This window comes from Osmerus eperlanus, chromosome 22 (assembly GCF_963692335.1).
Source record: "Osmerus eperlanus chromosome 22, fOsmEpe2.1, whole genome shotgun sequence".
In the NCBI taxonomy this organism is placed as follows: domain Eukaryota; kingdom Metazoa; phylum Chordata; class Actinopteri; order Osmeriformes; family Osmeridae; genus Osmerus; species Osmerus eperlanus.
In genome coordinates, this window is record NC_085039.1 from 4,157,507 (window position 1) to 4,229,595 (window position 72,089).

Here is a 72,089-nt window from a genome sequence, read left to right on the forward strand (position 1 = left end):
GATGACCTTGGCGCTAAGAGGGTCAATACCATTTAGATATTGACTGTTTTAGTAAAACATCTTTAGAAATGATCTGAATCAGATGAAGTTGACAACCAAACGTAATGAAGAAGTTATTTTAAAGCAAGTGGCTTTTATTTTAACCTCCTTAGAAGGTCTGAAATATTTATTGTACAATGAGGACAATTAAATCTCAAAGTCTCAAAATATTGCTAATGTAGCCTGCTAGTTAAATTAACTTCACCAAAGGCATTTGGAAAGTGCTTGCTGGGACTCTTTAGTGCCGAAACCGTCAAAAAGCAAACCCTCCAATAATTTAATGTTTTTCAAGGCCACCACGTGCGTTGTGCATCGCCTCCTTAAAGTTTGACGCAGAGTGGGCAGAACAACTTATAGGAGTGTTGGGAAGAAGGAAGATTATCGTAAGGACTGGGGCATTTAAAAATAAGTATGACAATAGCATAGACAATTTGCAATGCAGAAGTCATAGCTTGTAATATATTTTTCTTATCATAAATGTGGATTTTTGATAAGAAATACCAATTTATGTCAATTTTGCCAGCACCCTTAGTCATGTGACAATAGTGCTTGTACCCCATTGCAGAGGTTTACTGTTTGAGGTGGATGTCACCAGATGCCAGGGTGCATGCTGGGAAGTCAAACACATGCCAGGGTTCTCTCTCCCTGCATTCTATTGATCACTGTTACGACTCATAGGTGCCCAGGCTCCTAGATGAATGGTCGCTAATATCCATGGGAGATGGCTGCTTAAGAGGGCAACAGCGAAGCTTAGGGGAAACACAACAATGCACAACACCACCATCCCAGCTGCTGCTGACTCTGCCTGGTAGTCTTGTGAGTGCCCTGGATTCACAACCCCACTAGGTGATGGGGAGCATTCACAACCCCACTAGGTGATGGGGAGCATTCACAACCCCACTAGTGTGAGAAGGAGAGAAGAAAGAGTCAGAGGATGAAAGACAGAGAAAGAATGAGGGAGTGAGAATACATGTGAGAGACACACTCATGAAGACACAGTTTGTAGATTTGAGTATTGAGGAGCGGTAGTGATAAGTAATTGCCCTGGCTTCACCACCTGAATAAGTTTGCAGGTATTTGTTTTAGCCAAAGGCCATTTTAGACACAAGCACTCTCTGTCATAGTAGGCTTCAGAGTAAGGTGAAAGTTTTTCCCTCAGGTACTTTTTACTTTATATTGTGCATGTCGTGGCCAGCCTGTCCCACAAGGCTTTGCTCCACGTTTACCAACCCTGAAGCACGGGAGAGAAATAAAATGGTTGCAATGACAACGCCTCTGTCACACCGCAAACTATTTACATGGAAGAAGAGCAGAAAAACGGCATCACAAGCAGTCGTGTTTCACTCAACACCCCATGGCCACACATGAACTGCTATGAACCAAGTCCAGTGGACTCTGAGCAATAGGTTTGTCTCTTTCAAAGGATGGACCACACAAATACACTGATCCACAGCAGCCACGCGTGGTAGTTGTTAAACATATAAAACTTAAATTGAGATGCATGCATGGCCAGTCTGTGAACTGAATTTGGAGTGTCTTTGTTAAAAGTTTGACAAAAGTAGGAAATAAAGTTGACTCCAAAATGACTGGCACCTCTGACTGTCAATGCACAACCGATACTCAAACAAATATTAACAATATTATTAAAGAGAAAAAACTCAAAATACCAAATTGTGAGAAATACTGTACTATATTACTGTTCTAATAGAGCACATACAAATTATGTGTTGATTTCATTTAAAAGTAAATTTCCCCCAAATTAAGGTTTCACAATAAAAAATTATAACAACAAATAAAGATTATTGCAAATAACATTGACCAAAATTAAACCCTGAATTCAATTCTACTTTTTGGCGCTTATCTCATTCCTAAGGAACTATGTTGAGTCGTGACATCACTTCCTGTTTTACTGGAGTATAAAAATGTATGCTTTAACCCTGTTAAGAAGAATGAGGTTGATATATGTTGATATATGATGTTGTTATATGACAACAGTAATACCAACTGACGAATGCGTCCCTCAGCGCCTCCAGTCTGAAAGTCAAGTCGTCATGGACTACCGTCGTCATGGCCTACCAGTGCAACTGTAATACTGTTGTATTACAGTATTACAGTATTACGACAGTCCATGACTGTTGCACTTGTAGTCCATGATAATCTGCTGCTCTCCCTATAATATATACACTATTTCTACGTTGCTCTGGATAAAATGTGCAAAAGATGAAACATTAACACAAACTGACTCCTTTTTCTGTTCTGTACTTTAAACCTTTACCACTGCCATTTACTTTGTGTTTACTTTGTAGAGCTAATTTAACTATCATACTTTACAAATATACTAGTTTTCTATCAGTAACAACATTATTTAAGTAGACCCAATATTTTATAACAGGTTATAAATAAAGCACACTGTTTTTGAAGGTTACATTGCAGTTACATAAACCTCAAATTTGGAAATGTTTCTCTGGTTGCTATGGGAGTGTGTGTTGCTTTTTATAAATGCTAGTAGGTTGTATTAAACCTTGTGATACAGTGCACGTTGAACCCCGAAAACGTATCTGATTGATACAAAGTTAAGCGAAGGAGAACAGCTTAAACAGTCATTGGCCTCTTCAGTCCTCCTCTCCCTTTCTCTTTCTGGGTTTGTTCCAGCCTGGGGGAGTGTTGACATCATGAGTCTCTCCCCTCTCTCCCGACTGTTGCAGTTCTCACACAGTCTCTCCCAGGCTGGAACAAACCCAGAAAGAGAAAGGGAGAGGAGGACTGAAGAGGCCAATGACTGTTTAAGCTGTTCTCCTTCGCTTAACTTTGAATCAATCAAGAAAAGAGTCATGTATAGTTACGCACACACAGACATACACACACTCTTGTTCATGTCCAGCCGCACCCCTCATAGAGCATGTGCTATGAAAACAATATGAGTTGGTAGTCTATGTGTGTACAGACACAACAGTCTTGCTTAAATGGAACAGAACTTTGAGCTCTCTTTTTTCACCGTCCTTAAAAAAAACTTGAGGTATGCATTCAAGTATGAGAGCAGTTTTTTGTTATTCAACAGGCAGGCAGAATCACGTTTCCAAGAAAGATGGATGCAGTTTATTAATACAGCAACAGAACATTTGCATCCAACACAGTGCAGTGTTGTGTCCCAACCATGGTTAATTATTTTTAGAGGTGCTTTGAAGCAGTTATAGCACATTGATATTGATTTCATGACCTGAAACCCTGAAACGATTTCTCCAGCTTTCCTATCAAACATGTAATTGTTTGGATGGTTTTGGATATATATACACAGATACCAGGACAATATTGGAGTGTGTGTGTGTGTGTGGGGGGGGGGTTACATAGGGAAGAGAAAGCACTCTCATTTGTGAAAAGACGTAGAAGAAAGAAGGCAGGAAGTCAGACATTCTGGAGTCAGCTGAGACCACAGCAGTGGAGGGTAGAGTGTGACTGGGTTTTACAAATATTATGGGGAAACATTGGCATGGGAATCTCTGCATCCCAAAGAATAACACAGAGCAAACAAATGAAAACAGGGCCATATGCCCAAGAGAGCATATTGAATTGCTTATCAACCACCATTTTTGTGATAAATGGTGCCACCCCAAAACGTAATTACAAAAAAGTGCACATAAATAATGTCTTACTAATTTGAACTGCAGCATAAAAGCTAGCATAGCATAGGCCCCCAGTGCACTGGGTTCAAGGAACCATTTAAGTTTAGCAGAGTATAGCAGAAAAGCTTGCTTGTTTTTCGTTTCGCAAGTGTCTCATGCTGTTTATTTGTGAGAAAGACAGGCTTGTTCCCACGCAGGTTCCACAGTGTACGGACCCTTTTAAATGCTCTCACATGTCTCAGGAGATGTGTGTGTGAGGACAGCGATGGTTTGGGGGCCACAGACAAAGTAACCTCTGTTTGGCTTCTCAGAGAAACGCATCATTAGTCTTGTTGTCTGGGCTAGAAGTGACTTGCATAACAACCCGGATCTTTGCCAAAGAAACCCCATTGAAAACACCACTAGTCAAAGTATTTCTTTTTTTGTACAAAATATTTAATAAATATTACTTTTCAAAACAAGACTTTATTGCCAGGATCCTCAAAACAAAATACTTTATTCTTAAGTTCTGTAATGCTAAAATCAAATGTACAATTTGTTTTGATTCATCCTCCATTATGAAAGATCTTAAAAAGGGCAAACTACTGAAATAAAACATCTCAAGCCTCTTGATCTCCAATGAAAAGAAGGCAATGTGTCACATGACAGTTTTACAGTGTTCTTATTGGACAACTCTTCAAGTATTAACTTTATTCAAATGTATCCCCATTACGCTAATAAATGCAAATAGTAATTGCAAATACATCAACATAAGGTTTTTTGATTTGTTTCAAAAATCAAAGGATTCAAGGACATTTATGAGTCCCATACTTTACACTTTGTTGTGTACTCACACTGTACATGCAGACATCAACCTTAAAGTAAATGCTTGTTCCCTTAAAAAATGTTTGAGTGGCAAGCAATGTGTCTGCCTCTTTTTTACTTATAAGGACCCTGCAGCAGCAACATTATTCTATTACTATGTCATCTGTCACCTTGCTCCCATTTATATTTAAGTACTTACAATAAACATCCTGGCACATTTAACATAACATGGTATCCAACAACAAACTAAATGTACAAAATGTTTTTTTCAGGCACAAAAATGCCCATCCTATTGTTAAAAAATAAACTATTCTTTCAAGAACACTTTTGGCATTTCTGAAACATACTGAAACAATATTTCAATCCCAAAAAAAGGAAGTTGGAAGCTTACAAAGCTGTCAAACCTTCAAATCTAAACAATGAATATAAATAAAAAAGGAATGATATTTTAAGGCTCTTGGTTATTAAGTTAATAAATCAAATATACACAATGATTAATTAAAAATATGTACAAATCTATACAACATTCTACATTGACACTTAAATTCTTCATATTGGCAGAAACTGCTGACAGACTCAACCTGCCCCAAAACAAAAAATTGTAATAAATATTTTCTTTTTGATATTTGCTGTAGTATGGCACCGCACAAGCCTATCAAATACAGAACTAGTTCCAAGCCAGGATCCTACATAGATATTGCTTGCACAATACTATTGGGACTAGAAAAAAAATTAACAGCTTTCAGAACAACATATAATTGCTTGTTAACCTACATTGCTTTCTCCATTTACACAAAGCAATGCCTCAGAACTAGATTTGATTCAGACGTGAACCTGCAGCACCTGGAAATCCAGCCAACCACAGCCAATTGTTATTTGCTAGTATAAACATACTTTGCTTGTCAAAACATAAATTAACCAGGGAAAGATAAAAACATCTTTTTGATTCAAAAACATAACCGAATGAACTATGGACTGTCCCCTGTATCAACTGTCTAGAGACAGTGAGACCGTCTAATAAGACAGCTTTACGCTATACGATGTACTCTAATCGGTTTAAGCTCTGTGCTGACTCCAAGTCCCTGTTGTCCTTTTTGTTTGTCCAGTTGGGGTGTTTTCCAGATGTGTGTTGCAGGCTTCTGTCCTCTCGGTCCACAAGTGTGTACGCTGGCTGCCTGGGAAACCTTGCCTTCTGAAGCCTCTTCTCTGACTCCTCATCTTCTGAATGCGTCCCGACATCGGAGTTGTTCGTCCGAATCTTGGCGTTGACCGAGTTCTTGTCCTCAAAGAAGTGTGGGTGGTGGTGTTGGTCTTTGCCTGAAGGCAGGCTGCCAGGGGTGTTCTTCTCTATGGGGTTCTTGATCTGGTTGAGCTGCTCTCGGACGTTGTTGACGGCATTGTTGTCCTCGGCGGTCACTGGCATGGCCTGGGTGTTGACCCCCGTGTGGGTGCTCTGCTTCCGCCGCCGCTTGAGGCACCATAGCATTGCAGAAGCCACGACCAGGACCCATATAACAATCATAAGGGAAACCAGAAGAGGCACCAGGTAATCTGCTGGGACAAGAGAGGGATACAGGGGTTGAGAAAACTAAAATATTGTCTGAGAATAGTTACAATTATCAAAACATGTCGATTACAATCCTGGAGTAGAAAGTCATCAAATGGTGGGTTGATATTGGAAACTTATATTGAAAATGCAAAACTCGAAAAGTCTGCTAGCTGGAGAAAATTCCATGTTCAATCACCAACAGATGCGCTTGAAAGGAAGATGTTTCTTACCGCTGGGAATGTGGCTTTGTCTCCTCTGGACGCGGACCTCAGCGATGGCCGTGATGATAGTGTTGTTGCCATTTCTCTTGCTGACCAAATCAATGATCTTGTCGGTGATCTCCTTGATGGGCGACTTGCCTCTCCTTGGATCTTCTGTTGACTTAAAATATCAGAGAAACTTGGATTACTTGTTTTTCCTGACTTTAAAAATCACATCATCCTACTATGAGGAAACATAACCTCACCATTACTTGGCATAAGCTACTGGGCTAAATTAATAACACGAAAAGCACAAATTCTCACACAAATTCAATTCGACACGATAATTCAGAGTGAACTTACGATGGTGACATGAATCTCGTTGTTGGCGGTTAGCGCCGGCTCACAGGTCATGGAGACAGAGTACTCCGACGAGACGTTCCTCACCACGTACAGGCTCCTCAGCTCACTGCAGATGTGCTCCACGGTAACGCCCTGGAACATGCAAACATAGAAAGGTTAGAGGTTAAAGAGTTAAAGGAAACCAAAGCAAAGGCTCGTCCCTCATCACAAAGTAGAAATTGTTTAATCAAATTAGTTGGATTCCCTTCAGACCACGTCTCAGCCCATTTATTGTCTTTTCTAAGTGAATGAATGTATTGTTCATGATCCAATTGAGAAACCCATCGTGTGAACTACTTTCTCCCCCAGGACCATTCGAGGAAGATTAGGACTGAAATGTGTTTTCTTATCAACTCACTTGTGGCATTATGTCCTTGTTGAAGGTAAATGTGACGTTGGCACAGTTGCCATCAGGTCGGCACTCGGCACGAACTGGGAAGCGATGAGAGGGGGACCAGCACTCCCCCTGGTTAGGGCAGGGCTTGATGAAGCAACGCTCATCGCGGATCGGCACGCAGGACTGGCCGGACGAGCAATCGCCTCCGCGCGTTTTACCATGGAGTCTGCATGGCTTGGGGCCGCACCAGATCTATAGGGAAACCATTGTAGTAACCTTTAAAGCCATTTACTGTTTGGTCCGTTAACAAGGCACACCATCTTGTTCTCAAATTGAAAAACCAAGAAAACTTTAACGTTGTGCTGCTTTGTAGGTTAGGTTCGAAATGCATCACAGCCTGCTTTCAGTTTAATACAACTTGCAAAAACGTTTCACACCTTTGTACAAGACACCTTCCCATTGTTGCACTGGCAGGTGTTGCATTCATCATCCCACTTAGTCCCATCAGCAGCCACCAATCCATTGACAACACATGGTCTCCCAGTGACTACAAGGCATAGAAATAAATCAGAAATAAATAACAAGGAATCCATGTCAACATTGCCTCAGACTTAACTACTACTCAAAGGCTTAGTTTCTATACTCTGCCAATATAGTTGTACTCCATAGGTGGTAGTGCACCTAAAAAGTGTAGTTCCTAACTCCATGTGGAGCGTGGACTGCTGGAAAGCGATGGCTGCTTGGGCCCTTACCTTCTTGGCACCTGTGTCCGGTTCTGCCGGGTGGACACAGGCAACGGTAGGCGTTGATCTCGTCTACGCATGTAGAGCCGTAAGCGCAGGGCGAGGACTGGCACTCATTGATGTCTGTGGACACATGCAGGCGAGAATAGCAAGTGTTAGATTCCCAATCAGTTATGGACCTACCATAGACCCATCATCCTGAAATCCGTCTGTTCGTCTGACCGACAAATGTGAGCAACTCCGGAGAGAGATGGAGAACAAGAATGACTTGTTTTTAACTTGTCCCAATCTAACTCAATACTGATTAGGGGTCCGAGAGTACAAGTAGTCAACAGTATCAAGATCTAAATATGCGGCAGGCTAACAGGGTCAGTTGCTCACATTTTCCATGACCATCTATAGGAGGGAAATAACTGCACTAGGTATCATAAGCCCTGGTTTGCGTGCTAACCATTGGTGTCCATTGCTTACTGGTTGGGGATGTCATCAGTGGTAAACAATACAACTAAAAAAACTACCAAATTAGCTCAAAGCTCCCTTTAAAGGGATAGTTAGGGTATTAGACCCAAATCTGATTTAGGTTGACCTATGCCTTTAACAGGATCAAAGCGCTTACTGAAGCATGAACACATCAAACCCATCGACCATAAGCCCTCAGCCACTGTGTTGCCCTGTAGACCCATCGCATCCTTAATACAAAGTCCTGACCTAGCTCTGGCTTAGCCCTGACTTTTGTCATTGCTTAAGCATAGCAAACGGAGAAAGAGACAGACAATGAGAGAGACAAAGAGAGAGAGAGACAGAAACAGAGACAGACAGAGAGACAAAGAGAGACACAAAGAGAGAGAGAGAGAGACAGAGAGATACAGAGAAACAGAGAGAGAGACACAGAGAGAGACAGAGAAACAGAGACAGACAGAGAGACAGAGAGAGTCAATTACTCACTAATCCTGCAGTCAGGTCCGGCGAATCCAGGAGCGCATTCGCACCGGTACCAGTTGTCCCCGTCCACACAAGTCCCACTGTTGTAGCTGGAGGAAGAAAGAAAAAAAGATATTGGTTCATCTCCAAACCAATCACATAATAATTAATCAACAAGATCTAAGAAGGAATGTATCAAGTCATCACAGTTAAATACGTGTATACGTGTAAATTGTAGTCATGTTGTTATCGTTAGGCTGCTGTATGGTAGAAGCAGAATGGGGAAATAAAAGTCATGATGGCCACCTAAAGTCTTAAGTCAAACATGTGATTCCGCCTATTGTTGACTGTGTACATGTCAGTATATGAGAACTGTGTGTATGTGTGCACGTTTCAATGTGTGTATGTGGGAGTGTGTGTTTTATCAGCAGTGGGACATTCCTAAGGAGAGATGTGTTTACTGAGGCTAACTTGGTTTGGGATTGACTTACCAAGGGTGGGGATTGCAATCGTTGGAATCTGTAAAAGGACAAATAAAAAAGGTGAGACACACATTTGGGAGGTTCAGATACACTCAAAAAATTATTTGTAGGTGGGTTTTAGGTGAAAGCGAGCAAAAAATCAAATGATCACTTTAAAAATAAATAAATATATAAAAAGAAACTATGTCTATTAAAACACATTTGTTCCTCCCACACTGCCACTCACTTTGCTTGCAGGTCAAGCCCTCCCACCCCTCCTTGCAGACACAAGTGAAGGAGTCTCTTTTGACCACGCAGGTGCCCCCATTCTCACAGGGACTGGGTAGGCAGCTGCTGTTCTTCGCTAGGGAGACAAACATAACCTTTAGCCATCATGTTAGCTGGCAAACAGAACCTTTAACCAACAGGCTAGCATGTGAAAAAATCTGAAATAAACTCTGAAAACAAAGTGCAGAAAACCACAATGGAATTAGAATTGTCATACTGAAATGTGCACAGAAAATTACTACTGTGAATGTGTAAGCTAAGGTGTTGCCATGTAAAGGTTTGATGGTGTATATCTTGGTGAGGGCTGGTTGCTAAACTCACCTATATTACAGGTGGCCCCCTCCCATCCAGCTGCACACATGCATTTGAAGGCATCCCCTTCGTCGTAGCATGTTCCGCCGTTGTTACACGTCACCTCGTCACACTGACTTTCCCCTGGGTAAACAGCAGGCTTGTGTTAGCGATAGCTAGCTAACATGCGGCAGTCAAGCTCACTTTTGGGTCAGTCATAGTCTTAAAGCCTGCCCTCTAAACCTGTGCCATCTCTGCCTTTGTGAACACAGCAGACGCACATATGGCGACAAGCACGCACATGCGCCACAACATCACACACACACGCGCAACTCAAGCACTTGCACGACCACCAACATTTGAATTGTCCCAAACACAATTTACACTGGAACCCACCTCCCCACCAAATCCCACCCCCGGGCTAAACACACATCTTGTGGAAGGAAACCTTGTGTATTAGTTGCTTACTAGAGTGGCAGGTTTTTCCCTTCCACCCGTTCTGACACTCGCAGTAGAAGTCATTCACCAAGTCTCGGCACGTGCCACAGTTGTGGCAGGGGCTCTTGCTGCAATCATCAATGTCTGAGCAAGGGAGAAGGGGGATTGAACATGAACACTTCTGACAGCCTGCAGGGCATCTTGAAAGACCCCCAGGTTAGACCAGTTTTAGAAGGGCATTCATCTGTATCCCCCCCCCCCCCCCAAGAGCAAGATTGATACATTTAACTGTATATATTAACTATAGGGTTTTAACAAATTATAATACAAATAAATATATATATTTGTGTTTAGATACACTATAAGGCTAATTGTGAGACATGTAATACAGTGTGGGGAAATACATGGAAGTCAGTTCATAAAGTGTAAAAACATTTATAAAAGACATGTTGTATACTGTACATTATGGTGATTTCTAAAAAAGGAAACTGAATAGAAAGTGGGAGACAGACCCCCCAGAACCAAGACACTGGGAGAACTTACTGTTCTCACAGTTGGGTCCCTCCCAGCCCTCCGCACAGATGCACTGATACAGGCTGACTTTGTCGATACATGTTCCCCCGTTCTGACATGGCCCGCTCTCACAGTCATTTATATCTGGGATAAAGACACAAAGACAGAATGAGAGAGATGGGGAGGGAGGGAGAGGGAGAACAAGAAATAGGGATAGAGAGGAAAACAAAGTAACAGGCAGAGCGAGAGGGAGGGAGAAAGAAAATTAATTATGACAACATGCACATTCAAAGCATGCAATAGAAGCATGCAAACCACCACAAACTCTTAGAGCCTGTCAATCCCTAGGTTGTTCCCTAGGAGTTTCGGGTTGTCCATAGTCCAGGAACAATGTTCAGGCACACACACTTTCAGTAATGACCTGGATGATGAGCTGAATCAGGTTAGCTACAATTAGGGCTGACGTACAGGGCTGTAGCTCTCCAGGAACAAGGGTTTCACAGCCTAGCTCTACCCCATTTAAGGAGTAAGAACACTGCCTTTCAGTTGACTTGAAGCATTTTCCCCTCGAGCCTCGTATACTGTACTTTGACCATCTCAGGTCAAACAACTAAGCACATAAACTCCCCCAGAATGCCTTATTTTCCTTGGTGTCACTCAAAAACAAAGCAGAGCAAGGTGGGTGGGTGGGGAGGGAGAGGAGTAGGAAGAGCATGAACAACCAGACTTCCTGGCGGTGGTAGTGCAGTGGGGGGGGACTCATTTAACAACTTCTAGCCCCCCGTCCCCGTCCCCCGCCTCCCATTGGCCTGTGAAGGCTAGGGAGGGTGATTAATCTTACCCCTGGCTTGAGACAGGATAGGCCTTGCCTGGGGCCTGCCCCTCCCCTCCATCAAAACTGATAACCCCTGCTTACTGACAGGCTGGTTCGCGTGACTTTCTACAAGCTAGGCTGCTAGTCAGCTACCCTCACATCAATCAAATGGAGCGGGGCTACTGATGCCTAAAGTATTGCTGGGGGGGGGTCTCCACTCAAAACCCAGGGTCTCTCTTAAGAATGTGTCGAAGATAAGCGTCACCGGTTTGGATGGAGCTACCGGACATTCCACACAGTATGTTTTGTGATGTGTCGCGACAGGGAAGAGGTCATTAGTCAGTAGTTGTTATGACTGCTTCTGAGATGCTTGTGTGACTGACTTTTGGCCTACTTTGGTTTGAGAAAGCACACACACACACGGACAATCAGTATTAAGGCCTGCCAGTGCCACCAGAGGGACTTTACAGTCCTTCAAAACACCTCATTGCCCTCATATATCTCTTTTTCTTTTGGGGGGGAAAACCCCTCTTATCTCTTGCAAATGGCACAATTTTCCACCCATTTATCCTCGACCATTCACATGAATATCCATTTCTGGATTAAACACAGGTGTAACTTACTCTCGTGGCAGTAGGCGCCTGTGAATCCTTCTTGGCACACGCAGCTGAACTGGCCACCAGCCTGGCTCCGGCAGCGCCCGTGGGGACCGCACACATTGGATGAAATGAGACGTACCCCTCCCAGGGTGCTGTTGGACGCCACAGCAACTGTGCAGCTGTCAATCACTGCAGAGGAAGGAGCAGCAGGGCGCAGGAAACGATTAGTGCTATTAAAAGGCGGTAACGGTAATCCTGATGTGTTCCATGTGAGCAGACGTATATTTCAGATTATTTGGTTCGCATTTATTTCTGATAAAGCAATGAAAATGAGAAAATCCCAAAACACACATTTTCACTCGTTTTTTTATGTCTGTATGGGTTAGTTCTTGCACTAATCAAAGGTTGAAGCCTCTAAAACACACACACACACACACACACCTTCCATGCTACTAATCACCAAGGGGGGTCAACAGAGAATCTACCAGGAAGAAAACACACTGAACTTGGCAGCTTTTTTTCTGGGCCATTTTCAAGAGGTGAACAAAGGCGGGAGGAGGGAACATTTTCAGAAGCTTAGGCATTCTGTCAGAAGGTGATGTTTGAAGGGAGTGTCCTTGTCAAAAAGGAGTTTGGCACTGTCAGGATTAAAAACATGAAACCAAATCTTAACCCTTCCCATGGTAACAAGGCCCTGGGGGAGAAGGCAGAAAATGGGTTTGTGGTGTGGCTCGCTAATGCTAGGCCTCCAAACAACAATGGGATGACACACACTCAGCACAATGGCCTTGAGTTAGCGAGATTAATTTACATCTCTTCCGGCTACATAAGCCTCCTTTTCCTATTTACAGTTGGCTATAAAATAAGTGTCCTCAGATTGAAGATCTACAAGGGTTAGCTTTTATTAGTGTTAGCCTAGCCAGTTAGCTTAACCAGTTAGCCTAAGAAATGCTTAGTCGACTCCTTGCAACACTGTGAATACCAAAATAATAAGAAAAAGAAAATAGCAGAATGCAATATAAACCTTTGCAGGGGGTGGTGCGACAATGGTCCTTAAGGTGAGAACAGTTCTTGCCCTCGTAGTCTTCAGGACATTTGCAGAAGTAATCTGTTGCCAGATTGAAACACTGGGCACCATTTTGACACAGGCTTGGCATGCAGTAATCGATATCCAGCTGAGAAGGTGAGATAAAGAAAAAGATGACAATTAGACTAACGTAAGGACAGGCATACCTATAATTTGGCATTGCCTATGGTAATACTCTACACCAGTGTTGCCACAGTTACTTTGAAAAAGTAACTTAGTTACATTACAAGTTGAGTCAGGTGGCTGAGCGGTTAGGGAATCGGGCTAGTAATCTGAAGGTTGCCAGTTCGATTCCCGGCCGTGCCAAATGACGTTGTGTCCTTGGGTAAGGCACCCTACTTGCCTCAGGGGGAATGTCCCTGTACGTACAAGTCGCTCTGGATAAGAGCGTCTGCTAAATGACTAAATGTAAGTTACTTGATTTTAAAAGTAACTAAGTTAGATTACAAGTTACTTTATTAGTTACATTCAGCAGCTGCCGACAACACCCCCGCCGCCTCAACATAAAAATAGGTGCGTTCGACTTCATGCAGCGCCGGCGTCGCCTGCAGCCAGGCTGACTTGAAGCAGCCAATGGCATTCTCAACTTCAAGGCAGCCGGCTGCAGCCGGCTGTCGGCGCCGCCGGTGCTGCATGAAGTCGAACACACCTATTGACAACTGGCTCTATAAGTTTGACTGTGCAGTGCTGCGACTCCAAATGTTTCTTCAAATTTGACGTCGTGTTTTTGTAGCTTGATAGCACTTTGTCGCCACCAGCACAGAGTGTACAACGAACCTTGATATTTCCATCTTTAGTTGACAAATACTCAAAATAGTGATTGTATTTCCAACTTGAAAATGCACATCTCTCTCTCTCCTGCTACATTGTTGTTTGTGTCGCTGAGTGGTAGGTCTATGTATATACACGTGACGTGACCCTCGTGCTGAAAATGTGACTTAATTGTCGCATAGGCTTAACTCCCAGAGACGCAAGAAGAAATCAAATATATATTTTACTATTAATGACAAAATAGTAACGCACAGTGACTTGGACAAGTAACTTTAATCTGATTACTGGTTTGGAAATAGTAACGCGTTAGATTACTCGTTACTGAAAAAAGTGGTCAGATTAGAGTAACGCATTACTTAGTACCGGCATCACTGCTCTACACATTACCATGGAAACCAGCTCAAGAACCAAAAGCCAAATCTCAACAAATGGTAAGGTTTTAAGGGGGGGGGGGGGGGGGTTAGATTTGGCAGATAAAAGTTTGTTCGTTGTGCATCCAAGTGCTAACAAGCGTGACAAAGCCATGGTTTCGTATTGCATCGATCCCTGAGTGAGACACGGGTGCGAGTACATTACAGCGGAGGGGCTGGCGAGAAGAGAGAAAGGTGAGTGAAGGGAAACAATAGCGAAAACATTGAGGAGGGTATGAAAACAGATCATGGCCAAGAGATTAAGAGTTTGAGAGGCTGCCCTGTAACAGATTAAAATATCCGATTACCTCACCTCCCACATCCTCCCATTAACCATTAACTCTATGGGTAAGCACTTATCTAAACTTGTATCCATGACTTGGGAAGATTCTGCCTTCCCTGATGAGGCAGAGCCTTGATCTAAAAACAGGTACGGATGTTTTGATGTGAGGAAACATTTGATTCTCTAAATCTGTTATTTGGGAAACGTCTACCCACCGTGGAGAGTCCTTGGTGGTGGGAGTGGTCTGATGACTGCTCACCTGACATAGTTGGCCATAGAAACCTGATGGACATAGGCAATGGAAGCCATTTGTGTCATCCTGGCAACGGCCACCATTCAAACAGGGGCCACTGGCACATTGGTCGATGTCCTTCTCACAGTGCTCGCTACCAAAGCCTGGCGGACACACGCATCTGTACCCGTTCACCACGTCCTGCAAGAAAGAGAGGGAGACAGAGAGAGAGAGAGACAAAGACAGAAAGGGAGACAGAGAGAAAGAAATCGGCGGTGAGGGTGGGTGGAATGGGTGTTATAAAAAACAAACCATTGTGAGTGGGACACACACACACAACTGCAATTGAAAAGATGTATTTTTCCTGGCAGGGGACAAGAATGTTTATGGTAATCTGATCTATTGTATGGAAGCCTTCCGTCTATCCACATCCCTTGTCTCTGTCTCTCTATCTAACACACACAGATACTTGTGTCTGTGCTCTTAGAGCATGTGTCAGCATATGCCATTTTTAAAACGTCTACAAAGAATGAAGACAGAAAGGGGTAAAAAAAAAAACATTAAAAACTTTCTATCAATCTGATCAAACAGAAACACTTACCTTACAGGTTCCACCATTCTGACATTGGCCCTGGCAGTTGTTGACATCTGATGGTAGAGTAACATTATAATTCACATTGTAATAATTAAAATGATAAAATGTTTGTCTAAAAAAGGGGGCATCACTTATTTTTTATAAAAAAAACATTATGTACACCATTTGACTCCACTAAGGCATGGCCCTGATAAGAACTCTTGTCAAGATTTCCTGTGAGCTTTCCTCCAGATAAGCTTGTTAAGAATGGGTGGGAAAAGCACAGTGATTCACGCTGCCTTGGTTAGCCAAGCCTTCACACGATTGTTGTGGGCAGACGTTATCTTAACGTTATCGTCGGCCGGCTGTGCAAGCAGACCTAATGACTTGCGATAAAAGTGTGTTGTTCTTTTACTAAGTAATTGTTTTCCCCTCTTCTTCTGCACTAGGCCATTTCCACACTGACCACTCCCCTGGTCCATAAAACACTCAAGGGCTTGGCCAGGCCCTGAAGATGAACGATAGCCTTAACCTTTACGTGGAGCTGCCATGAAAAACACTGCCCCCTCCCCCCACACACAAGTCACTCCCTGTTTGAAAAGAGTTGATTTACAGTCAGCCGGTCTAACCTTGGGTCTCAGAATTACAATATTGTGTGCTTGCTGCTAGTACACCCCAGAACAGTAGCCGATGGCTCTAGAAATAATTATTGCTTGGCCTCTGTGTAAGATGAGCCACCTTAATAGATAAGGTGCTGTAGGAGCGAGGCTGGAACCAAAGCCTGCATTCTCTGAGCTGCCATCACAACACCTACAAGCAGTGGTTCCTGATACTTACTTGTGTCACAGTTCTGGCCCATCCAACCGGGAAGGCACTCGCAGAAGTAGCTACCAATCAGGTTGCGGCAGGAGTTGGAGTTGACGCAAGGATCCATGTCACACTCGTTGGCGTCTAAAACCCCACGATGACAAGAAAAAAAACAAGAGAAAAGGAATTCCAGTGTCAGATTGAGAGGTGTGTGTAACCTAGCAATGGAATGTGTGTGTGGTGGGAGGTGGTGGTCAGCCCCATAGATATATATAAAGACTAGATGTCTTACGGCGGAGTCTAGAACGTCCGCACATGGCGGCCATCTTGCTACAGTCAACTCGCTCACCCATAACATTGTGTTGATTCTACATGTACTTTTTAAATGACCATAACTTGCTCAATTTTCAACCGATTTTGAAACGGTTTGGTTTGTTATCAATGTCAGAGATGTCGTTATGCCACTGCATACTTCTATTCTCAAAAAAAAAACATTGATTGACATTGATAACAAACCAAACCGTTTCAAAATCGGTTGAAAATTGAGCAAGTTATGACGCGGACGAGACATCTACCCTTTATATATATCTATGGTCAGCCCGCTTTCATTCTAGAAGAGTCTTGTCTGTTACCATGGAGAAAAGCTATTGGGACAAACAAACAAACAGAACTATCCTGCCAGAGGTGGATGGTGAATCGGTGAAGGTTGTAGGGGGGGGGGGTAAAATAAAAGGCCAGAAGAGGGAAAGAGATTGTGGAGGAAAAGTGTGGGGCAGTTGGGGCCAGTTGTTAGTGGATTAAAAGCAAGTGAATAGAGTTTACGGCACCCACCAACATCTTCACAGCAACCCCCTGTCCCTGACCCCGTCCCAAAGGAGTCATTCCTTAAAGGATGATCTTGCCCCTGCAGATTAGGAAATCCCACTTTAATCCCTTGCCACCAAGGACTCCCAAAAGGAGCCATGGAATGGAATGCAATGCCCAAAAGACCTCAGCGCCATCACACAGGGCTCAACATGTGAAAAATCAAGTTTTTAACCACCAGGCCAGGGACCTGCTGCGTGGGCACATTTCCATTCCATTTTTTTCCATTCTAAAACCCTCCAGAGCACTGTCCCATGATTGTCCCTGTCCGCTGGTTGTTGTTTTTTTTTCACATTTGTGTTTTTTGGGGAAAATATATAAATATACTGAATAAATAGCTAAGAAACCAAATAGAGGAATGACTAGAAAAGTCACAGGTACTGAAGCAAGCTGGAATATTTTGGGATTGAGGAGGACTGGAGGGTCAAGGACCAAGACGAGTTGTGGCTTTTCAAATGTTGGGAGAATGATGGGGAGAAGAAGAAAAAGCTCAGTGGGATTCAGGTGAACTGAAGGGATTCAGATGAAGCTACCGATGAGGCAGGTCTTGCCAGTCCACTGGGATGGACAAGTGCACTTGAAGCCGTTGACCTGGTCCTGACAAGTGCCCCCATGACTGCAGGGATTGGGGAAACACTCGTCCACATCTGACAAAAGGAGGAGGAGAGGACACGTTTAGCCTCCATCCTGGGATTTCAGTACTAACTTCCTTATTAATTCATACATGTCTATATGAGCCTCCAAATGCATTTCTCATGCGACGTTGCAATTCTACAGGGGTGTCAACAGTCCTCATAATCCCACTCCCATCCGTCCCCCCGTGCACCCATCAGGTCTTACTGCTGGTGCAGGAGGGCCCACTCCACCCGGGGGCGCACTGGCACTCGAAGCCCTGGCTGGTCTCCACACAGCTGCCCCCGTTGAAGCACGGCTCCGACAGACAGGCATGCTCCGCTGCATTGGAAGGAGAAGGAGAGGAGAAAGAAAAACGAACATTAAGGCCTGAAGTGGATGAGGAGGGTTGTTTAGAAAGAGAGGATGAGAGAGAGTGACAATATGAGTGAATGACAAAGCAAATTGGAAGAAGAAGGGGGGGGGGCGCAGAGAAATAGAGAGAGAGAAAGAGCGAAAGAGGGAGCGAGAGAGTTTCTCTCTGTGGTTCTCACACTGCAGGAGGGTGAGGTGGGTGCTGGGTTTCCCCCCCTAGCTCATGTCAGTTCCCACCGGTTCTCAGTTCTCTCCCCGGCTACCGCCAGCAGAGAGGAAAGCCCCTTTGCCCTCTCGCTAACCAGCTCTGGACCACACCATGCGGAGGCTCAGTGTGTGTGTGTGTGTGTGTGTGCGCGCGCGCACGTGACAAAACTAATTTTGAGAGAGAGAGAGAGAGAGAGAGAAAGAGAGAGAGAGAGAGAAGGTGATTGAGTCAAGGAGAAAAATGCTGATGCAGAAGTAAAGAGAGGGAGAAAGTGACAGATCAGGAGAGAGACGGATGAAGAGAGAGACAAAGAGAGTGAGCGAGCATAATGATGGATGGGAATGCACAACTAAAAGGCAGAGGCCAAACCAGATGGGAAAAGATAAGGCAATGGAATGCGATGGCAGAAACTGTCACCGCAAATGATGGAGTGAAAAAGAAACCCCATGTAAGGGGAGGGAAATAAGGAATTACGGTATTTAAGAAGCCTGAGTTTGCAAAACAAAAACAAACTAAGAAAAGAAAATGTCCCAATATTCCTCTCACTAGCCCCTAAGGGGGGTGTTGAGGGGACTAGCAGGAAGCCGTCTGTCACGCCGCACTGACCCACACGGCCACGCACCATGACTTCCATTTGAGTGCAAATCATCCTCTCCCTCAACAGCAAGAGGGGAGGAAATGGAGAGAAGAGACGGAAAGAGGTAAACGCCACGAGTCACAATGGATTTCTCCTCCACTAATCAATGAATGGTTTACATTCTTGGCTGGGATTGCATGGAGCGGAGAATGAAGACTGTCGACTGGTGACAAGGCTTTAGGCGGCGAGGGAGGGGGACAGGAGGGACAGAAGACAAGGAAGAGGGAATATAGAGGGAGAGACCATACGGAAGTGTGGAGAGAAAAAGCATGAGGAAGAAAAGAGGTGATCGAAAGAAGAACAGTAGACCAAGGTAGGGAGGGAGTAGCTGCTGGCTATGAGAAGAAAGCTTGGTTGGAAACCCCCCCTCTCCCCCTCCCTCTCCCCCTCCCTCTCCCTCTCCCTCTCTCTCTCTTTCCCTCCATCCCCTCTTTGAGATGACCGGCAGTGATAGCTTTCAGGAGGAGATAGAGAGAGTGACAGAGAGAGAAAACAGAGGGGGCAACTCTCCTAGACAAACACTAACCCCATACTTCCAACTGCTAAAGCCTACAAATGGGGCTTCATCCACAATTAGCTGAGTCATGCCTCGGATGACCCCATGCAAAACGAGGTCTCCTGTCGACTTACTCACAACACACTATACACAAACTTTATTGACCGAGTTTAAGTTCAAACAAACATAGATAATTTTACTGAAATCACAAACCCTTTTCAACAAACTCATGTCCTTAAATAAATAATGTGTAACCATAATTGTTAGTAAAGTATCCCAACCTAAGAGATATTCACACTCAAAAACAAACAAAATATATAAAAATGACCTAATGAGGTAGCTCCACAAAACACAACAACCTTAGGGCGTGGGACAAGTTATCCGGATAAATGTAAAAAAATATATATACACATAATAATAAAGGGGCAGATTCATTCTCTGGTTCCCTGGGCGATGCCTTAACGAGGCAACATCCTCTTGGGTGGGGTGAGCACGGGATGGGGACACTGTGCACCCCAAAGAATGCTGGCCAGGAACCTCCCTGCACGGATAGGTTAAGCTCAGAACTGACCCTTGACCCCTGAACTGCGACACAACTTCCCACAGAGTCTCAGGGACGAGTGATTGCGATCTGGTTCCGGCCAGGAGTTAAATCACATGAAGAACTCATGAGCTAATCAACAAGCCACATGAACGTTACACAAGTTTTGAGTTATGAGAATGAAGCAATCAAAGGTAAAAGTTAAAAGAAAGGAAGTGAGTAGAGTCTCTAAGACAGATAGAAAACTAGATCGATAGAGTGAGATAAAAGACAGTGTAAACAACAAGATTATCACCACTGTGTTTACATCTACAGTGTATCATTTGATATCTTTCCAATGTGTGACAGCCAAGTTTGGCTGAGGGACACTCACCTCTCTCACAGTTGACCCCGGAGTAGCCTTCGGGGCAAGCACAGTGGTGCTTGTCAGGCCCTGTGTTACTGCAGGTCCCCCCGTTCAGACAAGGCTGGCGCGTGCCACAGGAGTTCAGATCTGGAAGACAGGATTGGACCATGAACAAATATCAGGGGGGTTGGGGGGATGTTCCATTTTTCACAAGACGTCAGTATAACTGCCTAAGCACCAGGGAGTGTTGTGTGTGTGTGTAACCTACTACTTATGACACACATCTGGGTTCATGTCTTCCATAACATAATAGTTACTCACACTGATCTGTGTGTTCTTTGTGTGTTTGTCCTTGTCCTCCTACCTTTGTCACAGAGTTGGCCTCCGAAGTTGGTGTCACACAGACACTGCCATGGTTCCACACAGGTGCCATAGACACACCCAGGGTGAGGGATGCACTTGTCGCAGTACTCCCCCTGCCATCCGTACAGACACCTGAAGCGTACACATACACAAAGGGATTTATAAACAGACTCAAAACATTTAGGATCAGACAGGGCCAAACACTGCTCCTTCTCTTGTCAGGAGAAGAGCTTGTCTGGACAGGGCACCAGAAAGGGTGGCTGAGTCATAACAAAAACAGATGGAACTCAAGCACATAACCATACAATCTTTCCCCTGGTAGACATCACCACCCTCGCTCAGGGCAATCCATGACCACGTGTTTATAGCCAAAAATGTGAGAATAAACAGCAAAACCAATTGACAGTGTTGCACCAGTATGGAGTGAACTACAAACTATTGTATGCATATGGAGTGAGCCAAAACAAAGTCTTCTACAACGCCAATAGACGCTAGTTCTGTTTTCAGCTGGGAAGCTAAAGGCGTATGTAGGGTACCTCAAGTAACAATAGTAAAAAAAACGTAAAAAAATGTAGAGCTTACTTGCAATCTCCTGGCACTTTACAGGATCCATGTTTTGTGCTACAGCCCTGCCGGCAGATAGCTGGGTAGCAGACAAAGCACAAGTGAGAGAGAGAAAGAGAGAAAGATAAAAGTGTAACATGATAACTGGGAATAAACAAGGGCATGAGAAAGAAAGTGATGTGGAGAATAACAATGATGATGTCAGCCCCCTCTCCAAAAACACTCCTAACCCCCCCACCCTCTCCCACCATCATCATCATCCCCGGCCCTCTGCCACCATTTCATCCACCAAACTCGTGGGAATGTTCTAATCTCCAACTAGTCCAGTAATCCTACAAAATCCAAGACTTATCCCGGGTCCTGCCAGCGATCCCCTGTTGGAGGATACAGGGCCTGGGCGGGGGTGAGGGGGGCTGCGCTGGCGCGTTGCAGCAGCAAATTCCAAAAGGCAATGCTAACTATTTGTACTAGCCACTGCATGGGGCCCGAATCTGCAGCACTAATACCTCTGTTTGAATGGTTGAAAAAGCCAGCTTGACTGCCTGTCCTGATATCAGTTATTCAAACTCTCTCCTGTACTCTGTCTCTCTCTTTCTGTCACACTAGTCTGGCTCAGGTAAGCCTGGTTCATCTAAACGTCTGTTTTACGACAGCTTCATCTGGCTGAAGGAAAAGTCTTGTTTTGGTCAACTATCACACTAACAACGCTGGCCTGCATGTCATTTCTCATCATCATCAGATTGACTGACCACATGTACGCAATGACTTTTTGCATGGGATACCATACACAATGCAAATTCTTTTCAAACCCTTACCAGTGTTGCATTCTGGTCCGGACCAGCCCTCCAGGCAGGTTTTGTTGCCGTTGTGGTCGCAGTCATAGTGACCAAAGAAGTCGTCCCGGGGCCGGCAGAACTTGTTGCAACCAAAGCCATAGTAGTGCTCGTCGCAATTCACACGGATCTGGTATTCAAACTTGGCCACCGGCCCATTATGCTTCACGTTCTGCCACTGGCGGCTAGGGTTGATCATGCCCGACTGGACAGCTCTCTCGATCACCTCGCCTCCCACACCTGATTAGGGAACATGGAGGGAAAGATCAGAGAAGGGCACACATGATGGGAATAAAGAAACAGTATGTTGCATATAAAACAAGACCAGACTTGACACATGCATGTAAACATAGTCAAATCCACACTTGCTAGTGAAAGTAACCTATTCATATCTACAATGAGCTTAGCAGTCCACTGCTGCCAACAAACACATGACTTCCAGTCGTGTCTTTGCACTGTCTGGCCATCGTTCTACCCACACACGTCTTTTTCTGACCGCTTTGCCACCCTCCGTGCCCTCTCACCCAAACAAACACAACCTTTGCTTAGGTCGCCACCCAAGCAGAGTTGGGCATTGCCCAGCCTTGGTCTGGAACACCAAGGACACCAGCTGCACCAAGATCACAATTTCCATGGAAGAGTCCTAAATAGCTTATATAAAAAGGTTCCATTGACATCGTTTACTAGTGTATTGAAAACACAGCAGTCAATGTATGACTGCAGCAATTCTGCAAAGATCTTCAAAAGCTTCACAAGAGAGCCTAAAAAGTATGTGAGTTTATTTACTTACTTTTGGGGAGGTGTTTTTTGTTACTCTAGTGTCAGTTGTAGTGCCATAGGCCAGACATAGTCATATTTCAGACCATTCTAGAATCCTGAGCTGGACTGTGGTATTTCTCCGGAGGGGTGTAAAGTGTGGTTGGGGTGAGGTGACACTCTTGCTCTACCCAAGGCTGGAGCAAGAGGGTCTTCGCCAAAAAACTGACAAAATGAAACTAGAGCCCGACCTTGAAGCAAACTGCAACCAGTCACATCAAACAGGAAAAGCCCAGGATGAAAATGGTGTAAGAACTAGCACTGAGGGAGCAGATGAAAAAATGTTGTTCACATCAAAGACGTTTACTGTACCACCTGAGAAATTCTTTACAAATATTTAAACCTCTCAGTTCAATGGTGAATATTGCTTGGGCAGTCAAGGTAACACTAGCCTGACAGTTGGTACTGAACCAATGGGTCAAGATTATTGAAGCAAAATGTAAGGCATTAAACAAGTTAGTACTTGTTAGGTTGGTTTAACATTAGCTTTAAATCATCATGGAACAGATTTTAATCAGCCTGCTTATTCCCATTCACCTGCCTTATCCTGTTGACGTTTACCATCAATATTTGACCAGTCCTTGTTTGGCCCTCTTACTTAATAGCTCTTTTCAGATGATCTAGTTCTATGTGTCAGCAGGAGGGCTAAAAAATATAAGATTTGTCATTCTCATATAAAACCTTAGTTTGTGGCAAACCATGTGGCAGAAAAGTACAATTCAGTTTCAAGCCCAAAGCAATATTGTCTGGGCCTTTCTCCCTGTCCTCCCCCTTTCCTGCCAAAGCACACCTGGACAGAGGTCAACGTACTCAGGGGCCGACTTCACACTGGCCCTATAATAGCTCCCTGGGGGACGCTAAATGCAACACACAGCCAGTGCTCCCACTGACCGCCTAAGGGCTGACGGTCCAGCCGAAAAACAAACAAACCTCAGCTGCAGCATGCTCCCTCCCTCCTCCACTTATCGCACTAGCGGTCGGTCTTTTCTGAATGGTCCTATTGCATCATTCTATAGCAGCGTAAGTAACCATAAACAGTTAAGAAAGGGTTAAGAGACAATTTAATTGGGCAACATCTAGTTTGTCATCCAGTTGTGCACTGCTCAACAGTATGGAACTTTACAATTGGGAGCGGGAGCGCATGCACACGCACAACAGTGCGACTTTATTTGTAAACAACAAGTATGATAAAAGCAAACAAGTAGCCTTCTACCTGCTATCAGCCATCAAATATTTGTAAACATTTTGGGATGAGGGGCTCCCTACCTTCGCCATCTCCAACTTTAACCCTGAACCTCTTTACGTTTCTCTTATTTCCTTCCAATCCCCTTTTCTTTCCTCCTAGCAAAGGTCTCTCTTAGGACAGCCTGGACCTAACTCACCTCATAAGCATTACACACGCAAGTGTGCCTTAAAGGGGTCATTGATTGCAGAACCGAATTTACCTTGTCACAGTTGAATAATGACAGTTCAGTGTGTAAAATGGACATACAGTGAACCCCAAAGTCCATTGACACCTCTTTCCTATGCAAATCGCACAATTAAAAAATGTAGCTGTAAAACGGTAGGTTTTGAAAAAGCAACCGAACTGATGTCAGTTCGGTGGCTCCACCTTTTTTGGCTCTGGTCTGTACCTTTGTCACGCCCAAAAATTTGCTGCGCGCTGCTCTGTGTACTTCCACTGAATTACAAAGAAGAACGTTTTTCAAGGCTATTGAAAATTGACTATGGTCGTAAATGCAGTGTTCCAGCCTGTACAGGGAATGCTGACACTTTTCAGTGTCTTCCCATGGAACCAAACACTCGACGGGCTGTGATGTTCGTCTATGAGAAGATCCTTGTGCAGTTTGACCCTCAATTACACATTTGCTCGAACCATTTCACGGAAGACAGTTTTGAAAACCTGGGACAATGTAAAGCAGGATTTGCTATGAAGCTGTTGCTGAAAATAGGTGCTGTTCCGACCTTATGTTCATCACAGCAATCGTATGATGTTGTCGCTAAGTTATTAGCAATGCTAACGTATCGTGCCTGTATCTAGCACCGGTAGAATGTATGATGATTTAGTTTACTGGCAATGGGGCGAACGTTATTTCATGTTCCTGACTGTGTTTTATTCAAATAAATAACCTGTGTTGTCATGTAAATCTACAATTCAAGATGCATGTTTGTCCAGATCTATTTTTCAGCAAGATAGCTAGAGCTAACTGAAGCTGAGTTGAATCACGATAGTTTGTTTGCTAAGCTGTAACGTTAGTGCTAACGTTACCCACCTAAGTCGATCCTGTTTGCTTTGACAACAGAAGTGGAAACAACTAACATAATCATTTCAAATTATATCTAGTCAATCTGTTGAAAACAGTGTTGTGTAGACACAATTGATTTATTTGTAAGTTTTTATTTCAAGTCTCCACCTTCATGTTTCAGTGAGTGTTGGCCGTGTTGCGTCTTTGCTCCGCAGCTTCACTCGTTGTAGACCAACCAATCAGTGCGCAGCTCATCTATATATTCATGAGCATACCATAAAAGGACAAAACCTAGCGTTTTTTCCCGGGACAAATTCACTGGAAGCATCAGGGGGCATAGAACAGCACCCGGGCCATTTTTAGCCCAACCAATGTTACATACCCTATTCGGAGACCTTAAAGAACAGTGTGAAATACCCCCAAAACCCAGTCAATCACCCTTTTAAGCACTCCCCATTTCAAGGTGAAACCTGATGGGGAGTGGAGAGAGAGAGAGTTAATGGGAATACTTACTGCCCGTGGACGAGTCGTTGTTGAAGTCCAATGCCTCCACGATCAGTGTATACGACCTCTGCAGGGAGAGGGACAGAAGTCAGGTCACAAACAAGTTCCAGCTGCTTTGACCCCCTTCACCCCTGGTGTGCCAACTAAGACTGCAGTATACTTGAATTTCAACGGCATAGTTACATTTACATTTATCAATTTAGCAGACGCTTTTATCCAAAGCGACTTCCAAGAGAGAGCTTTACAAAAGTGCATAGGTCACTGATCATAACGAGATAGCCCCAAACATTGCGGGTAGCCAAAACATACATTGTGAAAAAAACAAATAAGTGCCAAAGGGAAGAACCATAAGAGCATGTAGTTAAACAAGTCACAATTAAACAACATGAACTTCAAAAAGTGCAAGAGTGTACCTGTAGAAAACAGTAAAATATTTCACAGCGAGTACAAGGATTTTAAATCAGTTACAACTAACCAACAGGAGAAACAAGTCTCTCAATAAGAGTCATTGTGATCCTGGAGGAAACTAGCATCAGGTCCAGCAAATCATTCCTAAGTACCGTTGTACTCCCGAAACAAGTGCGTCTTAAGCCTTTTCTTGAAGGTGGGGAGACAGTCAGTGTCAGCAGTTTTGCATTGTTTTCAAACAACTCAATGAAAAGTAAGCAAATACATTTTTACAATTCTATCTATATAATTTCAAGCTAATTGAATAAACCTTGAGTGCTTCAAGTACTTTCTTAGATTTCATCATCCAGTTACATGTCAAAATGTAGGCTTTACTCCAATACCCTGAATTACAGTCTTTCAGTATTCCACATACAAACTGGCCCCAGTGGTTGGTTTGCTGATTTTGTTAAAGGTGAAATGTTGCCCTGAACTTGATACACAGTGCAAACACAGTGATGTCCTTCCAACTTCCACCAATGAGAGGTTCACACACATGCCGATATATTGTCATTTAAGTCAGTGTCCACTGGCCATTTTCCATATGTGGCAGATTAGCGAGCCGCTATCCTCCCCTAAGGCACTAGTCTCTCTGATCAGGGCAGGCTAAGCTGATCTATCTTTCCCCAAGCCACCCCAAAACAAACAGACAGCTCTCTTCATCTCTCCCCCGGATGATGAGATCAAGGGTTGCGATAAAGAGAGCAAACTGCTGGCATTGTTTAAAAACATCCTGAGTTGCTTTTTTCTCTTTTCCCCAACTCCCCCTACTTTATCTTCCCTCATTCCCCATTCCTTACTTTCCTCTGTTTATCCCTGCATACATGCATGTGTTTGTGTGTTTAGTCAGTGAGAGTTAATGGGTAGAAAAGCCAGTACCATACACAAGGTAAAATGTGTGGGGTGTGTGTGCGTGCGTTGCGGGGAGGTAGAGGGTCCATTATTTTGGCACCTCTTTGAAACTCTTTGTCTCTCTTAAGGCCACCATCGCTCTCACCGGTATCGGATGACGGACAGGGGAGAGCTGAGGGAGGAGAGGGAGGTGTGTGAGTGTGCACAGAGGAGGGTGTGCGCATGTTTTAAAGTGCTAGACGCTCTCGGTGACAGTTTACAAATGTGTGTATCTAATATACATCAGATATTTGGTGTTTGTTTGTTCCAATGCTCATGTGCATACAACCTTGTCCGCACTTGGCTCCTGTCCAAAGCCGTGGGCCTCTCTCCACTTGTGACACTCACTTGTCAACATTCACACTCGCTCTCTTCGTAACACATGTCAATGAAGCTCCAGAAATGAGGGGGGGGGGATAGTGGTGGGAAGACATCACGCAGACACCACTTGGCCTCAATGTTCTGCTTTCCCTCGCTCCCTAAACATCTCTCCGTCTCTCTGCTTTCTCCTCTAACCCATCTGCTTTTTATTGGAGTCTTGCCCAGTCCCTTGTGTTGGACTTATGTGGCCTTGCTACTTTCTCCCATTTAAACAAATGTTTGGCTGAAATAGATAAGGCAGGGTAGTTGCTCTGACTTATATTATCCTTTACAGACAAGGAAGTCATTAGTGGTTGAATCCTTGGGAAATTCAGATTAAGTGTTGATTAACTGTAAACCAATCAGATGCCTATAAAAAAACATACAATTTGGCTAAAGACCCCAAAAACTAAACAAGATATAACATGTGTGATCATACATTCCTGAAGAGACTCACAATATTGCACATTCAATACACGCCATACCTTCACCACTTCACCATGTCAATGAGATGGTTACCCAAATGCCCTTATGGAATATCTGCCAGGTAGCACATACTTCTTCTCCAAGGAATAATGCCTATCCTAACATCGGCTGGTCGCCAAGCCACCCCCCCAACCCTCTACCAATGCCATCTTTTGATGCAATATCATTTGGGTGGTTGGCATAGAGCCCAACTACATGGTTCAATACTTACGTTTTGGTTTCCCTGGCAGGAGATTACGTGTGGGAAAATAGTTTAAAAGCAAGTGAAAGGATAGAACAAGTCAGGGCAAGTCTAGAAAGGGAAGGGAGGCATCAATGTGAGCCGCAAGAAGGGCAGAGCTCACACGGCCACAGCCTAAAATGAAAGGTAAACAGAGGATGACAAATGATAAAATGGTATAATGTTTAGCTGCAAGGCTAACATATCGTCCTGTGCTTTTAAACTTTAAAGGTCCCATGACATGAAATGTTCACTTTCGGAGGTTATTTAACATTAATCTGAGTTCCCCTAGCCTGCCTTTGGTCTCTCAGTGGCTAGAAGTTTCGATAGGTGTAAACCAAGACCTGGGTATTCTTCTCCGCCTTTGAGAAAATGAACGCTGAAATGCTCGGCTTTGAAAATCCTCTCCTTATGTCGTCACAAGGAGGAAGGTTACCTCGCCTTTCTCTGCTCTGCCCGCACAGAGAATTTGGCCCACCAATGAGAAAATGAGCTATGACCGTGGAAGTGCGATATTGGTTTTTCCACGAGACATCATGGCTTGCAAACGACCGAAGCATGGCAGTTAGCCCCGCCTCTTTCTTCCTCATAGCATTTAAAGCTAAATACACAGAAACGGCACGTCCTGAGAAAAGCTCATTGTGGGACTGCTCGTAGTGGCTGTAATTCTGCACCAAGGCTGAATTTCGGGAAAGAGACTTCAGATACAGTGTTAGGGTACCACTAAGGCCTATATAGAAGCATCCAAAAACAGCATGTCATGGGATCTTTAAACCTATAAAATGACATCATCTTGACGACTTTAAGAGGTTGACTTTGCTTACAGAAAGTCAATTGAGTTTTCAAGTAATTACGTTTCCCCTTTCAATAAAACAAGACTACCATTCTAAAGAAAAAGTCTCTGTGCCGGCTGCTGTCACATTTGAGATGTGTTTGGTGGTTTAGCATTGGACATTGTTCCTCAGGTTGAACCCTAGGCCACAGTTTGACCCAGGCCCCTGCCTGACAAGCCAGCAGGCCAATCCAACCTCTGGACTTCTGGCTTTAGGACAGGGAATGGCTTGCGTATAACAACAGCCACTTGGTTTTAGGAGATGATGGAGCCCCGGTTCCCAGTTGCAATAGGACCACAGGACTTCTAATAATCGCACATTCAGCAGAACGCCACACAAATGGGGGCTTGTTGGCGAGCGGCAGTACTCACTAACCTCTCTCTCTGCTGAGATCACTGCTGTTTCCTGTTACCTCCCCCATATCCACAATATCCCGCCTGCCCCCCATTATGTCCCATAATCCTTGCTGTGGCCCAGTCGGGGCCAAAACTATTGTGTCATCGCACTCCAAGCCCCCTCCCGGTTAATACAAGCATCACTGCCTCCCTGTTTGTCTGGTGCAGAATGAAATACGAAGAATGAGGGATAAAGAGAGGGGTCCTCCCAACTCAGTAAAAAAGGAAATGGGGCCAGAGCTTAACTCTCGCATGTAAAGGTTTCAGGGAGTGGGAGAGAAAGACAGACCCTGTGGGAATGAAACATTACTTGTAACTTCAGAGCTGCCATTGTAGGGCCCAATAAAGTGACTGACGCACAAAATTATGTTGTTTTGGTCGGACGTGCCAATTTGAGGTTGGGATTTGGGGGAAATAAAGTTTGCGACACCGAAAGGAAAGAAAAGAAGAAAAAGAAGCTGTCTGGCCCACTACAGTTCAGTTAGGGCATGATGATGGCTTCATTTAGCATGCCAGTTACTATGGGTGGCAGGGTTAAAAAGATGGAATGTCTTGGGGCCAGTCAAGCGCAGCAATCCAGGTTCACAAAGACCAAGCAAAGACAACAGGCCTTTATACTTGTGTGTGTTTTAAGGTCAGGGGCAAAAAAACGATGGCCTAAACCTTCATGTAGAAGGTGATATACAGTCTCCACAGTGCCATCCTTGGCCCTATGGCCAAAGAGATATCTGATTCAAGTCTTATAAAACCACTAAAAACGGAAATAAACTACATTTACATTTAGTCATTTAGCAGACGCTCTTATCCAGAGCGACTTACGTAAGTACAGTGACATTCCCCCCGAGGCAAGTAGGGTGAAGTGCCTTGCCCAAGGACACAACATATTTTGGCAGAGCTGGGAATCGAACCGGTAACCTTCAGATTACTAGCCCGACTCCCTCACCGCTCAGCCACCTGACTCAGGGAGTCAGGTGGCTGAGCTAATATGAAACTAATATGAAAGTTCTAATCAAATATAATTTGTTATTATCTTGACAAACAATTTATAAATCAAGGAATTCTAATGCACACATTCAATATTCCCAAAGATACCTAAACGGGCTAGAACAGAAAAGGACTGCTGGCTTCTCTATTGCCCTCTTGCAGGTGCAACCCCCTTCCCATCCTTCAATTCAGTTCTCTTTCACCCCGTGGGAGGCCGTTCCCTAGCAACTACTCCCAACATCCAATCACTTTGTTCTATTTGTGATATGGAACCCTCTAACAAACAAAAAGTTGTAAACCAACCGCTGTTTGGGTGAGAATACGTCTAAAATGTGCTTATTTTATGCAGGTATGTGGCTACAAACTGGACATACGTATAAAGACCATTTCAATCAGATTTTCGAAGAATAGACTACCTCTGAAATCTCATTTTACTCATGTCAAACAATACACAATTCGCTGAATAAAACTTGACATTCCATTTGGAATTTGAACACGAAACAACAGGAACGGTTCGAATGCATCGATTACTGTGTCATTACAGCTTCCTGAGGGCATTGTGTGTAAACGCGCTGGTGAGATAACAAAGGTGCTTTATTGCTTGTTCTTGCAGAAGCCATTGTCTTACATTCGGCCAGGGGCGTTCTAATGAAGACATCCCTTGCTTTAAGCCTGGGTGGTATCATGTCAACTCAGTGTCAACTCAGGCAGAGAGAACTCGGATTTCCTGAAAGGGACTTTTCGTAAGGCTGCTGCTGATACAAATGAATAACACTCTTACAGTTTATCACGTCACAATCACGACATAATATGAGGAAAAATACATGTTTAAGTAGCCTAGTCAAAAGTATTTGAAGATTTTAACTGAAGCAGCCCACGGTAGTGTGGAGCGAGCGCGAGAGAGAACATGACAAGTAAACATATATATTAGAATTGATTGCTTTTACAACTAGCAATTAACTCACCGGCCAAGCAAAGCTGAAAGGCAATACAATCCTCGACTTGTCACTCCTCGGGTTCCGCAAAGAAAAGTTATTCCCACCGACGACGGGAGTAGACGCCGATCCAAAGCTGCAGGGCCCCGCTGAATAGACCTTTAACTGGTACTCCTTCAGACACACTTTAAAATAGGTATCACACTCGTCCCTCGTGCACTTGTGATCCGCAGCATTACGAGACCCATCGCAACACAAACCAGTCTGGAGTTCACCATTCACGTTCTGCATAGATATGATTTGCAACTCGAAGTGTCCTGATCCCACAGACACCTGTTCGGAGAAAAAGTATGCACGGTTATGACCATGTTGACAGAAAGACACTTTTGAAAAACAAAATCTATGCCAACTGGCCAATATCCAATTGTTGTTCTGCTCTGGGCTACGGGTATGTAAAGTTGATGGAGTGTTCTACAACGCCAATATTGTCAAAACAGTGACTGCATTTCGAGACACAAACTTTGTGAACGATTTATTATTATTAAGCCCCACGTAGCCATATGACTAAACTATAATCATTGCACGTATGTCGAGCCTATATAAAGTTATCTAAAATGACATAAGTATAAAAAAATGTTTCTCAAATTCATTGTGAAACTTAATGGTCCTCATGAAATTACCATCTTCCAAAATCACAACCTGTAAAAGCAGTTTTACTCCATATTTTGTGCGATTGTGTAGCAAATAAAAATACGTAAATCAGTAAATCCACATACCTTAATCCATATGCACTGCAGTAAGACATTTATAGAAAAAGCAGCACAGAATAATGAACTCCGTCTCAAAATCATGCCTTCTGTTTGACAGTGCCGTTTGCAGTGGAACTAAACGTCCGGCCGACCCACGGCTCGATCTATATACTCCTCCCCGATTTTAACATGCACGAGTGGAGAACAACACCTTTTCAAACCAGCATTGATTTCGAATGCCAAAAAATGGCCTGCCCCCTTTTCTCACTCCTTTGTCCGTTTCACTATTGTTATTGTCCTTTTTCTATATATTTCTGCTCCTGTGATACGACAATAACCACGAGCTAAGAAAACGCCGTCTGTGGCAGAAGGACTGCTCGAGCTTTACAACAAGTTCAGGGGATCAAGGGGCGCGAGCAGCAGCTTAATATTCATCAGTAGGAGAGGCACTGAGCTCGAAGCCGCACCTTTTTGTGCATATATGCATGTCGTGCGACTCAATGTTTACAGTTGCTTCACAGGCAACTGTGTAAGTGCCCCCACACATGGATGTTATTCAAATAGGTCAACAAAACACACAGAGAGATGTCTTTAGCGTTTCCTTCTTAATTTTAACTGGAACTGGAAATGGAACCACGGTTAGTTCACTCTCTATGGTTTATCAGACACGTCACCGAAAAAGAAAACACAGTGAAAGTTAAATATATTATTGAATGTGTATAAATGGCTTTACATCATTATACCAACGTGATAAATATGTAAGTATAGTGCATTAATTCGCCTCACTACCTCTACCTAACAACAGTAAATGATGGATGCTTGCATATTATGTCCCTCAGTAATGTAGCCTGTACCCAACAAATTCCTTCAAGATTTGTGAAAAAGCCACCTGATGATGTCAACTCAGTACCACCATCATGATTCAAATGCATTGTTTAGTTAGACATACAACATGCTTGTGGCCTTGTCTGTGTATACAACTAGCTGAGAAGATAGTTAAAAACCCATATGATATGTATTAAAATTGTATAATGTTTCAAATACCCCTGTAGTTGACCCCTGGTAAATCATTATGAGGAACCCTCACAGAGAGTATACAGACGTTTTACCCCTAAAGCGGTAACCTGTAACCTCCGGAAAATTTGAGGTGTCGTTGCACGGTGCCACAAATCGTGATTTACAAAATAACTGAAGGTGGGGCCTACTTTAGAATGATCCTTAAGTATACAGTTATTAGAAAAGAGGACTTTCTTTTGAAAAAGTCACTAGTACCCCCATCCCAAATTTGAGCTTTGATGGAGAAGGTGGGAGGGGGGCGGGTTGTTCCCTTATGAAATAGAGACTCTGCGACAAGGGACAAAGGCACCCCTCAGTCTTTATTCTCAAATTAGAACAGCTGGACTCTTCCCCCTTAAAGAGCCCCCAATGAATAGATGATGTCCCTTTTTGCTGAAAAGGAGCCCTTCCCTCCCCCTTGCCTTACACTGAGGGGAAAGTGTCGCCTGAATAACTGCGTGACACTCACGGGTGACAACAGAGCTAGGGTGTAACGGGCCCAACAATAGGGCCCTATACATTTGAATGGATTATTTCAATGCCGTAGCGGGGTATAGACTTGTCTGCTCGTGCCTGTGTGTGTGTGTTTTATGTTCTGAAAAGGGCCACAGGAGGGCCCCGCAGGATTCATTCCTCCGAAACGTTTGTCGCTCGTTCCCGTCGCCAATTGACTTAATGGGAAAAGGCAATGACAGCACGGCACCCTACAGTATGATACTAATGAAAGCTAGCCTCGCTCCTCCTGGGATGGAAGAAAGCGTGGGATGAAAGAGCATGCACTGGAGCAGAGGCCAGCTGCAGGGTTAAGCTGGCGTGAGAATGCTAGTTGCGTCTGGGTCTTTGACTCGCGATGCTGCACCCTTCCCTGCCAATGGGATGATGACAAAAGTGATCAACATAAAAAGTGGTATAGGCTAGCTGAGCACGTGCTACACGCAGGAGTCAACGCGAACAATATGGATCCTTGTTTTGCACTGCACTGCACTAAACCCATCTGTTCTTATTGAAACAAATCGGCAAAATGATAACCTTAGTTATCTCCTTGGGTTGGGTATACAGCACCACCACCCCACCCCCTTGGGTTGGGTTAGGGTTAGACCACCACCAACCCACCCCCTTGTACTCTACATTGTTTTGTATGAAAATCATTACTAAGTAAACAAGCTGTATGAACCAATGGTTTTCTGTGGTTCTCTAAAGGTTTTTTTCTGGATCAATGCCTTTTAAATTCTGGATTAGGGTTAGGACTGGTGTTTCTTTTTTTAATTTAGTGGAGAATGTAAAAACATTTTTCCTTTACTTGTGGGCTGCTTTGGTATTGCTCACATACTTTTTTAAAGTCTTCATCATTACCTTGATAAAGTATAATCCTTTACCGGTTCTTCCTAAATACATTAGCTCTTTCATTCATATAAAATACATTCACTTTTGCAACTCTTCTCATATAAATTATAAACATAATTTGACATATACAAAAATCTACTAGAACCATGTTTATTGCCCTGGTGATATTACCCTCATGGGCTGACTGTAGCCAAATACCATTAGACAATGAATGACTCACAGACTGCCTTTCACCATCCACAAATTAAAACAACTCTCATCACCTTCCATGTTATTGTCCTGACTTCCACTCTTCTCATGATTGGTTGGGGAGGGATGAGTAACTGAGTAAAGAATATGCTGCTGGGAAATTCACCACAAATTCATCATTTTTGTCTCTCTAGGTGTGGCAAGCACAACTCTTCAGCAAGCACAACTCGTCAAAGCCTTGTAGCTGTGTGAAAAGTTCCCACGCTTTAACTCCCCGACCGCCTCAGGACAGCCTCTGTGTCATTCCCTGTTGGTGTGCAGCGCATTGCGAAAGTCGACCTAGTGCAGTGAGGTTAATCAACTATTAATGTCACGTATACGCCTCTGTATTAATGATTAATCGGTTGGTCATGCGCCATGGGAGAATGGCTTGCCCAAGTACAATCTTGGTCACAAATTCAGGTGTGAGACCTAGTCTCGTTGTGAAATCTGTGATTGTCCAAGTGATTTATCGGGAGTAGGTATTTCGAATATTGTACTGTATGTGCAACATAGTCTGGACCATTATTGTACGGATAATTCACCACCGTTTTGAAGGGGTATACATAGGATTTTGAAACTTTTACAATGTGTTGACTTGGGTCCGAATGTCATGTGGCCTACCACTCCAACCTGAGGTCTGGTTCATGAGTCATGACAGGACAATAGCCTTTGGGTACGGATTGACCATTTGGTTGACAATGAGCTAACTCAAAGGTTAACCTCTGTGTAGTGGAAAAATTCTAGTGGCACTGTGTAGATTTGAATAGTCAAGAGATGGTGGTTTCAATAAATTTATTTTGCTTGTACAAATATACACGTTGCTCTTCCCTCGATCTTAACCGCCGGATTAGTCGTCAGGAGAATCTGGTATGGCCCCGTCCACCTTGGGTTTTACCAGGCGTTTCAGGTCCTTCACCACGATCCAGTCCTCTGGTATCAAATCATGCAGCGGTCCAGTCATAGGAATAGCCTCCTTCACCTGCCTGTGAATCTCACACAAAATAGACTCCAAAAAGGTTGCACAGTAATAAACAAGCACATTCTCACAGAGGTCAGTTAAAGGTAACTGACTTCTTGTCGTCTGACTTAGTCTTCAAAGTTCTGTTCTCTCATTCAACTGAAGTGATTAACACAATGTTGAATCCTATAAACACCAAAATAACTTCCATAAACAAGTGTGACCCATTATCATTACATATCCTCAAAGAAAAATCTCATCGAAGAATAATCTAAATTAACAAAACTTGACCACTGAGCCCAAATCTACCTGAGAAGTCTAAAACTTCTTCCCATCCAACAACCATCAACAATCATTAAACAGTATCACTTCTCCAAAAATTGAACTCTACAAAATCCATCTATCAATACTCAAATAGTTTCTCTAACCTTAACTGTGAAGCTTATCGTGTTTTTAAATTCCTTTTCTCATAATACTTGTCCCACATATGAAGTACTAACAAAATGACTATGCATCCATTACAAATCCTCTTGTATGCTAAAATAATGCATTCTTGATATCACACAAACTGTAGAGGCATGATCTTTCCATGTGTTAACTTAGCAAAATCTCAAGATAAATGTTTTATGCAGACCATACAACCTCCATTTTTATTCTCATATCCTTCCTTTTTCCAAAACGCATTTTCTTGCGGATTAGTCCAAGTTCGAATCTCCATTCCACCATTCCTTTCTCCATCTGTCCGCTGTATTCTGTAATTCTTATCAAATAAAACAAAATTCTCACTCTGGGTTAAATACAGTCCAATACTTTCAACTCAGCAGTATCATATCAAACCCTCACAGTCCTATCACAAATCCAAACTACTGAAGCTAAATTCATAAAACCATAAAACCCCCATAGTCACTCTCTGTTTGGATCAGTCAGTCATCAGTCAGTCATAAATTCCTAAACGTCACCTCTTCCTCTCTAAGAAGCCTGCGCTTCCCTTAAAGAATCTGTAACAAATGTTGTATCAAGTTCACACAACAATTTTCCTCAAAAGAGTCCTGTAAGCCCAAATTTATCAAGTTAGGCTCATCCGGACATAGCAACATCATCTCATCACTTGCATTTGCATTGAATTTAATCTGTATGATTCCAAAATGAAACATAGACCATAAAATGTTCTTAATGTAACCATTAACCAAACTTATACCCCATCTATATTTCTATATAGGTTAGATAGGTAGAACTTCATAACTTGCTTTGTCTGCAGTCCAGAACAAGCTACATTGTTCCAACCATCACACCACAATTTATCAGACTTAATGAGTCTTCCCAAATTATTTCAAAACCAAATTATAATAACCCTCTTTATGAACCAATAGCATAATAAAACAACCACATCACAGCCTAACTGTTTATCCCAAAACATTGTACCATGCCCTTAAGACAAAAGAAAATATAAACTCTCCCTTTTTCTTTTAAACCTTTAAATTCACAATTTAACATAAACCCGTAAAACAAAACCTTATTCTTTAACTCCTCAAAAGTTTTATCAAAGCATGTAATGTATACACATTTGAATATTCCTATATTTACCAGCTATCTCAATTACTCTTTGTTAGTGAATCAACTCAAATAAACAAGCGTGCATTTCAAACTCGAATCAAACAGCGCGCTCTGGAACAAAGCAAAAAAAACTCTCAACCTTTTTTCTCTTTTTTTCTTTTAAACAACACAGATGGTTGGCGTTTACCATCTATTCACTTAATTTTGCTAAAGTATAACTTTTCCAATACAATTAGAACTAATTTATGAACCAGGGTCAAATTTCTGCATTTTTATGGATACCATCACACACCACAGATTTTCCGCTCGTAAATACAAGTTCTGGTCTGAAAGGCTTCTACCTCCCTGTTTGGCTAGGAATTTAGAACAAATGTTAAATCATACATTCGTAAACCACCAAACTTCGAATTCATCTAAACGGACACATCTTTCACCATTAATACTCACATAATTATGCAGAATTACACCCTCTGGGATCACCTTTGTAAGACTCAACGTAACGGGATTTTTTTTTTTTTTTGTAGCCCCCACCTTTCCTCGGAATTTCTGAAACTCATTTAAAATGTCCTCAAACAAACAAAACCTTGTTAGCAAATGTCTCAAAATACTCATCACCCAACATATTTCAAAAATAACAAAATTAATATGTAAAATTCGCTCAAATTGATCTATTTCTCTAAATTTGCGTCTTAGTCAATTTCTCAATTTCCATCTGCGCATGCGTCATGCGGTTACTCATCCTGGATCTCAAATATTATGGAACCAAATCGTTACCAAAATTCAAATGCAAATGCATTTCCAGAAATGCATTTGCATTTTAAGAATGTGGCTGCATTATTTGACTCATAAATGAAATTAGTAACCAATCATCCTATTTGCATTTTAATTTTCTTCTTCAAGAGTGCTCAATCTTTCACTTAATTAAAATGAAAAAGAAATAGACATTTGAGATTTAATTTTCAAAACATGCCCCAGCAAATAGATACCAAAATTCAATTTGAAATGTAAAATTTGAAAATTAAAATGCATTTCCAGAAATGCATTTTCATTTTAAGAATGTGGCTGCAAAATCCTGACCACAATTCAAATTCAAATGCATTTCCAGAAATGCATTTTCATTTTCAAGAACGTGGCTGCAAAATCGTGACCACAATTCAAATTCAAATGCATTTCCAGAAATGCATTTTCATTTTAAGAACGTGGCTGCAAAATCGTGACCACAATTCAAATTCAAATGCATTTCCAGAAATGCATTTTCATTTTAAGAACGTGGCTGTAAAATCGTGACCACAATTCAAATTCAAATGCATTTGCAGAAATGCAAAATGAACGAAAAAGCATTCTGAGCGGCGCAGCAGAGTGACGTCAGTAGCCGCTCTTCTTCAGCTCCCTGCTGACCGAGCTACCCATCTTGTTCGGTAGGGAGCGGTGTGCACATCTGCATTGCAATTACATTGCAAATGTGCCGGGAAATTGATTGAATTGCCGGGTCTTTAGAGGACGCATCACAGACTGAGCAACTTGATGTCAAACAATGACTAAAACAGTGGCAGAGCTACTATTAATGTGTAAATCTGTGACGGCAGAGTATGCAGCCAAGCTCTCTATGACTTGTTCTACTCGGTCACGGGCATCAGACTCAGATATATTATTAGATTCTACCTGTTCAGCTAATTCTAACAGTGTTTGCACAATTTGAGGGAGCGCCATGGTCTGTGATGCGTCCTCTAAAGCAGCGGTCCCCAACCTTTTTTGCGCCACGGACCGCTTTCATGTAAGACATATTTTCACGGACCGGCAGAACGGACTGGGAGGAAAGATAGGCCCTGGACGGCTGCGCTGCTAATGCATGTACATTCTGATTGATCCTAGTTAGTGACTTCCACACCTAATGCGAGCGCGCGGAGCGCGCGAGAAAAATAGTTTAGCTGATTTGAGCGAAAAATAGTTTTTGGAGTTTTATGTAAAATAAACAGCCGTTTTTTCAATTGACCCATCTTTAAGTTTCTTAGCCTGGTTTTCCATCGTTATATTGTTACTATCTAGCTTTCGATGTGTCAGTCCCACTGTTGTGTGTGACTATAAGCTACGACAGTGACACCCGAAGTGCGTTCCTTATATCCAGTTCAGGCCTATTCCATAATTTTGTTTGATTGCTGTCACGGCAGAAAATCCCGCTTGATGTTGGAAATGGAAGCAGGGTTTTCAGTGCTTTAGTGGCGATCTCAGGATAGCCTTCATCCAAAACACCGATAGAGTTGTTGTCTCAAACAGGCTTCATTGAGTGGTAACTATCACTTGTCATGTGTCAAGAGGAAGAGACGCGCACGATACCGTTCAATAAAGCCCACAAACTTGCTAAAAAATGAGTAAACACACGTCTTTGCAGAGCTTTTTTGCTCAGGGGAAAAGGCCCGCGGAGAAGGAGAGAATCAGGTCATTTTTCAGAATAAAACGTCTTTAAGACTCTGATAATCAATTAAAAGGAAATAATGTTATTAATTCTTTTTTGTGCGGCCCGGTACGAAATGACCCACGGACCGGTACCGGTCCGCGGACCGGTGGGCACCGGTTGGGGAACGCTGCTCTAAAGACCCGGCAATTCAATCAATTTCCCGGCACATTTGCAATGTAATTGCAATGCAGATGTGCACACCGCTCCCTACCGAACAAGATGGGTAGCTCGGTCAGCAGGGAGCTGAAGAAGAGCGGCTACTGACGTCACTCTGCTGCGCCGCTCAGAATGCTTTTTCGTTCATTTTGCATTTCTGCAAATGCATTTGAATTTGAATTGTGGTCACGATTTTACAGCCACGTTCTTAAAATGAAAATGCATTTCTGGAAATGCATTTGAATTTGAATTGTGGTCACGATTTTGCAGCCACGTTCTTGAAAATGAAAATGCATTTCTGGAAATGCATTTGAATTTGAATTGTGGTCAGAATTTTGCAGCCACATTCTTAAAATGAAAATGCATTTCTGGAAATGCATTTTAATTTTCAAATTTTACATTTCAAATTGAATTTTGGTATCTATTTGCTGGGGCATGCTTTGAAAATTAAATCTCAAATGTCTATTTTTTTCATTTTAATTAAGTGAAAGATTGAGCACTCTTGAAGAAGAAAATTAAAATGCAAATAGGATGATTGATTACTAATTTCATTTATGAGTCAAATAATGCAGCCACATTCTTAAAATGCAAATGCATTTCTGGAAATGCATTTGAATTTTGGTAACGATTTGCTTCCATAAAATATCAAGCTGCAATTCCTTTACTAGCCTGTACCCGCCGCCATCGCTGTTGAGTCTGTCTGTACGTTTGTTAGCTACAAATTTCGTTGCCATAGTTGCAAATCTAACTTCCTGGACTCTCCTTTGTTTCAGGACAGAGCAGAATGCACTTCCTCCACGTTTTTACCATTAGCCATTAGCCACTGCCTGGATTTTCTTTACAATTACAACCTTTAGTACAATTTTAATTCCAACATAAAAATTAGGCTCCGAAATCTACATATGCACCTAATATCACTCGTCAGAGAACGACAGTTTACCCATGTATTAGCATTCTGGTTGGACAAAGCTTCAACTTCAAGTCCATTTAAATAGGTAAATATGAATACCACCAAACCCAACACATTTCAACAAATCATCTCAGCAGCAATAAACACACATATGTAGCACCTTTGCCCTTAACAACAATCGCAATTCAGTCTCTCTAACTAGTTCCCCTTGTATACACTTCAGTCCCTCGGACTGGCTCAATCTTTCTAATCACTTCTTCATAACCCTTTACATATTTCTTTAAACAACAGTAACATCTGTGAACTCCCACAAAATTAAAAATTAAAACCATCGAACATTTCCAGACATAAACAAAAATATTCCTTAAACAACATAACATTTCCGTTTGAACACATAACTTTCTATAAAAGTTTCAATAACCCCGGGATTGTAATTCTTAAAATGAATACCGCTTTTATTGCCAAAACTGGCCTTTTACCAATTATCCTACCCAAAAACTAAATTTCCAGCGCATTATTCAATAACGAATCAAGCTCATAATATAGAAAATCGGTCTGTACATAATTTCCAAATCAAGAGTATGGCAACTCACAATATTTTCTTAAGTTTGACAAAGAAACAGAAACACACATCTGTTTTCCAACCAATATATTTCTCAATTCAACGTCAAATTCTCTCCAAAATGAGTGTTATTTTTTTTATTTTATTTTTTACTCATGTGGTGTGGGCCACTGCACGCAGAATGAGCTTCAATGAAAGAATCAACTTCCGCTAGGCTCAAGCGCATGCGCCTCTTTTCAAGTGGAGAATTCAGTCAAAGAATTAACATTAGCATTTTCAAAACAGAATGTCTCCGTCTTCAAAAACAAATGCCTTCTGGCGGTAATCAGACCGATGTAAAGTCTAACATCAAATATATAACGGTTAACACAAAGTTGTAAAACAATATAACAAGTCAATCGTCTCTCCTCTACCAACAGTGTTATAACCGATAAACATTGTACGCCACCAGTTCGGAACTCAACTTCCTGTCATGAACCCCTCTGATTTGCGAGTTCGCCCCCAATTTCCAGAAAACTTCATTTTGCATTTCTGCAAATGCATTTGAATTTGAATTGTGGTCACGATTTTACAGCCACGTTCTTAAAATGAAAATGCATTTCTGGAAATGCATTTGAATTTGAATTGTGGTCACGATTTTGCAGCCACGTTCTTAAAATGAAAATGCATTTCTGGAAATGCATTTGAATTTGAATTGTGGTCACGATTTTGCAGCCACGTTCTTGAAAATGAAAATGCATTTCTGGAAATGCATTTGAATTTGAATTGTGGTCAGAATTTTGCAGCCACATTCTTAAAATGAAAATGCATTTCTGGAAATGCATTTTAATTTTCAAATTTTACATTTCAAATTGAATTTTGGTATCTATTTGCTGGGGCATGCTTTGAAAATTAAATCTCAAATGTCTATTTTTTTTCATTTTAATTAAGTGAAAGATTGAGCACTCTTGAAGAAGAAAATTAAAATGCAAATAGGATGATTGATTACTAATTTCATTTATGAGTCAAATAATGCAGCCACATTCTTAAAATGCAAATGCATTTCTGGAAATGCATTTGAATTTTGGTAACGATTTGCTTCCATAAAATATCAAGCTGCAATTCCTTTACTAGCCTGTACCCGCCGCCATCGCTGTTGAGTCTGTCTGTACGTTTGTTAGCTACAAATTTCGTTGCCATAGTTGCAAATCTAACTTCCTGGACTCTCCTTTGTTTCAGGACAGAGCAGAATGCACTTCCTCCACGTTTTTACCATTAGCCATTAGCCACTGCCTGGATTTTCTTTACAATTACAACCTTTAGTACAATTTTAATTCCAACATAAAAATTAGGCTCCGAAATCTACATATGCACCTAATATCACTCGTCAGAGAACGACAGTTTACCCATGTATTAGCATTCTGGTTGGACAAAGCTTCAACTTCAAGTCCATTTAAATAGGTAAATATGAATACCACCAAACCCAACACATTTCAACAAATCATCTCAGCAGCAATAAACACACATATGTAGCACCTTTGCCCTTAACAACAATCGCAATTCAGTCTCTCTAACTAGTTCCCCTTGTATACACTTCAGTCCCTCGGACTGGCTCAATCTTTCTAATCACTTCTTCATAACCCTTTACATATTTCTTTAAACAACAGTAACATCTGTGAACTCCCACAAAATTAAAAATTAAAACCATCGAACATTTCCAGACATAAACAAAAATATTCCTTAAACAACATAACATTTCCGTTTGAACACATAACTTTCTATAAAAGTTTCAATAACCCCGGGATTGTAATTCTTAAAATGAATACCGCTTTTATTGCCAAAACTGGCCTTTTACCAATTATCCTACCCAAAAACTAAATTTCCAGCGCATTATTCAATAACGAATCAAGCTCATAATATAGAAAATCGGTCTGTACATAATTTCCAAATCAAGAGTATGGCAACTCACAATATTTTCTTAAGTTTGACAAAGAAACAGAAACACACATCTGTTTTCCAACCAATATATTTCTCAATTCAACGTCAAATTCTCTCCAAAATGAGTGTTATTTTTTTTATTTTATTTTTTACTCATGTGGTGTGGGCCACTGCACGCAGAATGAGCTTCAATGAAAGAATCAACTTCCGCTAGGCTCAAGCGCATGCGCCTCTTTTCAAGTGGAGAATTCAGTCAAAGAATTAACATTAGCATTTTCAAAACAGAATGTCTCCGTCTTCAAAAACAAATGCCTTCTGGCGGTAATCAGACCGATGTAAAGTCTAACATCAAATATATAACGGTTAACACAAAGTTGTAAAACAATATAACAAGTCAATCGTCTCTCCTCTACCAACAGTGTTATAACCGATAAACATTGTACGCCACCAGTTCGGAACTCAACTTCCTGTCATGAACCCCTCTGATTTGCGAGTTCGCCCCCAATTTCCAGAAAACTTCATTTTGCATTTCTGCAAATGCATTTGAATTTGAATTGTGGTCACGATTTTACAGCCACGTTCTTAAAATGAAAATGCATTTCTGGAAATGCATTTGAATTTGAATTGTGGTCACGATTTTGCAGCCACGTTCTTAAAATGAAAATGCATTTCTGGAAATGCATTTGAATTTGAATTGTGGTCACGATTTTGCAGCCACGTTCTTGAAAATGAAAATGCATTTCTGGAAATGCATTTGAATTTGAATTGTGGTCAGAATTTTGCAGCCACATTCTTAAAATGAAAATGCATTTCTGGAAATGCATTTTAATTTTCAAATTTTACATTTCAAATTGAATTTTGGTATCTATTTGCTGGGGCATGCTTTGAAAATTAAATCTCAAATGTCTATTTTTTTTCATTTTAATTAAGTGAAAGATTGAGCACTCTTGAAGAAGAAAATTAAAATGCAAATAGGATGATTGATTACTAATTTCATTTATGAGTCAAATAATGCAGCCACATTCTTAAAATGCAAATGCATTTCTGGAAATGCATTTGAATTTTGGTAACGATTTGCTTCCATAAAATATCAAGCTGCAATTCCTTTACTAGCCTGTACCCGCCGCCATCGCTGTTGAGTCTGTCTGTACGTTTGTTAGCTACAAATTTCGTTGCCATAGTTGCAAATCTAACTTCCTGGACTCTCCTTTGTTTCAGGACAGAGCAGAATGCACTTCCTCCACGTTTTTACCATTAGCCATTAGCCACTGCCTGGATTTTCTTTACAATTACAACCTTTAGTACAATTTTAATTCCAACATAAAAATTAGGCTCCGAAATCTACATATGCACCTAATATCACTCGTCAGAGAACGACAGTTTACCCATGTATTAGCATTCTGGTTGGACAAAGCTTCAACTTCAAGTCCATTTAAATAGGTAAATATGAATACCACCAAACCCAACACATTTCAACAAATCATCTCAGCAGCAATAAACACACATATGTAGCACCTTTGCCCTTAACAACAATCGCAATTCAGTCTCTCTAACTAGTTCCCCTTGTATACACTTCAGTCCCTCGGACTGGCTCAAACTTTCTAATCACTTCTTCATAACCCTTTACATATTTCTTTAAACAACAGTAACATCTGTGAACTCCCACAAAATTAAAAATTAAAACCATCGAACATTTCCAGACATAAACAAAAATATTCCTTAAACAACATAACATTTCCGTTTGAACACATAACTTTCTATAAAAGTTTCAATAACCCCGGGATTGTAATTCTTAAAATGAATACCGCTTTTATTGCCAAAACTGGCCTTTTACCAATTATCCTACCCAAAAACTAAATTTCCAGCGCATTATTCAATAACGAATCAAGCTCATAATATAGAAAATCGGTCTGTACATAATTTCCAAATCAAGAGTATGGCAACTCACAATATTTTCTTAAGTTTGACAAAGAAACAGAAACACACATCTGTTTTCCAACCAATATATTTCTCAATTCAACGTCAAATTCTCTCCAAAATGAGTGTTATTTTTTTTATTTTATTTTTTACTCATGTGGTGTGGGCCACTGCACGCAGAATGAGCTTCAATGAAAGAATCAACTTCCGCTAGGCTCAAGCGCATGCGCCTCTTTTCAAGTGGAGAATTCAGTCAAAGAATTAACATTAGCATTTTCAAAACAGAATGTCTCCGTCTTCAAAAACAAATGCCTTCTGGCGGTAATCAGACCGATGTAAAGTCTAACATCAAATATATAACGGTTAACACAAAGTTGTAAAACAATATAACAAGTCAATCGTCTCTCCTCTACCAACAGTGTTATAACCGATAAACATTGTACGCCACCAGTTCGGAACTCAACTTCCTGTCATGAACCCCTCTGATTTGCGAGTTCGCCCCCAATTTCCAGAAAACTTTCAACAGTGATGACACATCTCCGGACATTCACGTACATTTTGCTCAAATTCCCACAATTAAAGCACGCATTTTGGATTGACCATACCTAGCAATTCGTGCTGGCCTACATGTTTTTCAACAGCATGTCAACACGCTCTGCATTAGCTTTGACCAACATAGCCCACAACACTATTTATTCCAAACACAACAGGGACTCAAACCCTTTGTACCGGAGAGGACTTTAACCTCTCCTTCTTTGAAACGCAGTATAGGCAATTGCAAGTCAAAGCACAAGCCTCAATCTTTGCGGGAATCCAAAGCAAATCTATAAAAAAATTCCAGGATCCTACTTTCTTGACTTTTCCTAGATATAACCGGCTGTCAGAAGATAGAGAAATGGCAAATGTCTGACCTGTTCATATTCTGTTCTCGCATTCCCGCAAAACCTCATGCGCCTGCGCATCCTGCCGCAAAACTGCGGATGAACCACGGCGAAATTTGTTTGCGGAACAGCCAGAAAATCTCAATCGTGAATCTGTGGGGAAATAGATGAAAAATTCCCCACACTATTCTGTCCTAATATTTCTTTATCTCTCTACCTATCTCCATCCAATCAGAAAAAGCTCTCCAATCAGGCTAAAATCTATTCTTTTCTCCACTTAAAAAAAATTGTGTATCTATTTCTCTCCACGAACCTATTTCGCAATTCAATAAGGTCCTTAAAACAAAACGACCCCACACTCGAAAATCCACATTTATCAATCCATATTTGCATTTGCAATCGTTACCATACTTTTGTTTCATGTAATCGATGTTTGGACAGGTCAATTCTGCCTCCAGACCATTCATTTTTAGAATTACAATCCAACCAACAATAACCAACGACGGAAAATAAAGACACAATTACTACCCCCTTTCTTTTCTAAAAACAATTAAATTACGACTTCACAACTTTCAATGAAAATATACCCCAACTGCACATAAATTACAAATATTCAAACCGAAAAATAATTAAAATTTTGATTTTTGTAATTTGTATATAGCTTGAATAGTAGACACCATTAGTTACTCATACTCCTTTTAACCTAAAAAAAAAACATAACTTGCAATTTAAACAAAAAATGAACACGCGCGTTGCAAACTTAAAACCTCTACTTTGAAATTTCACAGGCCTATACTTCCTAACCTTTTTTTTTTTTCTTAAACACTCAGCTGGTTACCAATTACCAATTTTAATCTTTACCAATTTTCTCTTTACCAATTTACTCTTTACCAATCCTCTAAAGTATACTTTTTACCATTTTACTCTTGGGACTCAGAAATCAATACATTTCCTGACCCAATTTCCCAGGGCCTTAAAGACACACAGCACGATATCACGTGTGAATTATTACCCTTTATGCGCTCGTCAGCACATTTCCTGCATGTTTTTTTGTACGACTCTAACGTAACGGGACCAACGTTCCAACGTTCCCCCAATTTGTACGACTTGCACGTACAGGACACAGCTCTCCTCCGGTCTCTGCCCTATTAATTTTGTACGACTTGCACGTACAGGACACAGCTCTCCTCCGGTCTCTGACCTATTACTAACTAAACCGAATTATTGACAATAGTCTAAACAACACACATTTAGACAACTCAAATCACACAGAGGCCAAAAAAGAATATCTCACCGGTTCTTTCAGGATCCCGCGTCAGCCACAAAACGTCCAACGGGCGCCCCCCCTGGCCATGCTGTCTCACGCATGGCGGAAGGAAAGGCGGCTTTTTGCCGGAAGATCAATTCGCCGAGGGGAGCCGCCTGCTGAACGCCGTAGACCAATCGAGAATCCCGGGTTTTGGCACCATGATGTAGTGGAAAAATTCTAGTGGCACTGTGTAGATTTGAATAGTCAAGAGATGGCGGTTTCAATAAATTTATTTCGCTTGTACAAATTAAGAATTAACAAAGTACTTTGTGATCAGTCATAACGAAGGAGGTGCTAGCCACAGGTCGTTCGCCAGAGTGATAAAGAACAACCCTAAAACCCTGCCTTATATAAACTTTAGATCAAATGGCATTCTATAAGGTCAATCCCTCAATGTAGCCAACTCTGTGATTGGTCAGCACTGCTCAGTGACAGTTTGACTCCATACCAAGTGTCCCACAGTTCTTTGATGTGGCATCTCTCCCCAAAACAGTAGATAGTAAAACCACAGGAGTTCACCAGTCAAATGGTCAACTGTCCTTTGTGTGGACATCTTCAAACAAGTATTTAATTAACCCCACCCATGCAACAGGAAGGGTCAGAGCAGCTTGATCAGTTAAACTGCTCCCTCAGATCACAATAACAATACAATTGAATCCACATTGTCTCCAGACCAGCTGTCTCATCCTCCCCAGGTGACAAGAACTCTCCCAGGTCACCCAGACTTCCCGTCTCTTAGACTTCACGTCTCCTAGTTAGGTGTTATAAAACTACAAATGGCATCTCTACCAAATGAGTTGAATCAACTTTCACTGTATAGAGCTACTTAACCAACTTTTAAACACATTCCTCATATATAAAACACACACATTATAACTGTATTCCAAAATTTCCACCACACTCTGTGCACTAGGGATAAAACCTTGGGGTATTGCTCTTAGTCTCATATACCTTTTCCCTTTCAAAGCTGCCAAACACTTCGGAATAATATTACCATTACTTATTATTCATACATGTAAATAATACATAATGATACTTCACTTTGACATGCACTACAGCTGCTATGAGGAGTTATTTATGAGTTTTAGTGTATACCTTTAGGACAGTAAGTCTGAGTACATAATGAACTGATTCTGTAAACAACTTTTCTTCATGTTTGCCAACTTCAAATGCTTCCCCCATGTGCCAGCTCAAAGACTATTCTAAGTTGATCTAGGCAGCCTTTCTTTTGAAAAAGAGGCACAGGCTCTGTGCATCTTGGCAGTACTCATTTGCCACTGTTTACTGACAAATGCCAGGAGCGCTTGAGTTTGTTTGAAGGAAATGCAATTAAATGAAGTTCTTCTTTGTTTTGCCTAAATGTAAAAGAAACATGGCAAGGCCACCCTCTGTAAATAGTCTGGGCTGTTATATGACAAATACTTTCTTCACTTTTGATTTGTATGTGTACATTTTGGGCAGTCTTGGAAATTAGTGTCCAAGGCATGCTTTTGCATTTAATTTGAGAGATGTCCGCTGATTAGCTTAAATGTAACAAAGACATTTATTAGGATTATATTGTTTATTTCACAAAACGTCATCTAAAACCTGCAATTCTCCAGGGATTTAACAGAAATAAAGGAGATGTTCTTATTTCCTCAACCTTGTCAGATTAGTGATTTTTTATGGAATAAAATGTATGTGTAATAAATAAATAAGATGATAAATGATAAGTGTGAATATACGGGATATATCATGTTTCATTGTACGTTTTAGAGACGTGAATGGCTCTTGCACTAAAACGAAACAAAATAGGTAATTACAAGGGAAATGTATCCTAAATCATTACAACAATCACATTTCCCTTAACAGTCCCTCTTGCATAATAAATTGTCTAATGAATGGCAATGTTGTCACAGTCCTTGGGACTGGCACCTTTGTTCCTAAACTTACAGATGACACAGTTTGGAAATCCATTTCAATAGACTCCAGTAAGGTATCTAATGATGTTGTATATAGAGGTGTGCAGGCCCCATCTGTCACTGATAGAAGCAAGACTGCCAAGCATGCTGGAGTCATATCTCACAAGGAGAACTCCAAAATATAACGCTGAAAGTCAGGGTTACAAGTACAGGAGATCTAACTATGAAATAGTGAAGGAAGAATTTGACACACATGCATACTGAATTGATGGCACAGTGAACAAGTATCTGAGATTGAGATTCAACTTTAATGTCATTGCAAGTTGTCTTAGTACAAGTACTAAGTACTCTTAGTACAAGTGCTAAGACAACGAAAAGCAGTTTAGCATCAACCAGAAGTGCAAAGAAAGCAGTAAAAGTACGTATATACTGTATATATAAAGGGAAGTGAAATATAAATAAAAGGATAAAAGGATATGTACAGTTATAAGATATGTGCAGGAATACGATATGTGCAGTAACAGCAGAAAGGTAGTGCAAAATGAAGAGATAGGTACAGTGAATACTACGGACTAAGTATATAAGTAGATGTACAGTTAGTAAAAAGTAGTCCAAATGTTCAGTGGCTGGAAGAAGGTGCATGGCCGTCCAGGCCAGGGTGTAGGGGGTAAGTACAGTCACTGGAGGAGGGTATGTGAGGGGGTAACCAGTGGGGCCATCACCGTGGTGCAGAGTTCAGCAGGGTGACAGCCGCAGAGAAGAAGCTGTTCCTGAACCTGCTGTTCTGGGAACGGAGGGCCCTGTAGCGCCTCCCAGAGGGGAGGAGGGCAAACAGTCTGTGGCTGGGGTGAGAGTTGTCCTTGACGATGCTGCGTGCCCTCCGCAGACATCTTTTGTGCTGGGCAGCCTCAATAGTGGGAAGTGAGGAAGCAGTGATGCGGTGGGCAGTTTTCACCACCCTCTGAAGAGACTTCTGGTCCACAACAGAGCAATTGCCATGCCACACCGAGATGCAGTTGGTGAGGATGCTCTCGATGGTGCAGCGGTAGAAGTTCACCAGGATCTGAGGGGACAGATGAGCCTTCTTCAGTCTCCTCAGGAAGAAGAGGCGCTGGTGAGCCTTCTTGACCAGTGTTGAGGTGTTGAGGGTCCAAGAGAGGTCCTTGGAGATGTGGACACCCAGGAACTTAAAGCTGGCGAAACGCTCAACCTCCACCTTAGGTTCTCCTGAAGTCCACAATGAGCTCTTTGGTCTTCTTGGTGTTGAGGGCCAGGTTGTTGTTGGCGCACCACTCAGCCAGGTGCTGGACCTCATCCCTGTAGGCCGACTCATCGTTGTTACTGATGAGGCCAATCACCGTAGTGTCGTCTGCAAACTTGACAATGGTATTAGAACCATGTATAGGTATGTAGTCGTAGTTGAAGAGGGAGTAGAGGAGAGGGCTCAGCACACAGCCCTGTGGGACACCAGTGTTCAATGTGAGGGTTGAGGAGGTGTGGTTCTCTAACCTGACAGATTGGGGTCTGTTAGTTAGGAAGTCCAGTATCCAGTTACTGAGGGAGGTGCTGATGCACAGATCCCTCAGTTTAGTGATCAGTTTAGAGGGGATGATAGTGTTGAATGCTGAACTAAAGTCTATGAACAGCATTCTCACATAGGTGTTGTTATTGTCCAGGTGAGAAAGGGCGGAGTGAAGTGCCATGGAGATGGCATCCTCCATACTCCTATTCTTGCGGTAGGCGAACTGTAGGGGGTCCAGCGTGGGTGGCAAACAGGATTTGAGGTGAGCTAGAACCAGCCTCTCGAAGCACTTCGTGATGGTGGGGGTGAGTGCAACGGGGCAGAAGTCATTAGGGCTCACTGCCTTGGAGTGTTTCGGCACCGGCACGATGGAGGTGGTCTTGAAGCACGAGGGGACAGCTGCCTGGGCCAGTGACAGGTTGAAGATGTCAGTCAGGACCTCAGTCAGCTGCCCAGCACAGGCCCTGAGCACGCGTCCGCGGATGCCATCAAGGCCAGCTGCCTTACGTGCGTTTATCCGGCTCAGTGCAGCACACACGTCGGTGGGGGAGAGTGTGAGGGGCTGGTGGTCTGTCGTGAGCACAGCCTTGGTGGCCACCTCCTGATTGTCCCTGTCTGAGTATTCATGCGATCAAAATGTTTATCCACTCCAGAGTTGGCCTTTTAAATGTGCCTTTCACCATGGCATCAGTCACTCATGGAGATGCAAGCCTACTGACTCATCTGAAGAAGGCCATACCTGGCTTGCGTGCTTGGCTGTTAAAACTCTAGGGACCATTGAATTAGCCATGTGTCTTATAACTGAGTTTTTCTCTCTCTTAATATGTGTCTGGGTCACAGCCTATTTAGAATCAGCTGATATTTGATAAGAGCTCTTGATACAATTGAAGTAGGGGTTTTCTCAACTTGTGACATGTTAGTCTTAGAACCCTCCAAAACCTATTCTCCTGATTTGTTTTGCACTGGGCTGCAAGTCATTGAACGGGTTGAATTATTGAAATGAACCCAGATCAAGTCAAAACAGATGAACACATACTGCCCTGGACATGTTGAGGCACCAACAAAGAGACGGCTGTAATGCTAGCATTTAAAGATGCACAGGTATCTCAGACCATCTCTTTCTATTTTAAGTTTTTGCTGCTTTGTATATTTAGGGTTCCTCCGATAGGAGGGAACCTATAGTTTTTATTAGTATTCCTATTATTATTTTATTTCTCTGTTAAATGGCTCAATATCTCAAAAAGTCCTTGACCTGATTTTGTCAAATTTGGCCCAATCATACAACAGGTCACTCACTACTCCCAGACCGCTAATGGCCCATGTACGCCCATAGGTGGCGCTATAAGCCACGCCCAAAGTCTACGTGATTTCCCCAGCTCCCCATTATTCCAAAATGCCTGAAAATTGGTATACATGCCTTATATCTCATGGGGAACAAAAAATACTCAAGAACCCATAAGGTCCGCCATGATAAATTTTGCTGTACTGTCCAAATTTGGTACAACCTTCAAAACCCTTCTCCTCATGAACCATAGATCCAATCGACTTGAAAATTGTTACAGATTTGTAGAACACGTGTTTTTCTATAGGGTGAAATTGAATAAGGAATGCAATACAAAATGTCTGAAAGAAGTGTATTTATGTAAATGTACACATAGCCACAATATCTTTGTGTTAATAAATCAAATATAATTTTGACTGATGGTTTTTCAAACCTTTGTGCCTTCAAGATGACATCATTCTGAAGTACCATACGCAATTTAACCTTGATATGTCAATATATGGTTGAATTCAATTGAATTGCTCCATAGCGCGCGTGCTCCAAATTCTCAGACTCATCCTGCCCCTTGACACTAGGGTGACCACCTGTCCCGCTTTGCGTTGTGTCACACAGCATTTTCACCCCTTGTCCCGCATGTCCCATATTGAAAATGCTGTGCGATACAGCGCAAAGCGGGACAGGAGGTCACCCTACTTACATTTACATTACATTTATTCATTTAGCAGACGCTTTTATCCAAAGCGACTTCCAAGAGAGAGCTTTACAAAGTGCATAGGTCACTGATAATAACAAAAACATTGCGAGTAGCCAAAACATGAAGCACATATTGTGAACAACCAAAATAAGTGCCAAAGGGAAGAACCATAAAAGCATGTAGTTAAACAAGTTACAATTAAACAACATGAACCGCTATAAGTGCAAGTGTACCTGTAGAAAAACAAGCAACAATAATAAAAACAATATATCACAGCGAGTACAAAAAATTAAATCAGTTACCACTAACCACAAGAGCAACAAGTCTCTAAGCAAGAGTCATTGTGATCCTTGAAGAAACTAACATCGGGTCAAGCAGACCATTCCTAAGTACCGTTGTACTCCCGGAACAAGTGCGACTTGAGCCTTTTCTTGAAGGTGGAGAGACAGTCAGTGTCTCTGATAGAAGTGGGGAGTTGATTCCACCACTGGGGGGCCAGACAGGAGAAGAGCTTGTGTTGGGACCAGGCGGTCTTGAGCGGTGGGACCACCAGGCGGTTGTCTGAAGAAGACCGTAGGTGACGGGTGGGGGTGTAAGGCTGCAGGAGAAACTTGATCTAGTCGGGTGCAGTCCCGTTCACTGCTCGGAAGGTCAGTACCAGGGTCTTGAATCTGATACGGGCCGTGATAGGTAGCCAGTGGAGAGAGATGAGGAGCGGGGTAACATGGGAGAGTACTTGACACACGCGCAAGCTTGGCGAGACGCACACACATGCTTTCTGGAAATTGTGTGTTGACCAAGCCCCCACCCTCGGTTTTTAGCTCCTGTTTCATTTCGCTTCCAATCGCAGCTCGCCGTTACAAATATAAATTATTTTTCGGCGGCCATTGTTGTTTTCAACTGGAATCGCCTGATAGTGTTGGAGGCAGCCACGTTCGGTAAGTCATATCACCTATTTTTTACACATTTTAAGCTAGAATCAATGATTGTGTTCGTGAAAGTACACTACTCTTGAATTATGGTGAAGGTTTTAGCACTTTTAGACCTTTAGTTCGTGAGTCTGAAGTGACGGAAAACCAAACTCGAAAAGTAGCTAGCTCTAGCTTTTTTCCTCTGTGTTTTTAATTAGCGAATCATTTTGCAATTGTTCATCAAAAAGGTCGAGGAGGGCAGCCATTAGGAGAAAAAGCAATTCCCCATTTTGATTTGGGGCGTGAAAGACTTTGTAATAAGCCTATGCGCCAGGGAGACCGCATAGGCGGCAGTTTTGGTTGCGTCATGTTCATAAGTTCACCATTTTACAGTTAGGTCTACACGAAAAAGGTCGAGGAGGGCAGCCTTTAGGAGATGTGGGAATTGTGCTTTTAGCCAGATGCTCCGATTATTTTTGTGATTTGTGGACTTGCAATTGGAGTGATACTGCGTCCCGGGGGTACATTTTTTTGACGTTAGCCTCAGAGTCAGGCTCGGCTCGCCCACTGGCAGTGTGTAAACAATTTTGTATTTCACTCAATTCTACTCCAAAAACGTCAGGGAGGACTGCTTTTTGTAGACAAGGGCTTGCTAAAGATAGCCAGTATATCTGATTTTTAAAGGCGAGCCTGTTTCATTCGTCATATGCCCTGAGAAAGCGACCTACGTTAGCCAGGCTAGTTTTGCCAATTTCAGTAAGTCAGGCTATTTAAAGGTCTCTGACAGTCAGAATCACTGTTTACAGGCAAAGGTCGAGCTGGTCTTTTGTCAGATGTGTATATATTGACCAGTTTAGAGCTAAATACTCTTGCCAGAGCCTGGAATCGAACCAGTGTTTTGAGTGACTTTGCATGGGTCTCCATCAGGTCAACACATTTGGATTCAAGTTCAAGTAATGCCACTGCATTTCACAGTCAAAACTGTAGTTTATGTCAAGTGTAAATGGAAAAAGCTGCGTTTTTCACAACTGAACTGACATGGATCCTTTCTTCACTTTTACAGGTCTGGAGGGTCATGCAAAGGCTGCCTGCCCGCCTGCCCGCCTGCCCACAAAAATTCTCTGGTGCCGTCCCTGCCCAGAGTTGATTGTAACTGGTGTTGGAAAACACATGTAGTAGGGCAGAATAGAGGGACTGGGCAAAGGGTGCTGGTGTGGAAAGTCCCCAAAAACAGAATGAGCAGAAAATATTAGATGACATTGTATCGAGGCCCAATTGGAGAAGAAGCCATAAGATATTTACAATTGTAGTAGGACTTTAGATCTGTTTTAAAAGTTCAGGGGTGTAATTTGTTGGATATGAAGCCCCCACCCTCCACTCCAGAGACAGTTGGTGACAGAGAGGTGCAGACATTAAGTTAAACATAGTCATGCGTTAAGAGTAGAGTAAAAAATCAGATCCCCCCCTTTCTGAATAAAGTTCGACTGGTCTGATTTTTTTATTTCTGTTGCTATGAAAACCAGTTTAGCCAAGCTAACTAACATTGTTTTTAGCTAGCTTGCATTACAATTCAATAGCTAACAAAACATTAGTAAAAATAGCTTTCTAATCGAGCAGAACTTGTTAATGCAGGAGACTCAGAGACCTTAGCGCGTCACTAGCATCTCGTCATATCACGCAGTCGGTGCACAGCTAGATAATCATCTGTCAGCGCTCTTGAGTACCCAGCATGCAGTGCGGCATGTCAAAAAACGCAAAGACTTGTGGAAAATAGTTTGGTTACAACGGCCATGCGAGGGATTTCAGTTGTTGTGTTCGTTCAGTTAGATGTTTGTAATGTTATTGTTTGTTAGTTAATATAATCTTGTTGGTCACCCTGAGTGTGCATGTCGTGTAGTTTAATGGGAACAGAGAGTCTGCCATTTTACTATCAGAGCCTACACTCGCAAGGAACTGGATGTGGACTGTACCTGGGCTGCAGCCTAGCCAGTTGCCTATGAGGCTATTCTTGAGATCTACTGAAGGAGAAAGTCAATATCTGTGGATAGATATAGATGATGGGTAAAATAGCATGTGAGCTTTCACATATTTAAAACTGAATAACAATAATAAATGGATAAATAATTATATTTTTATTAATAAATAGTTAAATATAAGAACAAGAATAAATAGATAAATAATTAAATTTTAAATTCATAAATGGTTAAATATAACAATGCATATTTCATTTATTGGCTTGGGACTCCATCGCCGTCACCATGCGCATATATAATGTACTGAGAAGCAAATCATGTAATTTACTTTACAGGATCTTTAAGTTACCTAAGCAATCGTTAGCTAGGCTATCTCTAACAAGAGGACTTGAGCGTGGTAGTGCTACGTGCTAGTAGAGCTAGTTTATTTAGTGTAGGAGCCAATTGAGTCCTTTTGAGTATTTGAGTTGATATTTCAGTTTGTGTGACTATTTTATTATTAGTGATTTACTTTGCATTGAATTAGCCTGAATTAGGACGTTGTAATTGTTTCTAAGTGTGTGCCCCCTATAGGTCAGACATTTACTGGCGTTAGGATAAAGGTGTGACAGGCCAAGGAGAGGTGTGGGTTCCGGCCTGCATACCATCATTGACCGTGACTGGGAAGCGTGAACGTGAACCATGCAGAGCCTTGAGCTGAGCTGACTAGAACGAAACAAAGACAAAGAACTTAACGCTTTAACTTACTTTTGATGTACGTAATTAAACGGATTCAAGTTCATTATATCCACGTCTCCTGGACTCTATTTTACATCACACGTCAAGATACAATCACCGGAAGTCCAAGAAGCGGTCAAACAAATTTGCAAGATTTCGCCGCTACAAAAGTCAATGATGACGCATTTTGGACCTTCTAATGGATCGTTGCTGGATATTTGTAGATTACCCTTGGACCAAGCACCCTGGGATTACTATGATGTTTTCATTGGGGAACAAGCCAACACGGCAGCGCGCAACAAACAAACAAATCAATTAAACTTCATCGAAGGTATGTACGTTTTCCATTGAATGAAATGCAATTTGGATGGACTACTTTTGAAGACCTTTTTTGTGCACATTTTGAAAGTATTTTTGGTTAGAAACCCGATGTTAAGTTTTTGAGTTAACGTTGGTGAATTGAAGCCGTACGGGCATATATGGACTAGCGCAATTAACACAAATGAGACGAGGAGAGAAAAGGCTTTTGTTGCAATTCTATGGTTGAATTTAAAGAAATATTTTTGCTTATTTTACTAATTGAAATAAGATGACTGATTCCGTGAAGGAATTTGGGCGAGTTTGGGCCTACCTGAAGAAAACCGCAATGAAACAACCAAATTGCGCTCATCGAGGTCGGGCAAATTATCTAATCTTAAAAGAAGAATGAACATTGTAAATACTCTGATGGATGAGGATACAAGTCTTCATGAAGTGAAAAGTAATATGGTTATGTTTAGTACCATGTTGGAGGAATACAAATCTCTTCATGGTTCGTACCAAGAAACGTTAAAAGAGGAAGATAGAAATGAGGATACAAAATCCTGGTTTGCACCGAGGCTTGAACAGATAAACACCTTTTTGTCCAATGTCTCGAGATGGATAAATTCAGTTGAAGATCCCTTGCATGATGTTACCGTTTCTTATACTGGATTGGAAAGAAGTGCTGATAAGTGTCGGGCCTACTGATGACGATAGGCTGTCTTTAAGCAGCAACAGATCAGTTTCATCCGGGGCATCTGTGCGCATCTGTGCAGAGGCAGAAAGAGCAGCACTACTCGCTAAGGCTGCAGCTCTGCAGAAAAAACATGCATTAGAGCAGGGGTACTCAATTAGAAACCCAAAAGGTCCACTAACCAAATTTCCATTCAGTCCAGGGTCCGGAACAATTATGGTTTATTTTTCTGGCCCTTACCTCAGAGTTCTGGGGGTAATTTTGTTCAAAGTGTCCATGCTTTGTGTCATAGTGACCATAGCCGCGGGAACATAGGATATTTTATCAGGGGGATGCTGCTGGGGGGGGGAGGGGGGGGGGTTCTTAATGTTGCGGGGCGGTAGGGATGGACTGGGAGTAAAAATAGGTCATGCACATTCTGTTTGATGTGATGCTAGTTCGTGAGAACGCTAGGATACTTAATGCGAGCGTGCGTAGCACGCAAGATAATTTTTTTTGCCTTTATTTGAGCACAAAATAGTTTTTTGAGCTTTATGTAAAATTAACATAGCCGTTTTTCAATTGGTAAAACCTTGTCTAGTGAAGGTGATGTCTTTTTGTCTCTTAATTTTTCAGCCCCACCCTTACGTTTCTTAGCCTGGTTTTCCATTGTTATTCTTCTCCCGGTGCTCCCGATGGCCAGTCCGCTACTGCGGGGCTGGGCTGTGCCGCGGTGGTGAATTTTCAAGTCATATCATTGGAAAATCTCGTGCTGTCAGGGGGTGCTACAGCACTCCTAGTTCCCACGGCCATGATAGTGACGTTTCACATTAGCTACCACTATTGACAAGGGCAACCGTCTCATTAAACACATCGGTTTTGTGCACCCCACCGGCAGCACAAATGCATACTTGTCTGAAATTAGGTATTTTTGGAATCAACTTTTCGCCGGGTTTAGAGCACGCCATGTTTTTCGCTAAGGAAGAAACAGGTACTGTTAGCAAATTGATTAGCCTGCGTTGTTGCGAATGACACACACAACCTGACCCACAGAGGTTGCAACCAACTTTCAGTGAGTGAGTTGTCATGGTGATTACAGTTATTAAAGCTCCTGATTGGACCTTTGTATTGGACAAGTAAGATAGAAACCACATTTATTTGGAAAATGGAAACGTTCCGTCAAAATGAATTAATTCCATAATAATATATCGGTTATAGGTCCGGGTCCGGATAGGGAACTGCCTGGGTCCGGACCCGGACCGCGGTCCGCCAATTAGTGACCCCTGCATTAGAGGATGAGCAAGATCAGCTCAGAAAGAAAATGGAGGCTCTTGATCTACAAGCAGAACTGTCTGCAACTACAGCCAACATTAACTATCTCAGAAATGCTGAAGCACAAGATGTTGATAATACAACAGTAGATGCAATGTACAGTACAGAATTGAATGCAATGAATTTGTACTTTGAAGAAAATATTGAAAGGAGTTCTGAGCCAATTGCTGAACATGTTAGAGATACAAGGCCAAAAGATGGAGTTCATGTGCAATTCCCTGGTTTGTTCACAACAACCAGAACACCTAGAACGCCACCTCTCACACTGTCTTTCAGTGCTGCTAGACCAGTCTACGAGCAGACCACTCGCACTCTCCAGAGTCCGTCTTCACAGAGCTTTTCGGTTCCACAGGGAGGACCTGACAATCTTTCCAAAATTCTTGAGAAGCAAAACCAGTTGACAACTCTGGTTTTGCTTCTTTCAGTTGCCAATTCATGGGTGCAAGTAGAGGCTATAGAAAAGCAAGGCAATTGCTTAAAGAGCATTTTGGAAACGCCTACAGCAGGCCCTCTCATGGCCAGTGATAAAATCAGAAAAACCAAGAGCTTTGCAGGACTTTGCATTGTTTTTGAGAGGTTGCTGCAATGCCATGGATCAGCTTCAGTACATGGAGGAGTTAGACACAATTTCTAACATGAGAACTATCATTTTCATATTGCCATATAAATTAAGAGATAGATGGTGCTCAAAGGCCTGTGAAATACAACAACGCAATACCAGAGTGAGAATGGCTGACCTGGTATCTTTCATCGAAAAACAAGCAACCATTGTCTCAGATCCAGTTTTTGGTGACATTCAGGAGTCCAGCTCGAGCAAGGTCAAATCCAGACCCCCAATGAAGCCACTCCTAAGGATAGTTTTGCTACACAAGTTGACGTTGAGCCGACTCAACAAACGTCAGAAGAAACCATGACACAAGACAAACCAAGAGCAAACCGAAACACAGTGCCAGATAAAGCATGTCTCTTCTGCAATGGTAAGCATGAGCTCATGTCATGTTCTCGGTTTAATTCAAAGCCACATAGAGAGAAAATAGAATTCCTGATGCAGAATGGAGTCTGCTTTGGATGCCTGGCAAAAGCTGGACACATCAGCAAGGACTGTGCGAAACGTCTCCGGTGCACCATCTGTAACAAGCAGCATCCAAGTGCTTTGCACATCAAAGCAAAAGAAACAAAGGAAGCCAAAGAGACAACACTGAACCGCATGCAGGTGTCTGTCAAAACTGATGGACATACTGGGGCCGGTACTGTACAGAAATGCACTTTGCCCGTTGCACCTGTTCAAGTGAAAAGCACAAAAGGTGGCTGAGCGGTTAGGGAATCGTGCTAGTAATCAGAAGGTTGCCGGTTTGATTCCCGGCCGTGCAATTGATGTTGTGTCCTTGGGCAAGGCACTTCACCCTACTTGCCTCGGGGGGAATGTCCCTGTACTTTCTGGATGAGAGCGTCTGCTAAATGACTAAATGTAAATGTAGTAAGACCATTAACACTTACACCGTGTCCTAACTAGATGCGAGCGTCCGACTGTCGCGTCGCATCGGACGCTCTCTGTCCACACTGAACGCGTAAAATATGCACTTCTGTTACGTCACGTAAACAAACAGCTGTGCGCTCGAGATCAGACTGGAGAAGTAACCGCTCGTAAAAGATGGGTAGGTCCTTGCTATCTACATTTACATTTTAGTCATTTAGCAGACGCTCTTATCCAGAGCGACTTACAGTAAGTACAGGGACATTCCCCCGAGGCAAGTAGGGTGAAGTGCCTTGCCCAAGGACACAACGTCAGTTGGCATGACCGGGAATCGAACTGGCAACCTTTGGATTGCTAGCCCGATTCCCTCACCGCTCAGCCAACAGACTCCCTTACATACGTTTGTACATTTTAAACATAAAACACGTTTTATATTTTGATATTTCGATTTTCTTTTGACTGGAAATGACATATAGTATGTATCCAGCAGCAAGTAGGTAATTAGTAATGGTAATTTACCTTGAAAGGCCAGTTATAGTTAGCAAGTGTCAGTTGGAGATCTGTTCGTCACTTTGTAACCATATAACGCTACTGTAAATGTGAAGGAGTGTGGTTAGAGTAGGCTCTCCCTCCATCACTCAAACGTTAAACTTTACTCCCCAAACGACTAACATTAGACTTTGTCTTCATTGTTTTCAAAAAGGACCCTTTTACAGACGTCACGAGTTGAAGAAAAAGAAAATAGCACTTTGTTTACTCCTCCAGCAGAGAACTTCCAGCAGGACAAGGCAGTGGGTTCATCCACTCAACGAAAGACGAAAGCAGCAAGGGGACTACTATAACCTTGTACAGGAATTGGCACTTGACAGCAGAAGATATCACAATTATTTTAGGATGAGCCCCGCGCAATTAGAAGAGGTGTTGTCCTATGTAGGTCAGGACCTTTGTAAACAAACAACTACCTACAGAGAGCCAATTGAGGCCAAACAAAGATTGGCTATCACATTGAGGTAAATGAAAGACATAAGCTTTAGATAAAAAGTGTTCATTTTTATTTATTCCATAGAAAATGCTTCCAGTAAATCTGGCCAATTAATAACCAACAATAATATTAATATGAATAATTAATAAATAAATAACAAGAATAAATAACAAGAATAGGCCAACAAGAAATTGATCAGGGGGAAAAAAGGGGATCAGGGATAAGATTGTTCGAGTGGTTTGAATAGTAAGGGTTAGGGTAGGGTGAGAGGGGGGGGGGGGGGGTATGCTTGGGTGGGAAAAACCTGGTTGTTATCCCAGTTCAGAACTGTGGTCAACAGCTGTACTTTCAGCTGGCCCTTGTTGGTGGTGACTTGCTTAAACTCGGGCAATAAACTTAGTAAAAACATTTCATCAGGGTCATCAGGTTGACTTGGTTCTTTGAGAAATGCGTAAAGGTCTTCGGTAGAGGGTAGAAAAGGTTTCTGTGCTTGTCTTGGTCTTTTGGAGCTATAAGAGTGCCCCTCTCTCTCATCCCTCCGCTCTCTCACCTGTCTCTCATCCCCACAATTTCCCCTCACCCCTCTCTCCCTTTCTGCACTCTCCCCACTTTCCATATCTCCTCTTCTCTCATCCTCATATTCCACTATGATGTCTGCAGACCTTCCTCCTCCCTGCTCCTCATCTATCTCAAGGCTGCTTTTAGAACTGAAAATAGACAAACACCCATGTCAAGTGAGACACTATATTATACGCAGTATTTACTATGTTAACCCTTGTGCTGCCTTCGGGTCACATGACCCAAAGGTTCATAACGAACCATCGTTGTGTTTACCCAATTTTACCCAATACAAAAACAAATTAAAATAATTTTCTTTTAACCTTTGCAATGTGGGGGGTCTGAGACAGCCTAGCTGTTAAAAGAAAATGCTTCACTTTGTCTTTGTATGCGGTAAATCTGTCGCAATAAGACGGTCACAATGACTTATGGGTCAGAATGACCCGAAGATAACACAAGGGTTAAATTCTATCATTTTTTTTACCAGGCCCATATTTACATAATCAAACATGAGCACCCAGCAGGTGTCTTTAGTTAGTAGTGATACAACCATAAAAACTAGAACTGCATCGCCATATTACTCTCCACTCTTCTTATCCCACTAATGTTCAGTCATACAGAATATTTTTATACTGTCTGTGGTATTGTTACTTTTCCTGTAAAATATCAGATTACTTCTCCCCTCCACTGCATACTTTTTTAGTTTTAAAGGTTTTATTCACAACGGACACAACACAAGAAAGGCGTGGGGCCGAGACCCCACTCACCCAACTAACACTGTCCACACAAACCCCAATACCAATAAACATATCATAGACACCACAATAAACCATCACCTTTCCCATCCCCCACACCCCCAGCCCCTTACACACAAAAAATAAAACAAATAATAGGAATGACAAAAAAACAAAACACACACAAACCACCCATAGGGGGCAATACACAAAACCAGGGGCTACACACAGGGGCAGGGTTACAGGGACACAATCAGGACAACACTGGTCAAAAGGCCACTCACAGGGGCCAATCACAGAAAATAACAAAAACACAGACAGGGTGACCCTCCCACACCAAAACCAACACCACCCAAAACACCCGCCCCTAACAGGAGGCCAAGACCCCCCTTCCACCTCTCTCGGGCCGCGTGCATCCCCCACCTCCTAACATCTACCCCCACCCTCACCCTTAAACTATCCTGCATACACTACAGATGATTGTACCATCTTTCCCCGAGATGTGGCAGCAGAAACCACATTGATTTCAGGTGTCTCCATTCCATCTTTCCACCCCCCTCTGACCCACTGGGTGCCACCGCTTTTCTGATGCGTTAAAGGTGTCACGTAGTGATTTCCACCTGTTCCTGCATTGCTCAGGGTCTGGTAAGAAAAACTGATTATTAATCAAGTGAAGACCATGTAACTAAACCTAGGTGTCTCTTTTACAGATACATGGCATCAGGATATTCAATGCACTCAATGGCCTATGACTACAGGATGGGGGTGCAAACAGTGTCCGACTGTATCCTGGACACTGATGAAGAAAGTGTTTTGTCCGTCTCTTCATAAACGGAGTGACTAAGTTCAGTTGAGTTCTGGATTTTAATAAGTATTATCAATCTGCAGATTGGGAGAGAAAACCAGACCTCTGACAATAAATGACCACACAACACCAGGCTTAGGTCTCAATCATGTCTCTCTCCGCTCTGAAAGCCGGAGGACCATCTTTTATAGGGCACAGGAATGTAAACATAGATAGTGACAGTCAGGCAGTAATGACGTTACATTAGTCTCAGAGGAAGAGATTCACAGCTCCCAACACATGACCACTCAGACTAGAGAGATCATAGTTGGCGCTCTCCTTGTAGTCATGACCAAGGACGTTTACCCAGTACTTTCTCCTGATCACGAACATCTATTAACCCTGACACATAGACACCATCTACTCTTATTAATAGCAAGCTTACATGAGAACATACTAACTAGTATCCAATGACTAGTTATATTGATTAGTGAATAATGTAAGCACACCGGAAATCGCAATTTCTTCCACAGTCCCCCCATTTTGACGTTTAACGTCAACACAACAACCATTCATCAACTGTTTATCTGGGGCCTGCTGTAGTGCCTTACATTTCACAAGTTTCATACCATTTAAAAACCTTAACAATCAAACAATACAGTATCTGTAACTACTCAGCACAGCATACATGATTATAGGATTTGAAGAAATATTAGGTAGTACCCAATCACAGGTGAAAAGGTACAAAGTCATTGAAGTGAATAGCCTTTTGCTTAGTTTATCAATAGTTCTAGAAACATAGGCATATTTCTCTGCTGGACATACCCACTGGTCATGCTCTCGTGAGCTCAACACATCAGGGTATAGGTCAAACACTGTTCATTAAATTCAGAGTATTTCAAACAGTATAAAAAGTAATAAAGTAACCATCTTTAATTATTGTTAACTGATCTGTGGTCAAGGACAGATCTATTCACATTGCATACAGCATTGTATATCAGTTGGAAAATAGAAGGAGGCAAATGGCCATCTTTATTACATTGGCAAAATAGTCACTTGGTACTTGAGATTACATATCAGACATTTCAGTCATTCCCAGGGCAATAAAGTTATCATCAGTCTTGCTTGCTTTTGTCTGTGGCTTGATTTGGGCTACCATAATCTTACTGGCAGCCTTACGAAAACCTACTGCACAGCACTGTACACAGCAGGCAGTACACATCTTCCAAGCGCAAACCACAATCAGCACAACAACGATTAACATGCCCAATCCAGTGATTCCTATTTGAATGATAGTCGAAAAAGAAACCCCGAACAGAGGAGGTCAGTCAGCACAATTCCTAGCTTCAGGTTCCCCTAAAGCTGACATTATGTTTTAATGTAAGCAGCCATACTTGTGATATTAGCAGATTCATCATGGATAAAAGTACAACAGTCATGACCTATCACAGCACAGCTACCTCCCTGAGCTGACAACAGATAATCCAGTGCCATACGGTTCTGGAGCACTACCTGCCTCATGGCCTTCATCTCAGACGCAACTGCAGTTAAGGCGTCGGCTGTCTCATTACCAATGGACTCCAACCCTACTGCTAAGCTCCTAATATCTCTAAAGGCAGTGATAACACCATACACAGGGAGAATGGCAACTGAAAACGTGAAAAGTGACTGAGTACTATTGAATCCACGTGATGTGATCCCAGCTTCTTAGCATCTGCATTAATAATACTTCTCTTGTGGCGGTGCCACCAATGTTTAGGAAAGGGGTGCAGGGGCAACCCATCTACAGGTCTGAGGGCTCCTACAATAAACCCAAGGTAACACGTTCCTGACCAGACGGCCGGCAGGAAATAATAAGCACTCTTAACACATACCCACATGGTGCCATTGTTAGCTGCACGACGAGACCAAAATGGTGATGCCCTTATACTTACAGGTCCATCTGCAACAGGCAAATCATGCAACAGGCTGTTAGCATACATACCACAGTGTGGTTACATGTCTTTTTACCAAATACCTTCCCATAATTATTTAAACATTTAATCAACCATATACTACATCTTCTGTAGTATGCTAAAAGTGTAGGAATAGCATAGTCAGCAACATCAGGAATTTATGTCACCCGCCCAAATGGTATACAGGACAAGTAACATTGAACTCAGATACAATTGAACTTACAAATCATCCAGTAGAGTGTGAGCATACATAGAAACCGTATCCTTGCATGTATTTTTTCACTCTCACTGTACCACTATGCCATACACAAAACAATGCAGGTGGGGCATATTCAAGAGATGACTGACTTGTTCGACAGAACAGTCACATTTGTTACATCCAACCCTACACAAGGCCACTTCTTGACCTTACACATATCAGCCATTGACAGAGGGACAGATATCCCTGGATAACCTCCAGAATGCTTGGGACTCTAACCACAAACCCTGCAAGGTCTGTCCCCTCTAATGCTGCGTCCAGTCATTTTTTCCCGTCCACGGAAAGGTGTTGTTGCACAGATTGTTCTTCATGTGTGCTTTATGATGAATCTCAATGTTCACATCAGTATAATTGGGAGCGTGCAATAGTGACTCTCGGTGTGGCTCATGTATGCGATGTCTGTGGACTCGTGCGTCCAGTATCAGTAAATGTCTGTCAGGTGTGTGCGTCAGTATGTCTGGATCTCATCTCTCATCGTAGCTCCGGCAGCGGCCTCGGTTTCCTTGAAACAGCCGAGGGCCTCCACCACAGTATCCTCTCGTCCCCATTCTGGGTGCTGTCATCTGCTTCATGTAGAGGCCGGAGGAAGACTGAAAGTGTCTTCCCCTCTCCAGGCTCCTCTCTCTGGTTTCCCGTCTGGGTGCTGTCATCTGCTTCATGAATCACACATGGGGGAGAGAGGCATGGTAGCAACAGCAGCCCCTCTCTGGCTTTCTCCTCATGTGACTCACCTTTCGACGTCTTCAACACCTCCGGGTGGGTGCTCTTTGGGACCTCCTTCTCAGCGCCCCTGGATTGGAGTGCTGGATGGCGGGATCCTGGTTTTGGCTCAAATCGGTCAGCTGGACTGGAGCCTGCTCCCGGATCAGCCGCTGCAAACGGGTCTCCACCCCCCTTGGTGTACTCCTGGAGGAGTAACCCAGTGGGGATGAGACAAATGACAAGTTGGAGCAGGCACCATTTGGAGGTGCACCTGCTCCTCCACCGGCCCCTGGCTCTCCGTTGGGACCCTCCACCGTGTTGTTCGGTGGAGGGGCCATTTTGCACTCCGTTGCATGAATCCATGTCGGACGACCTTCCACTTTTACAGCTGTGTGAGTCACCAAGAGAAAACCAGGTATGGACCGGTCCATCTTGGTGAGAGGGCAGTCCTCCGTTTGTGCACTTTCACATAGTCTCCCGGTTGATAGGGATGACATGGCTCCCCAGCGGGCAGCTTTCACCTGTGAATGCACAACCCTGGTTGCTCTAGTTAGGGCAAAACAAAAGTTTAACATTGTATCATCCATCTGGTGGATATCCATCTGTTTCAATGATAGTGGGGGAGAGACAGGCAATTTCATTGGTCTCCCTAAAACTATCTTGTGTGGGGAAAGTCCATTCCTCCTCTGGGCTCATGGCCATATGAGCTAGTGGGAGTGCATCAGGCCATTTTAGGCCAGTCTCTTCACATATCTTGGCTAGTTTGTTTTTCAAAGTTCTATTTTGCCTCTCCACTGCCCCTGCAGACTGTGGGTGGTAGGGACAGTGAAAATGCTGGTTGATCTGGAGCGCTTTACAAAGTTCCTGAACAATTTGACCCGTGAAATGTGAACCTCTATCACTGGACAGTCTTGTGAGGATCCCATATCTACAGATCACATCTCTAATAATAAGAATCTTGGCTATCGTGGTAGCATCAACTTTCCGACATGGGTAGGCTTCTACCCATTTCGAGATCATGTCAACAATTACAAGTACATACTCAAAATTACAACACTTGTTGTTGTACAACATTTTGTAAATTAATAAAAGGACCACTTGGTGGTGGGTGGGATCTTCTCTTTGGTCCCTTTTCGGGATTATGCTGCTGGTAAATATGACACTGAGCACAATGTTGCTAAGCCTTTGTGGAAAAAAACAGGTGCAAACCAATCTGTATTTACTATTGAGACCATACCCCCCTTGCTCGTATGGGCACATCCGTGCGCCATGCGAGCCAACCAAGGGAACAATGCACATGGAATCTTTCGCACAGCCAACAGATAACCAATCATCCCTCTCAGTGTTATCAGCAGCGGCTCAAAGGTCCGCCACAACATGAAGAGAGGGAGTGCGTGTTTCCGGTTGCTGAGACACAAACAAATAGAGACCTGGGACACATCAGAGGAGTTAGCCTTTGCTGCTAAATCAGCTCTAGCATTTCCTCTTGAAACATCATCTGTATTGTTAGTATGAGCCTCACACTTAGTAACAATAGCTAGCTTTCTCTGTAGTAGTATTGCAGACAACAAATTATCAATCATCTTTCCATTCTTGATTGCTCCACCTGAGGAGTTAATGAAACCTCTTTCTCGCCATATGGCACCAAAACCTTGAGTCAGTGTGAATATTTACGACCTTGCCTTCTGACAAACAACATGCCCTTGTCAAAGCAAAACTCTGCCTGCTGTGCAGTGCATTGTGGAGACAGTTTACCAGATTTGAATGTCTCACTGTCCGTGCAGACCGCATATCCGGAGTTTAGAGAGCCATCCCATTCTCGGGACAAAGATCCATCTACGTACAACACAAGTTCAGCATTATCCATAGGTTTGTCAAACATATCAGGTCTGGGTGTTAGCACTTTATCGACAACCATCTCACAGTCATGTGGTTCACCATCATCAGGGGTGGGCAACAATGAAGCTGGATTCAATGGGGAGCATCTATGGATTGTAATGTTACTTTGAGTCAACAATTACAGTTCATACTTTGTAGCTCTAGTGGCTGACAGGTGTTGAGTTTTGGTGCGTAACAGAAAAGCACTTACTGCATGAGGAACCATCACTGCCAAGGGCGACCCCAGCACTATATCTGAAGTTGCTTACACACATGTTGCCACAGCACAGACTGCTCGTAAGCACGGGGGGAAACCTGCTGCCACAGTATCTAAAGAAGAACTCACATAGGCAATAGGCCTCTTAAGATTACCATACTGCTGGGTCAGTACACCCTGGTGTAGTCTGGCAGACCGAGAGCTGGCGCCTGGGCCCAGGCCTGCTTGAGAGATACAAATGATTTATCAGCTTCAGTTTTCCACAACAAATGAGTATCAGTCTCCTTCCTTAAGTCAAGGATAGGTCTAGCCAACACAGCATAATCAAGGACCTACTAACGACAATTCCCTGGCTGAACCTAGAAAAAGACTTGAGTTGTTTTGGTGTTCTAGGCTTCGGTATCCATCGGATGGCCTCCACTCTATCAGGCGTCAATAGATGCTCTGTACCTTTGAGTGTATGGCCCAGATACTTGACCTCCTAAGACCATAACTGCAGTTTTGCCTTTGAGGCCTTGTGGCCCTTCTCAGCCAGTGCCTGTAGCACAGCAATAGTGTCCTGTTGGCAGGAGGCAAGATTCTTAGAACATATCAAAAAGGTCATTAATATACTGCACCAGAGTAGAGCCGGCTGCTAAGGTGACATCCTGGAGGTCCTCTCGTAATGCTTGACTAAACAACGTAGGTGATTCGGTGTACCCCTGTGGTAGAACTGAAATGTATAGTGGACCTGGCGAAACGTGAATGCAAACAGATACTGGCTCTCTTCTGCAATGGTAACAGAAAAGAAAGCAAACAATAGTAATTCACAGAGCTAGAAAGTAACAGGGTTACTTGCTAAGTATCGTAACAGGGTTAGGCACAACAGGATGTATAACACAGGCATTACCTGCTTATAAACCCATAATAAACTTCCAAGTATTTTATTAGCATTAAAGGATCAAATTGACCTAAAGTCTACCTATGACTCCTTGTTTCAACAAAGCATTAATAACTGGGACAATACCTTTCCCTACTTCTCTATTACTAGCATACTGAGGTACGGTTCTCAAGAGTCGTACTACAAACAATGATAACAACTGGGGTAGCATTCTTAATGCGCCCAATATGATAAGCGTGTGTGGACCACAGTAGCTCAGGCCCAGCTTCTAGCAAGGCCACATCTGCGGTCGCTAAAATCTCTGCATTCCACTGCTGGGGGATGTGTATGGGATTGCTAGGCCAAGTGTTCTTTATCCTAAGGAATAGATAAGAAAAAGTCAGTAGTGCATTTCATTTCGGTTCAGTTTGCACAACAAATTCCTTTCCTACAGATTTACTTGTTACTTACTTTTACATAGTTGAAAGAAATACATGTTCATCTTTCAAAGATCCATCTATCCACCCATAAGAGCTAACTGACAGTTGTGTCCACAGGAACCCCAGAAACTACCACTATCATCTCATTGATTTGGGTACTGTATACTGTTGAACTGGCTAACCTAGTAGCTCTGGGTCTTACTTGAAAAAGAGAAGCTCTCTGCCTCCCGTATTCTTGATTATTATTATTATTATTTTTAGAGGACTCTAACCTCAAGGATTTGAACCTATTTTTTTCTTTACTTTAGAGGACTCTAACCTCAGGGACTCTAACCCTATTTTTTAGAGGACTCTAACCTCAATGATTTGAACCTATTTTGTTTTTTTTTGTTTTTTTAGAAAATAAATTACAGATATTATTCTCCGTAAGACATTCATTTGCAATGTCATTAATTTCTCAACTTTCTTTCCTGCATTCTCCTGCATCAATGTACAATTATGTTTGACATAATCCATAATCATATCAACAGTTTTTATTCTCCCAATTTAGAACCTGTTTCTTAACTTCTACCTGGAGTTCAGGAAGCAATCCACATATGAACACATGATAAAGTGGCATGGGGATGCAGCTGCTGTAAAACCAGAATGTTTTTTTTCAACAAAAAAAATCCTAGTAAGTCTTTCCAGATCATCTGTAGGATCCTCATCTTTTCTGTTTGCGATCATACACTTTGCTCCAGTCAAGCAACACCCCTCCAGTATTACTGCCATTAAACACCATCAGAAACCTATGCTTTAAGTTTTCTCAACATACCGGTCTGGAGTTCACCCTCTAAGCCTTGATTCAAATCAATAAGAGTAGGTATGTTGGCATTGATAGCTATTTTCAAATCTCTTAGAAATGTTGCTGAGTCCTCTTATGTCAGGAAATCCCTTTCCTAGCTCCCTCAGCTCAGTCACTGACCATGGGCGATAAAGGTACATAGGCTGTCATACATCAGGACCTGGATATGCACACATAGGGTTCATTGATACCTGGGGGTTCAACTGACAGGCCTTCCTGATTAACCTCACCCATCATGTTTTGCTGTGATATAAACCTTCTCTTGTAGGTTCTGTTCTGGCTGCACCTGACCCGCTGCTTCCCCTAATAATGCATTTTCCCTGTCTCTGGCTCTCCTCTGCATAGCCACAGCTATAGCAACAACATCATCTTCATCGTAGGTAAATAGGCTACAAATCTTTGGTAGACTCTCGTTTCCCTTGAGAATTAGCGCTACCTTCAGCCTGTTTCACAACTACTGACTTCTCACAATTAGTTTTGGCACTGTTAGTCTGTTCAAGCATCTTCATGTTAACATGTTCGAGCAATGTCTTGAGTTCCCTCACTTTATGACTTTGTTCAGTCTGATCATCTTTTCTCTGTCTCAAGACGCTCCGGGTCATTTCTTGCTTCTCTATCAGAATCCGTTTTAGCTTGATTTGATTGTATTTTCTCAAGATAGACAATGCCACGTCGTCTCGTAGCTTCAGTTAACCATATCATAAACATTGGCCAGCTGACAAATTGTTTACACGTCCGACTTGTTTCCTTGTCTTTCAAAAACGCTTTTAAACTATCCTATATATATATATATTTTTTTTTTACATCAAACGTTCACTCCAGCGGAAAACAATGTCTCGGGTCATGATTAATCCACGCATGCCATCTCTCAATGCTTGACACTGCTTGAATTCCATGTAAATCAAATCATATATCGGGCTGGACTAATAACGTCTCTATCGCTCCTGTACTGGAAGCTAGATTACCCATACTGAATTACAATGTATCTGAATACAAAGTATCTGTAACAAATCTCATAACGGTAGGCTATGTAGCCAACTCTTATGATTTACTGCAGCAAGAATCACACAGCACTTTAGAATATAGTCACAAAATCACATGGCACTATAAAACAGTCGCACAATCTCATAGCACTGTAAAACGGTCACAATATTGAAGAATAAAAGAACTACAATATCATGTGGTAGTGAACTACAAATATGGCCTTTTTCAAACCAAACTATCCTCGCCCTCCGGCGCTCGATCATGGGACGCGCCTACAAAGACCCAACTCTTTGGGAACGCGCATACAATAATTTCCTCAACTCCATAAGTAACAAAATAACCACAATTCGTGCTTAAAAGGGACGAGTTAATTCATAAACTGCCAGTCTATATCTTTCCCTTAGTATTTGATTGTGTCCCTCGCTGATAATTAAATGCCAAGCTTGTCAGTTAAAAGCCTAACTGCCCCTTTACATTGTCAAAGTATCCCTAACTTGTTTAAAACCACTTTACCCTTAAAAGTTGGTCTCTCGCATAAAGCCTGTGACCCTGATACATTATGACCGCCCACCTACTGTGCTTGGTCTTAAGAAAAGCCCAAAACAAAACTTAATACAGTTACAATTCAAACAAAAATAAAAGTCCCACTAAGATCTCTGTTCAAAAGAGAAAAGCCCAACACAAAACTTAATACAGTTACAATTCAACTTAATACAATTCAAACCAACATAAGATGTCTGTTCAACTAAAGTTTTCAGCTGTAAACGTGCATTTTAAAAGAAACACATACCTTTCCTTGTTTGGTTCACCCCTGGTCTGCATCTGTAAAACCATACTCTCTGTTATCAGATCCTTTTCCCCAGATCAAGAGTATGGGACGTATTCTCTTAACAGATCCTTTGCCTCAGATCAAGAACACAGATTGTTTTACATACTTTTTCAATACTTCACACGACCAGAGTTCTTGTACGCTATC

At 42.4% G+C, this 72,089-nt stretch overlaps 1 protein-coding gene across 2 annotated transcripts; it reads right to left on the bottom strand.

The window, feature by feature from the left end:
- Window positions 1-4,104: 4,104 nt before the first annotated feature.
- LOC134008646 (protein jagged-1b-like) lies at window positions 4,105-32,259 on the bottom strand. Of its 2 annotated transcripts, none has more exons than XM_062448126.1 (26): window positions 31,916-32,259; window positions 31,170-31,472; window positions 25,598-25,655; window positions 22,005-22,262; window positions 21,208-21,268; window positions 20,627-20,757; window positions 20,290-20,409; window positions 17,888-18,001; window positions 17,581-17,694; window positions 16,214-16,327; window positions 15,404-15,450; window positions 14,830-15,003; window positions 13,044-13,194; window positions 12,044-12,208; window positions 10,637-10,750; window positions 10,124-10,237; window positions 9,686-9,799; window positions 9,324-9,440; window positions 9,107-9,134; window positions 8,640-8,725; window positions 7,704-7,817; window positions 7,389-7,498; window positions 6,973-7,203; window positions 6,576-6,707; window positions 6,243-6,393; window positions 4,105-6,017 (listed from the first exon to the last, which is right to left on the bottom strand). In XM_062448126.1, exons 1-26 carry the CDS (start codon window positions 31,988-31,990, stop codon window positions 5,497-5,499), a joined length of 3,717 nt encoding a protein of 1,238 aa, XP_062304110.1. In that variant the 5' UTR covers window positions 31,991-32,259; the 3' UTR covers window positions 4,105-5,496. The 2 variants fall into 2 exon arrangements, with proteins under 2 accessions (XP_062304110.1, XP_062304111.1); XM_062448127.1 differs by having other exon boundaries at window positions 4,105-6,014; window positions 31,916-32,258.
- Window positions 32,260-72,089: the final 39,830 nt, after the last annotated feature.

Bases quoted from the DNA above. Each gene is read 5' to 3' on its own strand.
- LOC134008646 (XM_062448126.1), bottom strand. From the start codon at position 31,990: ATGATTTTGAGACGGAGTTCATTATTCTGTGCTGCTTTTTCTATAAAT. The intron at 18,002-20,289 runs GTGAGTGTCCCT...CTTCCAATGCAG, and splicing joins CGGGGTCAACTGTGAGAGAG to CGGAGCATGCCTGTCTGTCG. The intron at 6,708-6,972 runs GTGAGTTGATAA...TGCATGTTCCAG, and splicing joins ACAAGGACATAATGCCACAA to GGCGTTACCGTGGAGCACAT.